At 43.8% G+C, this 71,505-nt stretch overlaps 2 protein-coding genes and 1 pseudogene across 4 annotated transcripts; 2 read left to right on the top strand and 1 right to left on the bottom strand.

Moving 5' to 3' along the window:
- Positions 1 to 18,007: 18,007 nt before the first annotated feature.
- On the top strand, positions 18,008 to 34,153 carry Nudt4 (nudix hydrolase 4). 3 transcript variants are annotated; one of them, XM_038314583.1, is made up of 6 exons: positions 18,008 to 18,072; positions 18,263 to 18,483; positions 28,427 to 28,537; positions 29,540 to 29,584; positions 31,190 to 31,277; positions 31,513 to 34,153. In XM_038314583.1, exons 2-6 carry the CDS (start codon positions 18,388 to 18,390, stop codon positions 31,713 to 31,715), a joined length of 543 nt encoding a protein of 180 aa, XP_038170511.1. In that variant the 5' UTR covers positions 18,008 to 18,072; positions 18,263 to 18,387; the 3' UTR covers positions 31,716 to 34,153. The 3 variants fall into 3 exon arrangements, with proteins under 3 accessions (XP_038170511.1, XP_038170510.1, XP_041910183.1); XM_038314582.1 differs by lacking the exon at positions 18,008 to 18,072 and having other exon boundaries at positions 18,206 to 18,483; positions 31,193 to 31,277; XM_042054249.1 differs by lacking the exon at positions 18,008 to 18,072 and having other exon boundaries at positions 18,207 to 18,483.
- Positions 34,154 to 38,843: 4,690 nt separating this feature from the next.
- On the bottom strand, positions 38,844 to 70,148 carry Ube2n (ubiquitin conjugating enzyme E2 N). The gene is made up of 4 exons (XM_038314678.2): positions 69,965 to 70,148; positions 40,463 to 40,709; positions 40,155 to 40,295; positions 38,844 to 39,580 (listed from the first exon to the last, which is right to left on the bottom strand). The coding sequence occupies exons 1-4, from the start codon at positions 69,992 to 69,994 to the stop codon at positions 39,540 to 39,542; spliced, it is 459 nt and encodes a 152-aa protein (XP_038170606.1). The 5' UTR covers positions 69,995 to 70,148; the 3' UTR covers positions 38,844 to 39,539.
- LOC119803613 lies at positions 44,761 to 46,821 on the top strand (annotated as a pseudogene).
- Positions 70,149 to 71,505: the final 1,357 nt, after the last annotated feature.

Here is a 71,505-nt window from a genome sequence, read left to right as displayed (position 1 = left end):
CCCCTAAGCAGTAGTAGAGTTTTATTTTAACATACAATTTATATACAATTAATATTTGGTTCTAAATGAACAACAACAAAAATAATAATAATAAATGAATCTCTATTTATGTTAACACAAGTCCCGAAAATAATCCAGGACAGGCTTGTCTTTATGTAGAAGCATTATGATATTTTTTCATTACTAGAAATTTCTTGTAGTATTTAGCATTGTACACCTCGTTTCTTCAAAAGTTTTTTTTTTTTTTTCTGAGACAGGGTTTCTCTGTAGCTTTGCAGGAGTCTGTCCTGGAAACTAGCTCTTGTAGACCAGGCTGGCCTCAAACTCACAGAGATCCGCCTGCCTCTGCCTCCCGAGTGCTGGGATTAAAGGCGTGCGCCACCACCGCCCGTCTTCTTCAAAAGTTTGTATGCATCTCTTTGTTTTGGGTTTGACCTAGCCCAAGCTGACTTTGAACTTGCGAAGTGTCTAAGGAGGACCTTGAGCTCCTCCTCTTCCAACCTAAGACCCAGACTTACAGACAGGCCTGGTGCATCCATTTCACATTTTGAAACAGGCTCGTACGTCAATGCATACAGCAGTTCTATGGAGTTTGTCTATTTTGAGAACTCCAGGTGACCTAGCAAATTGCTATCAGTGCAGGAGTGCAAGTCAGAACCGAAAACTGTGGGCATCACTTCTGTGATTGATGCCGAGTGCACAACTGAACTCATAAAAAACAAAACCCCCAAAATAGCCCAAGCAACGAATAGAAGTAATGCCTCTAGGTCTTGAGGCTACAGAGGGGAGAGTATTATCAAGTTACTTCAGGGTCCCCCTCTTGCCCTATTGCTCCTCTCTGCAAACTCGCTTCCTTCCTGTGTATTTATCATGTGTATGTGCGCTTGCGCGCGCGCGTGTGTGTGTGTGTGTGTGTGTGGTGTGTGTGTGTGTTGCTAGAGACGAGACTCAGAGCTGTTTGCACGTGAAGCACACACTCTCTGGCTGAGCTTTCACCCCTGCCCTTTTCCAAAGGCTCTTCGATCTCTGGGCGCAGCGTCTATCCTGAACCTACTGAATCAACTCGTAAGCTATTTGGTTCTCTTTAGTCCGTGGCACTGGGGAAGTCAGTGCACCCAGACCACCTGGATCACCACAGAGTTGACTGTCTTGACCACCCACCGACTTGAGGGAGGCGAGTGCACTTGTGAGGAAGAATGTCTGAAGCTTTGTTTACAATAATAATAATAAGAAGAAGAATAGTAGCCGGGCGGTGGTGGCGCACGCCTTTAATCCCAGCACTCGGAAGGCAGAGGCAGGCGGATCTCTGAGTTCGAGGCCAGCCTGATCTACAAGAGCTAGTTCCAGGACAGGCTCTAGAAACTACAGGGAAACCCTGCCTCGAAAAACCAAAAAAAAAAAAAAAAAAAAGAAAAAGAAAAAAAAGAAGAATAGTACTTCTTTACTATTCTCCCAGGCAGAGCAAGGTTGTATATTTAATTGTATAAACAGTCAATTTCAAGGTTTTAAACATGTATTAGAGTGGGTCGATGAAGGACAGAGTCAATGACTCTGTCCATTGATGCTATACAGTCTCCATTGTGTATCTTGAAAACAACAACAAAAATTCTCCATTGAGTTGGAAAGAAGACTAACAGTGGTAATAGCTATTTGGTCCTAGATATAGCCTGTGTCAGACAACGATTTAAGAGCTTTCTATTTATCTTTTACAGTAGTACCCCGAGAGTTACAATATTATTATCCCCACTTTACAAATTAGGTGAAAAAAAAATCTGAGAGTGACTAGCTGAAGTCACCCAAGTTAGTTCATGGTGAAGCTGGGTTTCAAACTCGACCCTCTAGTATGAGTATTTACTGACTCGGAGGCTCTAAAAGAACATTTTTCAGTAGCTTATTTTCCCCATTCACACTATTATATTAAAATGTTACTAACATTTTGTGTGACAATAATAAATTTTTATTTTATGGGTTTTATGTCTTCAACGAAACTTTGAGGTATTTAATCAAACCCCACAGTCTACTACCAAAGGACATATAATCAAAGTTCAACTAAGTCATAAGTAAAGTTCTGATAGCTTCCCATTGCCTTTGAAAACTAACACATGGGGCTATAGAAACAGCTTAGGCAGGAAAATTCTTGCCACATAAGCAAACGGGCCTGAGTTTCTACCCCCACCATCCATGTAAAAGCCAGGCATGGTGGCAGACGTCTGTAACTCCAGTGTGTTTGTGTTGAGGTGGGGGGTAGGAGTGAGGGACAGGAAGAACAGATGGGATTGTGACGTAGACAGGACAGACACAGGGACGAGAGATAGGTGAATCGAGAGCTCACTGGCCAGCCAGTCTAGCCAATCAGTGAGCTCTAAATTCAGTGAGAGACCATGTGACAGTAAGGTAGAGCGTCCCTAAGGAGGACTCCTAATGTTGGCCTTCACCTCCACACTCATGAGCACATACACACAAATACAATAAAACGCCCGTGGTTCTATTAAAAATGTTAGACAAGAGTGGATGGGGGATGGGAGATGGGTGGAGGATGGGAGGGAGAGGGAATTGGTATTGGTATGTAAAATGAGCAAGACTGGGCCAGGCAGTGGTGGCGCGCGCCTTTAATCCCAGCACTCGGGAGGCAGAGGCATGCGGATCTCTGTGAGTTTAAGGCCAGCCTGAGTTCTAGGACAGGCTCCAAAGCTACAGAGAAACCCTGTCTCAAAAAACCGAGAGAGAGAGGAGAGAGAGAGGAGAGAGAGAGAGAGAGAGATTTAAAAAAATAAAATAAATGTTAAACAAGATAGACATATGTGTGTTGGTGCTAGTTACAATTTGACATTAAAATAACTATGGGCTCAAAAGATGGCACTGCTCTATGCAGGGGTTTGGTAACAAAGTATCAGGGTGCTGCCAAACCTCACTTAATCATTTTGACTCAGGACAAAGCAGAAGACAAGTGGCTGCCCAAGGCACCAGCTATGTGGCTCTCTCCCTGCTGAATTTATTTTCCCCTCAAGCGAGAATCAAAGTCTTTCTATGTGCAAATGAAAATAAAGTGTTGTCTAACGTTATTCAAAAATCAAGATTATAGCCGGGCGGTGGTGGCCGCACGCCTTTATCCCAGCACTCGGGAGGCAGAGGCAGGCGGATCTCTGTGAGTTCGAGACCAGCCTGTCTACAAGAGCTAGTTCCAGGACAGGCTCTAAAGCTGCAGAGAAACCCTGTCTCGAAAAACCAAAAAAAAAAAAAAAAAAAATCAAGATTATAGATAAGGGCCGCTGGCTAAAACGAATGTGGAAAGACAGATCTGCTTGCGTTTCCATACTGTTCTCTTTTTATCCTCCTCTCTTCAGTCAGATTCACCGGTTTTTTTCCATGACCAGCTTATTGATCATTCAGAAAGTTTTTTTTAAAAAAATTATTTCCACTGTAAAGTGACATGGTGAAACTTTTCTCAGAAGAAAATGTTCAAGTCCCTTACTAATAAAAGAAATGTAGATTAAAATCAGCTGCCATCTTTTTTTTTGTTTTTGTTTTTGTTTTTCGAGACAGGGTTTCCCTGTAGTTTCTAGAGCCTGTCCTGGAGCTAGCTCTTGTAGACCAGGCTGGCCTCGAACTCAGAGATCCGCCTGCCTCTGCCTCCTGAGTGCTGGGATTAAAGGCGTGCGCCACCACCGCCCGGCTCAGCTGCCATCTTTATTTTTTTTTTTTTTAATATTTATTTATTTATTATGTATACAATATTCTGTCTGTGCGTGTGTCTGTAGGCCAGAAGAGGGCACCAGACCCCATTACAGATGGTTGTGAGCCACCATGTGGTTGCTGGGAATTGAACTCAGGACCTTTGGGAAGAGCAGGCAGCGCTCTTAAACCGCTGAGCCCATCTCTCCAGCCCCCTCAGCTGCCATCTTTAAAACCTGAAGTAAACCAGCAACGAAGACCCCACCCCCAGCCCGTTCTCAACAACGCAGGGTTTCTCACAGCGTCTCACAAAACAGCTCCTGTGGTGTCTTGAGGCAGTTATAGGCTCAGGCAGGTTTTCTGGGTGTCGTTTAGTAATGTTGCTTGATACGTTCATTTATTGACCGAGCCATTTCAGTTTTCGGAAGGTCACCTGCAGAAACAAGACTTGTGTACAAAGATGTACCCACAAAGAAGTTGGTAACAGAGCCCTGTGTCATCAGAAACAAAGAATAGTAAGAGAAAAAAGGACAAATGAAATCAAATCACAACAAGGGTAAACGTGTGTGTGTGTGTGTGTGTGTGTGTGTGTATAATAGAAACATACACTGAAGCAATAATATTTTTCAATTGAAAGTAGGTGTTGGTGTGGGCAAAACGATATACACATATATATATATGTACACATATATACACATATATACATATACACAGATACACATATACACATATACACATATACACATATACACATATATACATATGAATACACATATATACACACACATATATACACATGTGTATATATATACACATATACACATTATACATATACACATATATACATATATACACATATATACACATATACACACATATATATACACATGTGTAATATAGATACATATATAGACACCATATACACATATACACATAACACATATATATATACACATAGATACACACGATATACACACTATATATACACATGTGTATATATACATATACACATATACACATATATACATATTAATACACACATATATATACACATGTGTATATATATACACACACACATATATATATACACACACCTGTGGTAGCACTTTGGAGGCTGAGATAGGAGAATTGCTCTGAGTTTGAGGCGACCACAGTCTACCTAGAAAGTCCCGGGTCAGTCTAGGCTACAGGGTAGAGCATCTCTCAAAACAAGAAAAAAAGAAAAGAAGGGAAAGACATAAGGAAGAGAGAAGAGTTGTAGATCAACATTGAGGTAGAAATCATTCACATTACTAGGTTTAAAAAGCAAAAAATCAAACCCCTTTTATTCATATGAACAGGCAAAAGCAATCCGTAGTGATAGAAATGAAAACAGTCGCTGTCTGAAAGAAGCAGGCAGAGAGTAGAAAGGAGTAAGGAACCATTCTGGAGTGATATTAACATCCCTCCCATCTTAATGTGTGGCTTTTGAAGGTCGGAGGTATACTTCTCAGGGGTCTTGGTTTGGCTCCGTTTGGGTTGTTTTTAAGGCAGTTTCTGTAGACAGCCTAGCCCGACGTGGAGCTCAGGATCCTCCCGCTTCAGCATCCAAGTGCTGACATGAGATACATACACACACATTAGATACACACACACATTAGATACACACACACATTAGATACACACATTAGATACACTCACACACATTAGATACACACATTAAATACACTCACACACACATTAGATACACACCGCCACAGCCACTTACCAAAACTCGTCAAGGTCTAGATGTGTTCAACGGCAGAGCACTTGCCTACAACACGAAAGGCCATCGTTTGAGAAAGAGAGGGGTGTAGGGAGAGAGAGGATGTTAGTGAGTATTGTCATGGTTAATTGTCAACTTGACAGACTCTAGAGTCATCTGAGAGATGCCCAGGGATTTTCTTGACTGCCTTAAAGTAGAAAGACCTGCCCACTGTGGGTGATGCCATCCCCTGACTGGGCTCCTGGGAGCTGAGCAGCTGTCTGTGTTTCTTGCCCTTTGTTTCTTGACTGTGTGTGCTCTGTGACCAACTATTCTAAAACCCTGTTGCCTTGATTTCCCCACCATGATAGACCACATCTTAAACTGTGAACCAAAATATAAATCCATTTTCCTTAAGTTGCTTTTTGTCAGAATGTCTTACCACAGCTACAAGAGCAAGCAAGAGGGCCAGAGAGTTGGTTCTGTGGTTCAGTGCACTGGCTGCTCTTCCAGGGGACCCAGGTTCAATTCTCAACACCCACACAGCAGCTCATAAGCATCTATAACTCCAGCCTTAGGAGATTAGATACCCTCTTCTGTCTTCTGTAGGCGCCAGGTACACACAGGGTGCACAAAAATTTATGCAGGAAAACACTCGCCACATAAAATGAAAAGATAACTTTAAAGATTAAAAAAAGAAAGAAACTAAGATAATCAACTGCACATCCTCAAGCAAGAAACAAAGTCTCTAGATGTAGGTAACATCAATTTCTTTCTTACTTCTCCCTTCTAAGTTTCTTCAATAAACATGATAGCAGTTCAAGCAAACATAAACATACAAAGACATTCAACCGTGCTTCAAAGAGCCTCGCCTGTCCTTCATCCAGATATCTCCTACCAGCTCAAAGGACAGTGTGCTAACATCCGGGAGCTTCCCCGCAGTGCCACAGCGGGGTACCAATGGAGTCCTACCCGTGAGAAGGTCCCTGAGGTCATTTGTTTTTATATTTTGAGACAGCGCTAGGTGCCAACATTAAACAAAGAATTGGATCATTATGAAGCAAACTGGAAGAAGGTTTTATTTCCACATCCCAAACCCCTCTTGGGTCCATAGGAAACGGCTTCAAACAAGGCAATTTGGATGCCTTTCTGACCAGGAGAGCTATTCTTCGCAGGTGTCCTGAAAAGCTCCTCAGATCACTTTTTTTTTGTTGTTTGTTTGTTTGTTTTAGTTTTTCAAGACAGAGTTTCTCTGTAGCTTTGGAGCCTGTCCTGGAACTAGCTCTTGTAGACCAGGCTGGCCTCGAACTCACAGAGATCTGCCTGCCTCTGCCTCTCGAGTGCTGGGATTAAAGGCATGCGCCACCGCCACCCAGCAAGGAGCTCTTCTTTAGAATGCTTCTTCCTTCCTCTTCTATATCTATCAGTTTCTAGGCCCCATACACTCTAAATATCAATTGGGCATGGTGCCACATGCCTATAATCCCAACACATGGAAAACTGAGGGAGGAACATGAGTTCCAAGCCAGCCTGGCCTACATAATGAGACCCAAGGCCTCATGGCAAGTACGCAGATGCTTGCACTCCCAGCGGGTAAGGGTTCAAAGTCGGGGAGTTTAACACACCCAAGTAGGTGTGTTATATACACAGAAAGCCTGGCTTGACTTAAAGAATACTTCTTGGATTTTGAAAGCAGCTGCACTGGCTGAATCCAACTCAGATACTTCTAGTCGTTTTTTGCTTTTGTGTTTGTTTTGTTGTTGTTTGAAATTATCTTATTCGTGTAGGCCGAGTTTTCCCTTCCCAAGAGCTGCTTCCACATCACCACACAGAGGCTTATATTAATTATAAATGCTTGGCCAATAGTCCAGGCTTGTTACTAACTAACTCTTACATTTTAAGTTAACCCATATTCCTCACTTATGCTCTGCCGTGTGGCAGTTCCTTTATTAGCATGGCATGGTCACCTCCTGCTCCCTCTGCGTCTGACTGGTGACGCCTCTGACTCCCCCCTCCTTCTTCCCAACATTCTGTTTGACTTTCCTGCCTAACTTCCTGTCCAGCTACCAGCCTGTCAGCTTTTTATTAACAAATGAAAGTAATCCATATTCACAGTGGACAGGGTTGTTCCACAGCATATATGTATGAGTGTTTTGCCTGCAAGCGTATTACTTGAATGGCCGTTGTCTGAGGAGACAGGAAGAGGAGCCGCTGGAATTGGAATTACTGACATGAGGGTGCTGGGAATCAAACCTGGGTCCTCTCTGGAAGAGCAACCAGTGCCTTTAACCACTGAGCCACTTCTCCAGTCTCTGGGTCCACATTTTGATACAAGGTCCGACTATCTCCTCTTTCTTCATCTTCCTGTCTGGATATCTGGGCTGGAGCCAAGGCCCGCGCCCCTGACCTCTTGGCTATTAACCACGAGCCGGTTTTCTTTTGCCTGAATCCCCAGCCCCACTTCACATGGGGCTGCCTGCAAACATGACCTTCTCTGCCTGGGTCCCTCTCTCGTCTCCCTGCCTTGTTTGGAAACCCTCATTTCAAGGCTCGTCTGCCAGCCTCTGTGGAGCCCCGGGGAAAGCTGAGTCCTGGACATCTTCTCCTGGGATATTGTTCTCTCCCAGCTCGCAAATATTTATTTTTCTTCCATACAAGTAGTACTTAGGAGGCTTGTCTTATAATTGCACAAATTGTATGTTATGAAATCAACGGCAAAGGCGAATTTTCCTAGAGACAGTTTTCCTGCCCCATGTTTTAAATAAGACCAAGAAATCATTGTTTGTAAGACAGAATATAATTTTTACTTATGAAGAAACGTTAGTGTCTTTGGGGGAGCTAACAGAGAGTCTAAAATGGGCTTCAAACAGGCTGCCCTATGTGCCCAGCTCAGCTTTGCTGCCTAAATGGCTGCTGGGTATTGTGTTGCCAGAAGGGCTACTTAAGGCCTTGATTAATGTCGCAAAATGTTAATGAGGCAATATTAATCACTATGGAAGTTTACTTGTCAAAAGAAAAAGGGCTGGGGGAGACAGACACTGTTACACGCTCCAATGCCTCTTTTTTTCCCTTTCTTCTTCTTTTTAAAAAATCATTCTAAGGACTAAAAGGGAGTTCATCTCCACTCCCACAACTGGGTCACTGGCTCTACCGGCTTCAGTCGGTGAGTCTCAGCTATGTGAAATTGTTCTGCAGCTCAGCACTTGTCCCGGGACTATCTTATCCTACATTTGACCTTCCCCATTCGTTACTTTCCTGTTCATTGATTCCTGGCGTCTCCAAGGTAAAGAAATCAAACAGGAAGCTGGGAAGGGAAGAAGTAGTGAAAGATGAAGCCGAGGGCTTTCAAGTGCTCTGTGCCTGTCTCAGAAGCAGAAAGCCAGGACAAGCTCAGAACTTGCTTGGTGTCCTGCCCGACTGAATGCCAGGCTTAACGTCGAGTGGTTTGGAGTGAACGCAGTCATTACATACCAGTTCCTCCCACAATGTTACATTGTTATCTTTACTGGGATGAGAGTGTTTTTATCCTTATTAATTCGTGTTAACTTAGTGTAGGGGAATCACGCAAACAACAATGTAACTTAATAAAATAAGATGCGCTCATGGTAAAACATTCACCTGTACTTCATCCGAAGGAAAAGGGTTTTTTTTATTATTGTTTTCCCTGGACTCACAGCACTCTTCCTTTCTTGACCTCCCATATGCCAGGATTAAAAGCATGTACCACCATGCCTGGCCATCTAGGCTGCTTTTCTATTATTGTTGTTTGTGTTTTGGTTTTTCTGGTTTTTTTTTTTTTCTTGCAATGCTGGGGATCAAACACATACTTCCACATACGAAGCAAGTGCCTGAGCTACAACCCAAGACCCCTTTGTTGGGTTTTCCTTTTGCATTATGTTTACAATCTGTTTGGTTTTGCTTTACTTTTTTGAGACACGGTCTCCCCGTGTAGAGTCACAATCCTCCTGGCTCGGCCTATGACCGGCTATTTCATGGTCATTTATCCTTCACAGTCTTTGAGACAGGAGGCTAGGGAGATGGAGCAGAGGTTAAGAGCACTTACTGCTCTTCCAGAGGACCTGAGTTTGTTCCGTTCCCAGCATCCATTTCTTGCAGCTCACAACCACCTGTGATTCCAGGTCCCGGCGATCCAATTCCTCTGGCCTCCGTGAACAATGCGCTCATATGCACGCATTCACACAGAACGTCTCAAAAAGGTTTGTAACAAACTTTCGACTTGTCTGTGTTTAGAAACTAGTTAGGCATCCTTTTCTATAGCTACCCAATACTCTTTAAAACAGATATAATTAACATACCAATTTTACTGCTAGTCATTTCATCGCTTTAGCCAACTATTTTTAAAATGATAGCTATTCCCACCTGTTGAGAGCTCTCAGTACCATCCACGAGTAAATAAGAATGTGTGAAAATTATGGGGAGCAGCTAGCTTGCTGCTCTCTCAGGTGTGTGTCAACTCACCCAGCATTAGGCAGACACTTTTACTTAAAACCCAGATAACGGAAACAGTGGCTAACACCCACTGCCCATGCCTTTCCAGCAAGCCCATGTTTATCAATTCCGTCCAGACTTCACCAACAACAGAGTGGAGCAGCTGGGTGACATTCCGGACTCCGCATCGGAACCCAGCAGAGACCCTCTAAAGTCTTCCTAAACCCTGCTTCCCTGGACTTTTGCATCACGCTCTCCAGTTGCTTTCCACTTAACTTTTTTTGTTGTTGTTGTTAGAAATGGATCATCAAGTTTTTAAGCCATTCTACCTGTTTCCCCAGAGAGTTTCCAATTATCATAGTTTGTCTTTATAAACCCAGAGAGAAGAAAACATGAAGACGGTCGATGCCACCAGTTGCTGGGCGTCTTGCTTTTTGGCCCAGTGTGCACGCACTACCTTACTGTTCCCACATGGCTCTAATAGATGGCATCGCTAGAGGGTCCACGGTCACATGGCTGTCGCTTCTGAGATCAAATATCTCAGAGCAACTGTGTTCTTCCATTCCAAACTTGGCATATATACATAGAAGTGTGGGTGCCCACAGAGACTGGTGGAATCTATTCTATCCTGCAGGATCAGAGTTACAAGCAGTTGTGAGCTGTCTGACATGGGTAGTAGGAAATGAACCCCAGTCCTCTGCAGTATAGCAAGTGTTCTTAACCACTGAGCTACCTTTCCAGAACAGGTTAAGTGACCAGTTATATAAAAGCTGAGCCTGAAATAAACACACACACACACACACACACATCCACGCATCTGTAGGGTTGGTGTGCTGGCTATTTTTCTTTTCTTTTCTTTTTTTTTTTTTTTTTTTTTTTTTTTTTTTTTTTTTTTTGGTTTTTCGAGACAGGGTTTCTCTGCAGCTTTAGAGCCTGTCCTGGAGCTAGCTCTTGTAGACCAGGCTGGTCTCGAACTCACAGAGATCCGCCTGCCTCTGCCTCCCGAGTGCTGGGATTAAAGGCATGCGCCACCACCGCCCGGCTGTGCTGGCTATTTTTATGTCCACTTGACGTAAGCGAAAGTTATCTGAAAGAAGGGAGCCTCAATAGAAAAAATGACCCCATGAGATCCAGCTGTAAGGCATTTTATCCATTAGTGATCAATGGGGGAGGACCCAGTCCATGGTGGGTGGTGCCATCCCTTGGCTTGTGATTCTGTGTCCTATAAAAAAGCAGGCTGAGTAAGCCAGGGGAAGCAAGTCAGTAAGCAGCATCCTTCCATGGCCTCTGCATCAGCTCCTGTTTCCAGGTTCCTGCTCTGCCTGAGTTCCTGTCCTGCCTTCCTTCAGTGATGGACTAGGATGTGGAAGCATAAGCCAAATAAACCCTTTCCTCCGTGAGTTGCTTTTGGTCACGGTGTTTTATCACAACAATAGTAACCCTGGGGACAGCTGGAGACAAGGCTCAGTTAGTCCAGCAGTGGCCCAGCATGCACAAGATGCCCAGCACCACAAAATCCCCTCCTGGAGGCACATATTTGTAATCCCAGCACTCAGTGGTAGCAGCAGAAAGATGGAAAGCTCAGTCATCCTCTGACCACACAGCAAGGCCAGGCCAGCCTGGGCCCATGAGACCCTGTCTCAAAAAGAAAAAAAGAAATCGTAAAAATGTGCCTGTGTACTGATGGTTTCCTTTTTAAGTCTCGTGGATGCTTTGGTCCAGGAGAAATACTGAAGACTCTCCACGAACCTATATTTTTGTACACCGTGTGAAGGTGTATTGCTGTGGTTGGCGTAAGGAAAAAACTGAATAGGCAATAGCTGGGGAGGAGGTATAGATGGGGTTTCCAGGGAGAGAAGGAAGAGGGAGAGAAATTTATGAAGGCAGGGCTACCAGACAGAGAAGAAACAGGAGTTGCAAGACTAAAGGGGTAGCGCTGTGTGACAGAACACAGATAATAGAAACGGGTTATTAGTTTAAGTTGTAAGAGCTAGTTGGGAATAAGCCTAAGCTAAAGGCCAAGTTTCATAATTAATAAGAATTCTCTGTGTCGTTATTTGGGAGCTGGCGGCCAAAAGAAAAATCTGCCTACAGTATACTTTATGTATTATTGATTTTTTTGCTAATTTTTTTAAATGTATATTTTAAATTAACTCTTCAAAAGTTTCATGTTTGCATGCACGGCATTTGGTCATCATGCCTAGTCCTCTCCCAAGTCCTCTCAGGTCGCCCACCATCCTCTAGTCTGTGCCCCCCATCCATTTCTTTTTTATTTTTATTTTTTTGATATACTATAATTACATAGTTTCCCTTTCCTTTTTCTCCCTCCAAACCCTGCCATATACCTCTACTTTTTCCCTCCAAATTCATGACCTTCTTTTCATTACTTGTTAATACATGTATGTATGTATGTATGTATAGACATATATATTCCTAAATATAACCTGCTCAGTCTGTATAATGTTTCTCATATGTATATTTTCAAGGCTATTTGGTATTGGGTAACCAACTGACTATTTCTCCCATTCTCAGCATTCCTTAGTTTCCTGTAGTTTGGTTTGGGGGGGGTTGTTTTGTTTTGTTGTTTTGATGTTTGTTAGTTTGTTTTTGAGACAAGGTTTCTCTGTAGCCTTTGGAGCCTGTCCTGGAACTATTTCTAGTAGACAAGGCTGGCCTTGAACTCACAGAGACCCGCCTGCCTCGGCCTCCCTAGTGCTGGGATTAAAGGCGTGAGCTGCCACACCCGGCAAGGATTCCCCCCCCTTTTTTTTTTTTTTTTGGTTTTTCGAGACAGGGTTTCTCTGCAGCTTTTTTAGAGCCTGTCCTGGAACTAGCTCTTGTAGACCAGGCTGGCCTCGAACTCACAGAGATCCGTCTGCCTAGGATTCCCCTTTTTAAACATCAACACCAACATAGCAGTTGCTTAATATGAAATATTCAGTCTGTGACTCCAGGTATCCAGAACCAAATGAGGCTGCTACAAACAGCTTTCTACAACAGCTTCAGTTTATTAGAAAGTGGGTTAAAACAAATTCCACGTATTTGACTAATTAGCATGTCTCTTTCTTGTTGTTGTTTTCGTTTTGAAAAGTGAAGAATTGGTTATATAGCAAGAAAACAAGCATCTGAGGGTGAAGCCGGAGCCAGCAGGAGCAGCTGCCCTGAAGTCTCTGAGATCAGCAAGTCAAGTCTTTGCAAGGAGATAACTCCTAGGCTAGTGCCTTTCCCTGACTGATAAGGACCGGAGAATTGCACTTCCCAGTAAACTTTTTCACCAGCTAGAGGACAGCTTAGAAACACCCAGCTTTCTAAACAAAGGCCTGATGGGGGAACAGGAACGGAGGGAATAGGAATTCAACTGCAGATGCGAAAGTCCGGGATTATTCACCTAAGTGAGGAGTTTACAAACAGGAAGCTAAGAAAAAGAAAGCTAAGAAAAACAGTCTGCATTCAAAGTTTTAATAACATTTGGATCTATATGTAGGCATTTTCAACACTTTTATCTTAATTTTAAGTCTTTCTCACGTGTGTCTTTGTTATATTTTATGGTTTGCAGTGCTAAGGGCTGAATCTGAGGCTTTAAATATAAACTAAAACCATGCTCTACCACGGAAGTCTATGTCCGGACCCTCTTCTTTCTTTTCTTTTGGGGGACAAGGTCTTCCTACGTTGCTTAGGTTGGCCTTGAACTTGCTGTGCTTCCAGGGGTCTTAAATTTTTGCTCCTCATGCCTAGTCCTCCAGAGTAGATGGGGTTAAAACAGTGGTTCTTAAACTTTCTAATGCTGCGCCCCAACCCTAGAATTGTTCTCATTGCTATATCATGACTGTATTCTTGTTACCGTTATGAATAGTTAATGTGATATTGTGACCCCCGTGAAAGGAGTGTTCGACCTCCTCCCTAAGGGGTCTCAACCCACAAGCTGAGAGCTGCTGGTTTACAGGCGAATGAGTGCTTTTGTGGCCTTTTCTCATCAGTACCTCTGTAAAAGAAACCACACCATGTCAGAGCAAACAAAACTGTAATCTAGATTTCCACTTCCATTTCCCACCGGGCGTCCCCCGCTTCTGATCTCCACTGAGTTCCTTTCTCATTTTAAAAAGAAAAGAAACTCCGCGTCAGAATGAAACGCGCATGAACTAATAGTTACGGTGTCATAGACACAGAAACCAGGCAGGCATGGCAGAGACCTGCCCAGGGTTCCACACTCTGTAAAACAGGGAATAAATAATAAACCTGCTGGAGGTGGCAGAACAGGCCTACAGTCCCAGAACCCTGAGCCTGAGACGGGGGACCGGGACTGTGATCCAGGTCAGCTGAGATACAGAATGAGCTGGAGGCTGACCTAGGTTTATAGACCGAAACCCTGACTGAGAGAACAAAAGCAAAACAAAAATAACAAAGCCCCAACAGCTGTCCGGTAGGGCTGGCTGCAGCTGGGATGACCGATGAGCTCCTGCCATGCACCAGCAAACACGAGGAAGAAGTGTTTTCATCTGCAGTAGAAAGACATCGTAGAGAACTGTTTCATGATCACAGTTTCACCAAGAGAAAGAATTCGGTTTAAAGCAATGCTGGGATCCAGGACAAGGCAGAACCCTTCTTCCCCCAGGGGATCCTGTTCCAAGAAGGGTCTGCTACCTTCGTCAACAATCCATGAGAAAAGACACTCAACAGCCAAGGTTAAGCCATTTCCCTCTCTGGAGGTTCAGAAAAATTGGAAATAAGGTATGAAATGGCACCGAGGGTGCTAAATTCCAGGTAACACAATACCGCGGTCAACGAACTAAACAGACATTAATCTGAAACCGGACTCGAGTCCCCTGAACTGACCGGTATTGCTCAGTCCTCACTGGTTCTGCAGAAGCCAAACAGCCTGTCTATCTCGACTGTGATCCAAGCGGATAGGATCTAAACCTCAAACGGTGCCTAAGCTCATTTCATATGCGTAAGGCTGGTTAAATGATCCTGATCTTAAACTGGGAGCTTTGCGCTGGGCGCCCTGACCCACGAGAGCCGACCAGGGCAGATGCAGCCCTGGCATTGAAGCTGATCTTTTCCTATTCCCATTTCAGTCAGACCAGCCTCCTTTTCTGATGGAAAAGGTTGTTCTTGCAAACGCTATTCTCTCAGATAATTGCAAGTCAATTAGTAAGAATGCATAAGAACTAAAGGAATGTTCAGTTTAAATAAAATTTATAGCAGTATTTAAGACCCCTTCCATCCAAGGTTAAACTCTAAGCTTTCTCCAAACACTTCAATACTCTTCTAGCTTTTGGATAGGGGAAGAAGGGACTTGGGAGAGCTCTCCAATAAAAATCCCCCTGCAGGAAAACATCTCAGGCCTGGCCTGTCTGTCAAAGGAGACTGGTGCTAGCGGATTCAAGAGTTCAAGGTCAGCAGGCAGCATAGTGTAAGCCTTTGATCCCATAACTAGGGAGGCAGAGGCGGATGGATCTCTGTGAGTTCAAGGCCAGCCTGGTCTACAAGAGCTAGTTCCAGGACAGGCTCCAAAGCTACAGAGAAACCCTGTCTCGAAAAACCAAAGAGTCATCTTGAGCTGAACAGTAAGGCTCCTTCTCAAAGTAACAATTAAAATGCCTCGTTGATAACATGTGTTTCTTCAAATTCTCTGCAACTTCAAAGCACTTCCAGAAGCACAACCTTGTGCAGAACGCAACAAATCATACTCTTCCCATTCGAAAGATGAGAACAGCTGAGGTTCAAAGACACAAAGACACCCCCTCCCCCACAACGTGTAGTCATTGGGACTTGTAAATTTGGAAGGCAAAATTTTCTTTTTAACCAAGTCTAGTGCCTGGAAGCTAAAACAAGGCGCCCCCCCCCCCCCCCCCCCCCCGCTCATACTCATTCGTTACCTGTTGAACTTTTTCCCTTCAGCCATTTGGTTCCACACATCTTTCCCGGTTCTCTTAACTCTAGCCCACACTTCATCTCCCCTAACTAATGAATGAGAAAGGAGGCTGAAGAGATGGCTCAGTGGCTAAGAGCACACCCAGTTTCAGATATCAGCTGTCACCAGGTGACTCACAACCACCCTTAACTCCAGTTTCAGGGATCTGATGTCCTCTTCTATCCTCTAAGGGCACCAGACACACAGATGGTGCAGGTATGTAAATGCAAACCCTGTAGGCAACACATCCATACACATAAAATAAACCTAAAAAAAATGAGACAAGTAAATCTGTATTTAGTTCTGGCATCCGATTTATTGAGCACCAACTAAAAGTCAGATCTCTGAAGGATTTGAGCAGAGGGAAACGGAATCTTCAACCATTTGAAAAAGCATCACATCGAAGCCAGGCATGTGGGAACATGTCTCTGATCCAGCACGTGAGAGGTGGGGGCGTCAGAATCAGGAATGTGAGGCCAGCCTGGGCTACACGGGACCCTATTTCAAAACAATACAAAACTAAAAAGACCGCTTTATCAAGAAGAATCAGTTATCTAAATACGGGCACTCACAATGCCAGTTCCTACTGAAATTTCTAGGTAAATGCGCATGTAAATACTGGAACTAGTTAAACTTCAAGCGACTTCAGAAAGAACAGCTCGGAAAATGCCTCTGTACAGACTTGATTTCTAATTGTGGTGAAGCTTCATTTCTTAAACCACTTATTCAACATTAACTCATTCTCCAAATTTGCATCTGCTAGGCTCTGAGAGTAAGGCAGGCACAGCAGTCTCCAATCAGAGTGCCCTAGTTCGCCGAGACAGTCCTGCACTCAGCCTGTCTCGTAGCCTGGGGCGCGAGCTTCCGGTCTCCTCCACAGCCACACTGGCCTTCTTTCATTTCTTAGAGCTCTGCTCCCTTCCTCCCTCCCTCCCTGACCTTTGCATAAACCCCAATTCTCTTCTTCAGAGTTCGGCTCTTTGTTCTTAGCGTCTCCACCTCCCCTTGCGGCCTCAGCTCTTGTCCTGCAGCTTGCTTCTTTCCCCTCGGGTAATAGATCTTTGAAGCCCACTCCTCCTTCGACCGCTTCACCTCGGCTCTTTTGTACGTCCTTCTGTGATTGGTCACTATTTCTCTGTTTTTAGGTTCTTATTCTCCTGGAGGGGCAGGGTCTGACCGGTTTTGTTAGATGCCACAGCCTGGCACACCGGAGGCCTTCCAGGAATGAAAAACAAACGGATGTGGCTGTCTAAACAGTTCTGTGGGAAGCTGAGCGCTAGTGGGTTCGGGGGAGTTGGGTTTTGACCAGTCTTGCCTTCAGATCCAAAAGTATGGAGGGGGGGGGAACCTTGAATTCCTAATTCTGTTTTGGCCTCCCAAATACTGGGATTACATACTTGGGATTCCACACCTGATTTGGATTAGGGGTTTTCTTGAATTCCAGTGATATCAGGCCTCCTACCTTCTATCTCGATGACACTGAAATATGGGGAGTTGTTCCATGTGCTTAAGATTGTAAGCTTCCAAACAACAAAAATTCCACTGATCTCCTTAGAATGAGATACACACAGAAAAGTAACAGCCGTAGCTAGTATTCACGAAAGCGATCTGGAGGGTGAGCCGAAGTTTGGAGGGGGATGCTACGGCAGGGACAACTGTAGTACAGATCATTTCAAAGCCTCTGATGACGACTCAAGAGGATATAATGTATCCTCATTGAGAAAAAGGAAAGGGAGGGGGAGGGGGAAGGAGAGAGAGACAGAACTCAATGAACTTAACCTTTCGAGCCTGCCCTGGCCACGCTAACCGCGAAGCTTCCGCAGTCCCTGCAAAGGCTCCGGGCACCTCGGGAGCCCCTCTCCGGGACACAGTTCTGGGGTCCGTCCCTACGGGGAACCCCACCGGATGATTGACACGGAGAGCAAGCAGGTCTCGGCTCGCTTCCCTTCCCTGGCCAGACACAAAGCGTGTCCCCCCTCCGCGCCCGCTCCAGCACCCGCCCGCACGCCCGGCAACGCTGGTAGAGCTCTAGACGGAGGCCGCGTGCCCCGCCCCGGGCGGGCAGAAGCCATCACCCGCCCCCACCCCTTCACTCCCTCTCTCCCTCCATTCCCCGCCCCCGTCCCCCCTCCCAGCAACGGTCCTGGCGCGCAGGCGCGATGGCGCGCGCGCGCAGGGAAGCAAGCGCGCGCGCGCGGGCCCCCGCTTAAATGCAGGCGAAGGGGGCGGCGCGCATCCTCGGCGTCGCTACCCGCTCGGCATCGCCGCCTCCAACTGTCTCCGCGTGGCACGAGCCTGGAGCCGCGCTCTTTCCCCGGCGGCTGCGGCGGCGCAGGCGGCGACGGCGGCAGGCAGGGAGTGGCTGCGAGCGGCGGCGGCGGGCTCCATGGAGAGCGGCGGGCGCCGGAGCAGAGGCGGCGCTTCCAACGCTGCGCCCCGGCTGCAGTGACCCGCGTCCCATCCCGCGTCGCGCCGGCCGCCCGGCCTCGCCGTCCGTGTCTGCGCCGCCGCCCGTCCCGCCGGCGTTCGAGCGCCGCGACTCTCCGCGTCCCGACTCCCCGGCGGGGTGGCGGCGGCCGGGTCCCCACGGTGGCGGCCGGAGCAGCGGCAGCAGGAGCCCGGCTCTAGGATGAAGTTCAAGCCCAACCAGACGCGGACGTACGACCGCGAGGGCTTTAAGAAGCGGGCGGCCTGCCTGTGCTTCCGCAGCGAGCAGGAGGATGAGGTGAGTGTGGGGACAAAGGCTGGCGGCGGGGCTCGGTCCCGCACCCCCTGCAACTCCCGGCTTGCGGGTCTCGGGCAGCCCCCTCGCCCGGAGCTGCAGACCCTCCGCCGGCCTCGCCAGCTTGCCTTTTAAGCGGTCCATTAGCTCGCAAGCAGTTGGTTTCGTTACAAACATATACCTCCTTTTACCAAACGGCCTCCGTTTTTAAAGTTTTTCTGACGATCGAAAGAAAGATGGCCAGCGAGAGGGGTGGAAAGACGCCAAGAGGGACAAGATAGGCCAGAGACCGGGCAAAGTTGCCCTTTTCGGCACGGTGATCTCTTGCTCTTCTGGTTTCTCAAGGCTGCTCTGCGGTGTGGCTTGACGTCTGGGAAGGAGCGGTGTGTAATTTTACCCCTCCGCATTGGATTGATACGGGCTTTGGAGTGTTCGCTGAAAGGGCGATTTTTTTTTTTAATTTCAGTTATATTTGTTCGATTTTGAAAACGACTCTGTTTTCAACTTGATCTGAGCGGTTAAGCCACTTGGTAGCTGGGGGAAATCTTGTAGCATTGCCACGCCTAAAATGAACTGATAGAGAAAAAGTTAAACCGTTCCAGTTCTGCTTCCATAACCGTGTCCTGTAAAAGACCAGGCGTAAAGTGGGGATGGGAATTTAATGGCTTCCTCGTTGCTAGCCCCTAAAGTTGTGGTATGACATAGCATATACTCAGTGGCTTAGTTGTTATATTAACAAAAGCCGCGTGCTTGAGAAAAATTGTGATCTTTAAACCGCCCCTCCCTTTTTTATTTTTGAAGAAACAAACACTTCAGGTTGATTTGAAACCTTTTAGTGTTAAACCCGAGTCCCGAAGGAACTTCCAGAGAAAGGTCTTTGATGTGGTTCTACTTAGGAGAGAAAGAAATACAAGGGCGTTTTTGAAAGTGCACAAAGAAAGACGTCAACAAGCGTTAAAAGCAGTTTACCAAAGGGGTGAGGGGGGGCGGGGGGTGCCTTTGAAGGAAGGGCCGTGTTAGGGCAAGGCAAACTAAATATAAACGCATAGAATAACGAGTAGACCCAGGGTCCCGTCTGACTTGTTCGCAGCTCTGCTACCATGTTTTTAGTTTGAGCGTTTACAGTGTGTTAGGTACAGCCAGGGGAATGATGGTCACATTTGATCCTTTTAGCACTGGAGGTAGCACTGGTCAGCCCTGTTTTATAGCTGAGAAGAAGGCTTTGAGAAGTACCTTGCCCAAATGACAGAACTAGGAGGCGGTAGAGTCGGAATCAGGATCCAGTTCTTATTCCAAAAAGCCGGTGTCTTGGTTAAGGGCGTCTGCTCAGCGACCAGATGCTCCATATCATGAGGCTAACTTCAGAGCCTCTAAGTTACCTTTGAAATGGTGCCGTGAAAAGCTGTTGAAAATTCAGGCCCAGTTTTTCATGTGGTGTGTGTCTGTCAGTCTGTGTGTCTCCCTTAGGGGAAGTTTTGGAGATGGGAGAAATCAAAATGATATAAATTTTGGGTCTGGCAGAGCATTCTTGACGAGTGCTTCATAAGTGACCTTCAACAAGTCCATGGGTTGGTTCATGTGCTGCTTGGAAATTGCTTCTGCGGGATGCAAGGGACCTGGGCTAAAAGAATACAGCTCCAGGTGGAGAGCTTGCCCGGTAGGTGGAAAGAAGCCCTGGGTTCAATCCTGAGCATCTCCCTCTGTCTCTGAAGTTGCTGTAAAGTAGCTCCTACGGCCTCTTTTCAAAACGAGCCCAGACAAGCGAGAGGAGCAAGACTTGGAGTAAGTTAGAATCCAGTTTCTAAAACTCTGGCTTTAGAACCTGTAGGCTCGGAAACCTAGTGAATCAGCTTGTTAGGGGATCTGCTCTGAGGGAAGACTCTGGAATTCTCCAGCACACACAGCCAACTTTGGACATCTGGTTTAGCTCTTCGGACTCTGTTGCTGTGGTTGTGTATGGTAGAGGTTCTTTCTATTATCTGATAATTACAGAATGAACTCTTAGCAGAACAGCAAGATGTCTAGGAGAGATTGGGCTTTCCCTACTGGAATGATATTATTAGCCTTCCAAAGCTGCTTGAACCCACCTCTCTAGCTGATGGGTAAGAAATGCTTCTCTACTGGGTTAGGAACTCGTAAGTCCTGGTTAGGACATTTAAATGTATGTTTTAAAGATGAGAGTAACTTCAGATTTTAAAAAAAAGAGTAATTACTGTTTGACCCTAAAAGGCTACAGAGAGCTCCCGTTGGCTTCCTTGAGTGCTGGGATTACAGGTATGAACCTTGATGCCCAGCTAGAACAGGTTCTTCTAATAGAGTCGTTTGCTTTTGGGGGTGGGGTAGTTTTAAGTGCCCCCCTTTTTTCTTCATCCTGTTTGGTTTTCTTTTTCTTTTCTTTTTTTTTTTTTTAATTCTTATTTTTTGGTTTTTCGAGACAGGGTTTCTCTGCAGCTTTAGAGCCTGTCCTGGAGCTAGCTCTTGTAGACCAGGCTGGTCTTGAACTCACAGAGATCCGCCTGCCTCTGCCTCCCAAGTACTGGGATTAAAGGCGTGCACCACCACTGCCCGCTTGGTTTTCTTTTTCTGCCTTAAGAGGTAACATAGCACAGGAAGTTAGAAGCCAGCGACCTTGGCATGGTGCTGGGATGTGCCAGGAATCCCAGCGTTTAGGAGACTAGCCTGGGTTAAATAGTAACACCCTGGGAGCGGGGAGTAGAATCAGGCATAGTGGTGCACACCTTAAACACCAGCACACAGCAGAGGGGATCTCTGTAAGCTTAAAGGCCAGCCTGGTCTACATAGTGAGACCCTGTCTCAGAAAGAACAAGCACCAAATTTAGGTTGTCCAAGCGACTTGTCCCAAGGTCACAGAATTCAGGTCTGCTGTTTCATATCTAGCTAGTTCTCTGGAGAAGCATCATCTTCCGTGTGACTTCCAGACAGACCCCTTAAATCCAGAGTGGCTGGCGTACTGCTTGTGTAGACAGAGATTACAGTAGCATTATGAGTAGGTAACCATAAATAAATTCCGTTGAACATATTTGCATATATATTTGAACAGTGGTGTAAAAGTGAAGTTTTAGCTGGTAAGGAACATATTCTGTAGTGGAAGATTAGGTGAAATACCCAATGTGTTTTGATGTGCTTTGGGTTTGGAACCCACTGTGTGTCATTTGGAATTGGATTTCAGTAAATGAGAAAGGAGAGACTAAGCATCCCAAATAGAGGATGACTTGGGGCTGCCTTCTGCAAGGGCGGTTTGTCACACAAAGGGATAAAAACAAACAAAAAACAAAAACAACTTAAGAGCCTTGGTAGAGGGTTTAACTCAGTGGTGGAATGCTTGCCTAAGGGGGGGGTGGCACTTGCCTTTGATCCCAGTACTCAGGAGGCCGGGGCAGGCGGATCTCTTGTGAGTTCGGGACCAGCCTGGTCTACAGAGCAAGTTCTGGGACAGGCTCCAACACTACTTAGAGAAACTCTATCTGGGGGTGGGGGTGAGTGAGTAGGATCATTGTCATTTACCCCTGGCAGTCATCTTTATAGGTATTGGCATACTTGACCAGCGCGCACAGCACCCCCCACTCAAGGTACCTTTTAAACAGAGTGAGATAAGCTCATCAGTGCCTATGACGCCCCAGACCTAAAACAGGACCTTGTAGGCCACTAAACCAGCCATTTCTTCAAAGGGAGCATGTCTAATATTTGCATCTGTTTTGCCTTAGGGTGATTTCAGGCGCGTTCTGTAGCCTGGTGGGTTAATCTTTTCTTCGGTATCAGGGTTTATGGGGATGATTGAATGCCTATTTGCCTTCTGTTGGCTGTGCCTACCATCTTTTTATCAATTAGCACGTTCACTGTGTTCTACAGCTAGTCGATGTCTATTAGTTGTGGTAGGTCTCTCTGCAGAGAGCCTTCAGTGGTGAAGCGAGCTTGGGGTCAGTCGGCAGTCTCTGAAGGCTGTGTAATCCTAAGAAAGTGTTTGCGGTTGTGACTAGGTAAATGGCTTCACCGCGTGCGCGCGCACACACACACACACAATTGTGCTAACGATTTTAGATTCTGCGTGTGCAGAGGATGTTTATCAATCTCCACTTGAAAAATGGTTTGTTTGCGTGTGTGTATGGGTGGGAGAGGATGCGTGGAGATCAGGGTAACTCTGCGGGTTTCCTTCTTTCCTTTCTGATACTATGTGGGTCCTGGGGATTGAACTCGGGTCCTCGGATTTGTCAGCAAATTACTTTACCATTTCACTAACCCAATCTGGGATTTTTTTCTTGTTTATTATTTGTTGACAGTATCTCCCTCTGTAGTCCAGACTGGCCTTGAATTTTATACAGTCATCCTGCCTCAGTTTCTAAGACTCTAGGCTTGAGCCCCTGTATCTGGCTTCAATCTCTGTTTGTTTTAAAGATGGGGGTTATATAGCTCCGTGGTAAATACTTACCTAGCATGTAAGAAAGACCCAGCACTGAAAAGGAGATTGATTTGTTTGTAATGAAAAAATGATGAGAGGTGGGTTGCTTCTAAAGAGTTCATAAAAAGAGTATACTTAATTTTATCAAGTCTTTCCAGGATAGTTTTTATTGTTGAACATGAGTATACATACATGCTTTTCATCTCTGCACTGGCCAGCTTGGTCTACGTTGGGCTCCAAGCTACATTTCACCTTATCTCAAAAGAATACCAGAGCCAGGTAGGGGTGGTGCACTCCTTTAATCCCAGCACTTGGGAGGTAGAGGCAAGTGAGTTCAAGGCCAGTCTGGTCTACCAGAGCTGCTGAGTTCAGGACAAGTAGGACTGTTGTGCAGATAAACCCTGTCTAGGAAAAGAGAAAAGAAAAGAACAACAAAATGAATACCAGGGCTGCAGATTTGGCTCTGGTAGAGCACTGGCTTCTCGTGAGTGAGGCTGGGGGTTGATCTCTACTGCTGTTCTCCCGCCAAGCGCGGCACTGGGGTTTCTCCTCTCTCTCTCTCTCTCTCTCTCTCTCTCTCTCTCTCTCTCTCTCTCTCTCTCTCTCTCTCTCTCTCTCTCCTCCCCCCCTCTCCCCTCTCTAGACCAGGCTGACCTTGAAGTCACAGAGATCCTCCTGCCTCAGCCTCCCCAGTGCTGAGATTAAAGGTGTGTGCCACCACCGCCTAGTCAGACCTCAAATTCTTGATCTAGTCGCTGCCCCCTAAATGCTGGTGTCGTGAGTCTGTCACCTTTTTCCTTCTACTCCTGAGTGTGGCTGTGCCCTCATTTCCACTTCATGGAATATTCAAGATGAGTAGGCGAGTACTTAGAACGTACTGGTTTTCAGGTCTCTGCTGTATTTATATCACATCTCTTAACCTAGTTAAGCTGGTAGTTGGATGTGATATTTCTGTATTGCTTGTTTAAATTGATCCAGTTTTGGGGACATACATTTGATAATGGTTTGATCAAAGTTAACATCTTTTAGAATATCAATAGATTCCTGGTAAACTATTGGGTTAGGCTAAATCACTTGTCTAAAATTTATGTAGGCCTGTTATGGCTTGCTTTATTTATTTATTTATTTATTTATTTATTTATTTATTTATTTATTTATCGAGACAGGGTTTCTCTGTAGCTTTGGAGCCTGTCCTGCTAGCTCTGTGGACTGGCTGGCCTGAACTCACAGAGACCTGCCTGCCTCTGCCTCCTGAATGCTGGAATTAAGGTGTGAGCCACCACCGCCCAGCTGTTAGAGTTTTCTGCTAGTTTCAGCCACAAAAAACGAGCCCACTGCGAGGCTTCTTTTCCCACCTCCAAGAATGTGAATGCTTCGAGGAAAAGTCCTTCATTGGTCCATCCAGTGTGTTGAGCCATGCCTTGCTCCCTGGTGCAACCCCTTAAACTAGAGGGCTGTGCTGATTTTTATTACTGTGCACAGAGGTCCTAGTAACCTCTACCCGCCTGAAGATGAAGGATGACAAAGCAGGACTGAACGGTGATCTTCTGTGCAGTTATCTATTACACCTTTCTCCTAGTCTGAAGAGGGTGCCCCTGAAGTGATACGGATCTTTGTGATCTAGGATGTGGCACTTGGAATGGAGGGTTGAGGTACTGGATTTTTTCATTTTGTTCGATAGTGATGCACTGCATGTGGCCCCTGCTACCCACACAGCTTCAGGTCTCCATAAAGCGTGAAAGGTTGAAAGTCTCTGGGTTTGAGGCAGTGTAATTGGCAGATCCAGGGCTTATAGGTGCAGATGAGATGCTTTTAATGAAATGTACTAGATTGCAAATCTGCTGTCACCAAACATGGACATTAACAAATCTCTTTTCAAGAGTGAAGCAGAAGCAGGAGGATCTGAAGTTCAAGGTCACCCATGGCTACCAGCTGATCTACACGAGCCCATTTCAACTGAAAGGTGGTGGAGGGAAGAAAAGGAGGCAGAAAGAATGGATATTGGGAATGCGGTACCCATTGACCTAGACGCCTAACTGGCTTTCATTTTTTAGGGCTCTGACAATCTGAATACCAATGGTTTTGAAATTCCTTTACTAAGTAATGGCTTCCTTGGAGCGGCTTGCCAGCTGCACGCACTGTTCCGACCCATTGTAAAAGATCAAGGAAGTCACTTAGCACAGAGTTGTGGGGCGCACCTCTTACCCAGCCAGCAGTACCAGAGCATCTCTCACTCTGACTGACATAAGAGGCTTGTGACTGGGGGTCAGAACCAGGGGTCGTTGCTTACATTACAGGTCCTATGGGGTGCACTTTAAAGCCTAATTCGTTTGCCAGCCTGGGTACAAAGGGCCAACACCCGTGACTATTTTAATAGCCTCACTGAGCCTCTTTTAGGTAACAGTGTTATTGAAGTGGGATTTGCAGCCTCGTTCTCCTCAATAGAGTTTGAACATAAAGACTTCTTCCCCTGTAGGCTATAAGTCTTTACTGCCATCCTGTCTCCATTCTCAGAATTATAAAGCTAGCTGTCCTCTGTGAAGAAGCAGTTGTTGGTGAGCTGGTTGAGCTCTGCAGGCAGGAGAGCATGGAGCTGCCTAGGCCAGAGTCTCGATGTTTAGTCCTGCAAGACAAGTGTTTTCCATGTAAACAAGATCATTAACAGGTGCCTGTTCTCCAATCAATGTGTGTGTTAGGTTCAGACCCATGTATTCTAATACTGCAAGATTTGTTTAACTCTGGCTCCTTGGTGTCTAACTGAACTTATACCCCATTTGCAAATATTAAATTTAAAACTTACTTGGACATGTTGCCACCACCCTCAAAGCAGCCGTAAGTGCTTTTTCTAAGGCTTTGCCAGCTGTTCTGTTGGTGCAGTGTTTCCATGGATTGGCCACTCTTTGTCGGTGACCGCTTAGGAGTGGTGTGGGCAGCTCAGCAGTGTTCTCCTAGATCCAGTATGGCAGAACAAGGCTTTAGAGGAGCTGAATTATTATGGGCAGCTGAAGCTCTCTAGCCGGGGCAGGTTGAGTCTCTAGCACCCATATGGGAAGCTAGGCATGGTGACATACAGCTCTTGTGGGGTGTGGCAGTGGTGAAGAACAGGCAGGGCAGATCCCAGGAGTTGGCTGACCTGTCTAGCCAAAGCGGTGGACACCAGACTTAGTGAGAGATCTGTCTCTAAAGAAGGTGGAGCAGGGTGGTAGTGCACACCTTTAATCATAGCACTTGGGAGGCAGACGCAGGGAAATCTCTTGCCTTTGAGGACAGCCAGGCCATGGCTACACAAACCCTGTCTCGGAAAAAGAAAAAAGACACAAGCCCTCTACCTCTGTCCTGCACACTCATGTATGTAGACACACGATCGTTTCTCACATAGTGAGCACCATGTCTCTGAGAGCTAGAGAGCCAGCAGCCTCTCCAGCAGATGGGAGAAAACAGAATTGCTAGTGTCTCTGTAAAAAAGCCAATATCCACATTGGGAATTAATTTCGGGGTTGGGCATTACAGAGAGAACTTCCTTGGTGTGCTGGTTAGTTTATTGTCACCCCGACAGGACTAAGAGGGAAAGGGGACCTCTGTAGTTGCAGTGCAGATTGGCCTGAGGCCACGTCTGTAGGAGATTATCTCGGAGATTATCTCAACTGAGGTTAGGGCAGACCCAGCTACTGTGGGTGGCACCATCCCTAGGCAGGTGGGTCCTGGTTGTATAAACTAGGTGAACACAAGCCAGCATTGTTCCTCGGTTTCTTCCTCTGTTTCTGCCCGGACTTCTCTCCATAATCGATTATGACCTGATTATGGCCAGATTAACCCTTTGCTCCCCCAAGTTGTTTTATGGCAGCAGCCGAAAGCCCACTAGGACATCTAGCGTGTTTGCTCAGGCACCCCCAAACAAGCTCTCAGTGTGCTGTTCGTAACCCACAGACCAGTTTAGACACGCTTCGGCATACTGCAGTAATTTTGCGGCATTTTGTTGAAGACGGTTAAGACATCTGTTACCTTCACAAACATTTGGTGGTTACCGCCTTAGGAAAACTTGAATGGGTCTCAGTTTTCCATTTGTATGACAGGTGTGTAATACTCCTTCAGTGTTAGTAAACTTACAACTAGGTCCTTAAACTCACTTTGTACACGAGGCTGGCCTTGAACTCACAGAGATCCATCCACCTGCTGCTGCCACCCAAGTAATAGGATTAAAGGTGTACCACCAAAACCCAACTAGAGTGGGGTTTTTTTTTTTTTTTTTTTTTTTTTTTTTGAGATAGACTTTGGGTTTAATGCTGGTTCTTGGTCAGAAGTCTGTTTCCTGTAAAAGACCAGCTAACTATTTTAGGCTCGCAGCCCACGTGGTCTGTTTTCAATAACTCTGCTGTGACAGCGACGTAAGAAGCCAGCAACAGTGAGGGATTCTAATAATCTGAATAGTACATACTCCCAGCTAGCAGGTACTGCAGAACCCTAAGCATTGAAAGCCAGAGGAGTCTCAAGGGTAGCTTGTATGACATACCAAGTTCCTGTACAGCAAGATCCTATTCAGAGAGAGAGAGAGAGAGAGAGAGAGAGAGAGAGACCCCCTTTTTTTCTTTGCTTGAACTGTTCAAAACAGGGAGGGGGGCTGTCGTTGCAACCTTGTTCAAGACCATAAGATCACAATGTTTATCTGACTTGCTTAATCAAATGGCTTTGGGATTTTCAGGCGCCTCTTTCTGCCTAAGCCTGAGCATCAAATGACATTGCCCAGCCAGTGGCTGATCGTGCGTTTCCCTGGTCCTGTCTCACAGCACTGTCTTCAAGAACAGGGTGGCCAGCCTGTAGCTGTGTGGCTCAAGGGTAACTGACGTGGGGCTGTGGCAGTGGCTCAGTGGGCAAGGCTGGGTTTGGATGCCAGCATCCATGTGAAAGGGTGTATGGGGCCACACGCCTTTGACTCCAGCCTTGGGAGTAGGGGAAATAGAGAGATGGGCAGGTCCCAGGGACATGTTGGCCATCCTATGTAGCCAAAAGGTGAGCTCCAGGTTCAGTGAGAGACCCTGTCTTTAAAAGTGTAGGGAGTGATGAGAACACTACTCAATGTCCAGCCTCTGCTTAATCGTGCATGGGAATACATGCCACATGCATCTGCACCCTTCCCCCCCCCCCCCCCCCCCCCCCCCCCCGCCAAATAACTGATGTGCTGACCACAGAACAGATTCTGCGCTTCTTAAATCTGGTGTGTTAAATGATCCCATGGGGCCAGGTGTGTACATCTGGGTTCCAGGCTAGCAAAAGCTGCACAGTGAAACCCTGTCTCAGTGACCCACCCCCAAAATAAATGAGTGCATAGGTGCAGGATGGTTTAATGATGTGACTGTCAGTGCTACCCCCCATAGGCTGTCAGTTGGTGTGTATTATAATGTGTGCCCTTAATAAATCCAGTGAAATTTAAAAGTAGATTGGTCTAGAATCCAGTTGCAGCCTTGAAAGTGTTTGGAATGTTGTATCTTAGCTTCTCAGGGCTTCATTATGTGGTTATCCTGGGTCTTGCAGGTGCTGTTGGTGAGTAGCAGTCGGTACCCGGACCAGTGGATTGTCCCAGGAGGAGGGATGGAGCCAGAGGAGGAGCCCGGCGGTGCTGCTGTGAGGGAAGTATATGAAGAGGTGAGAGGGGTATTCTATGTTTTACACACTGTTGAGGGGTTTTACATGAGGGGCTTCTGGCTTCTTGCCGGTAGTAGAAGCGTTGTTATCTGGTACAGTGTTTATAAGTCTATTGCTATAGTTAACATTTTGCTTAAGGGGTTTCTGTTTGGTTTTTACATGGTAAGCATCTAAAATCAATGTGAACCTTCTATAATTATGTTAACATGCAGCTGTTGATTAGACTTGCTGTTTGATTAGTGATCAATGCATGGCAGAATGGCCTTGCCTGAGAGCTAGATCAGTATTGTATTGAGTAGAGACAACTGTGTACCATAATTTTTAAACTAATAAGAAACTAATTGCCAAGCGGTGATGGCACACACTTTTAATCCCAGCACTTGGGAGGCAGAGGCAGGAAGATCTCTGAGTTCATTATGTCTTAAAATTTTGTAAAATGTGTCCCATCCTCGTGCACAAAATCCCAGGTGGTCTGCTTGTCCCTTGCCTTGAGGATGGAACTTGCTTTACTTGTGGGCAAGACCATACAAGGTGTAAGCATGCCTGTGCTCTTGGACTCTGGGGGTACATAGGAAAGGTTTCAGAGTCTTGACAGATGGGAAGTCTCCCTGAGGGAAGTGCTTCCCAGCTTCACACACAGGAAGCAGCGAGGTTGCTGTGGAAACGGGGTGAGGAGTTAGGACCCTTCAGCTAGTGGCAGCTAGAGAATCACAGCTCCTGAGCGCTGGCAAAGGGGAAAGAAGGGGTGAGTCTGTTAGTTCTTACAGAAAAGTCTAATTTTTATCACCCTTGTCTTTGGGGGAGGAGGGGATAAATGGAAATCAGCCAACAGGCAATCAGGATTTGTGTAGCAAACCATAGGTAGTGGGCCTTAGTACAGCCAAGAAATTTCATGATTAGGCAATAACTTGCTAGGGAACTCCTGAGCTGTTTCATAATAATCAATGTAATTATTATGAAAGATAAGCTTTTTACTTACCAACTTTTTTTTTTTTTAAATAGGCTGGAGTCAAAGGAAAACTAGGCAGACTCCTGGGAATATTTGAGGTGAGTTACAAAATAGCCCCCACTTTTCCAGTTCCTAATTCTTTCCTCACAGCAGCCTGGATCGGTTTCCTCAAACTATCAGTAGGCCAGTCGGTGAGGGCGTGGGGGGGTCCCCCTAAGTTTGCACACACTGGCGTTGCCATGGTTACCTGTATCTGACCATACAGTGAAGCTGACACATAAAGACCACCCTCTGATTCAGTGTGCACCAAGGAATAGACAGCATGGTCAGCAGTCCCAGTCCCTGTCTTTGGTGTGACACCGCACGGCAGAGAATGACTCCAGTATAGGGAGCAGATGCTGATGGCAGAATGGAATTTTTTCAGTGAGGGGATTTGAAAGTGATCGGTACTCAGAACGATGGGGAAAAGAGGCCGGGTTCTGAAGTCTGTTCATCTACTATTCTCAGACGTAGATATGCGGTATGCCAGGAACAGGGGGACTTTCCCTTAGTTAGCTCAGTCTTTCTGATGGACCCATATACATTTTTTTAAGTCTTTAGAAATTAAAATGTGTTACTTGGAATTAATGACTCAGCAGAACACAGTAATTAATAATACAATATACAAATGGCCTTTGGTCCCAGCACTCAGGAGGCAGAGACAGGAAAATCTGAGTTGCAATGACAGGCAGAGCTAGCTACACAGAGAAACCCTGTCTGGGGATGGGGGGGTGGCTGGAGGCTCAGTGGTTTAGAGGACCTGGGTTCAATGCCCAGGAACCTCACTGAAGCTTATAACTAACTAATAACAAAAGTACCACTGCACATAATAAACATTTTAAGAACGGCTCTTAAGATAGTACGCTTGGTCTCTGTACATTGGCTTTATAGTTACATAGTGCCATCTCCTGGCTAAACTGAGAAACACAATTTTTTCTGTGTGTGGACACACCTAACATCTTTAGAGCCAGTTTTTGAGGAAAAGTCATAATAGTTAAAGAGACAGTACACTGTTTAACAGAGCCCATCAGTCAGCATGTCCTGCCCATCAGGAAGTATCACGGCGTGTGCTTCCCACCACAGCAGTGACCTTAGTGACTTGTGCAAAGCAGTAGGAAATGCAGACTTCACGGGCATAAAAATAGGAAGAGGGATTTCGTTTTTAGATTCCATTCAAATCTCAAGGTTTTCTTTATCAAAATAGTTGAGTATATCTAAGTGAAAATGTCAGTTTCCCATTTTAGCGATTTTCCCGTTGACAGTGCTGAAACTCCAGTTTCTGATGCTGAGATGGCCTCTAGTGCAGGCCGCGGCTGGTGTGCGCCACCACCCCAGGCAGTTTGTCTCTTCCCTCAGCTGGCTGCTGCCTCAGCCCTCCAAGTACTGATTTTAGAGCCATGACCTACCGTGTCTGTTTTTCTAATTAAACAAAAGTTGTTCGTATATACACACACGTGATTATACATGTATCCATGTAGAGGTTAGAGGAGAGCTTCTGAAAACAGGTTTTCCCTAAACATCTTGAATGCCAATTTCTAAATGTTCCTGTTACATGTACTCACTTCTGCCTAGCTTACTATACTGTGCACTTATACAGGTTTCCCACTGAAAATTCATCCGTGGTCAGCTCCTGTGTATTAAAATGCTTTGTTTTTCTATTCAAGCAGAACCAAGACCGGAAGCACAGAACATACGTTTATGTTCTGACAGTCACTGAAATATTGGAAGACTGGGAAGACTCTGTAAATATAGGTGAGCCCCTGTTCATTTGCTTAGTCACTGCTGACAGCCTTCCAATTCACCTTAACTGATTTCTGGTTACTCTTCTGAGAGGTCAGGTGAATCTGAATTACCGCACTCTGCCATGTGATGTCATTTAAGAAGTCGAAGGTCACTGTTTGGGGGGGAGGTGAGGGAATACTGTGTACTAATAGGGCATGCTTTTTAAGACTGACCTTGCAGTAACTACTGTTTTACTGTTCTCCAGGAAGGAAGAGAGAGTGGTTCAAAGTAGAAGATGCAATCAAAGTTCTTCAGTGTCATAAGCCTGTCCACGCAGAGTATCTGGAGAAACTAAAGCTGGGGTGTTCTCCAACCAACGGAAATTCCACGGTCCCTGCACTCCCAGACAGCAGTGCCTTGTTTGTGAGCGCTGCACAGCCCTCTGGGGTGCCGTCCAGTATAAGATAGAGAGCTGGGCCTTCCCCATAGTGTCATGTCACAGACTCTAACACATCTGGCTGCTGCTGGCACTCTGAATTGGCCATGCAGCGATTCGAATAGTTTGCATGTGTTTCAGATGCTTTCAAGTCTTTTAAAATAAACAACAAAATAGCATAAAAATAATTTAAGACGCCAAAGCCATGTGGGATTTCTTCTAGAGCCTTAATTGTAACTTTGGTTTTCACTTTTTAATGGCCCTTCCCCCTCCCACTTCTGTCCACTTGACATCATTCTGCGGTTTGTTTCGCCAGGTCAGATAAGTTGTTGGGTGTATGTTTTCACACATCCCCCATTTTTTTTTTCTTATAGTATCACGTAGTCACCAGATCTTTGTGTTGGGAACTGAGAAAGATTCTCAGTATTTTAAGAAATATATCCACCTCAAAACATTTTTAAGAAGACCATAATTTCCATTTGTAAACTGCAGATTTGGGCTGTTTTGGCTTTTTTTGGTATGGTCCTATAACCTTTGACAAAGTACTTCAGATCAGTATTTCTAAGAAATTGAATGTTCATAAACAGTATTATCACTGTCAACCTACCATGAATATTTCCCCTCTAACACAGTAGTGATTCAATATAAAATATAGAAAGCTCATCGTTTTAGGGAAATACTGTCAGCAACTTGCATGTGGTTGAGTGCCTCTCATCCTGAAAATGTATTTATAGAAATTTATTTAGCATGCTCAGTTGCCAGTTCCCTTTCTAATCCTTTTAAACATAGAATATATGTATATATTACAGCCACATTTCCCTCAATGGAGACTGCTCTTAAAGTGCGTTTTTCAGATTTAGTGACATCTCCAGTTAAATTGTCAATGTGCCGCAGGATTATAATGTCGCCTTCAGTCCCAGTCAGTGATGTCTGCTAATCAAATGGCCATTCCTGTTCAGCCATTCCAGGCCTAAGACAGAGAGCATATTTGAAAGCATATTTCAAATTTGTTGTATGACTGTCGGTGAGTGGTCTGTCACATCAGTTACCTGGGGGGAACTAGAACATAGGAGCCAAGACACCTTGTCTTTGCTCAATCCTGTGAAAAAGAGTACCTGGTCTAAAACTCATGTACATCCTCTGAGGTCAGAGGGAAAGGGAAGCCTTCGACAGATGTGTGATGGGGAAGAGGAAAAGATCATTCTTTATGTAGCCATTGTTAACCTTCTGTAAATATTCTAACTGGCAAGTATAAAACAGGGAAGGACATTAAGACATTGTTCTGTAACTTTTAAACCTTTAAAATGTAGTCGCTGCTGAAAAATGGTCCTTCCACTTAAGGAAAACTGGTTTTGAAGATGAGCTTGTGCCACAAATGCAGCGGAACTAAATAAAAACGTTAGTTTATAAATTAATGCTGCCAAAAAAAGAGTAAAGCAGAAAAACTCAGCCAGTAGCATTCACTCTGAATTATGTAGTGTGGTCACACATGATCGTTCAGACCTTTTATATTTTTCTCTGTACAGGTCGTGTATTCTGGTCTTTTGTTTTTTATAAAGGAAACATTTTAAAACCCACAGATTGACATTTTCTATCAGTTGCCAACCCCCCCCCCAATCTCTGCAATTTCTCTATTTACTAAACACAACAGAGAAACTGGACTGCTTTGTATAGAATACTGCTTCCAGCTAACAAACTATCACCAGTGCTTGGGGGTTTATATGTACATGATATTCTCAGAGGTAACTGTGCATGAACTTATTTTATAAACTCTTGGACTGTGTATTGCCATGTAAAATATGTACAGTATTAATGTCAGCCATCTCTTTAAAAGTTAGCCTATAAATATTGTTGTATAATTCCTTCGGTCAGAAACATTTGGACTAAGCCATGTCACCTGGGTCAGGATTTTCTTCAGTGCCGTTTAGCAAACCAACTATCTTTAGTCTATGCAAGTAGCAGAGAGTTTTCAGAATGCAGCTTCACTCGGTGTCGCCAAGGGCTCCGTGATGCTCTTCTGGAACCCAGACCAGCAAGACTAGAGGAAAAGAGCTGAGGCGACCCAGTCCTCTGAAGAGTTAGCTGGGTCTCCTAAAGGTGGTATCTCAGCCCTCTGAAACTGCTGTTTGTGCTTATTCGGGAAGTAGCTGAATGAAATTGGGCAGCTAAATAAATTCTTCAGTTCCATGTGCCTCCTAAGTAAAACACACACACAACAAACAAAAACCAGAAAATAAGTTGTTATTGATTGACTTGCAGAAAAGTAGAAACTGCCCTGTGTGGGGCTTTTGTAAAGAAATGGCATTTTCCCACCAAGCACGTGCCATTCAGTTCTTTGTCAATCACATTGTAGGAAGCAGAAAAGGAAGAAATGCTTTGCATGGTCTTGTTAGAGGTGGTCTCATTCTAACTGGTGTAAGAATCTTGACTTTTTTACATTTGGAAACATCAAATAAAAATGGAAATACAATCTGTGTGGATTTCCTTTTTTTTTTTTTAGCATAAGCAGTGTTTTCAGAGTTAATCAGCTTTCTGAAAATGTGTCAGCTGTGTGCTTTGCCCAGGAGACTAGAGATGACTTGGGTTACAGTGCTAGCTGCTCTTCCAAAGGAACAGACCTGTGTAAGAGAGGCCCATAACCTGTAACTCCAGCTCCAGGGTCTTCCGGCCTCCACAGATAACCGCGCACAGCCATACTCTAATAAGTGAGTAATATTGATCTATTCAACCATCCCTCTGAGAACCTGCCTGTCCATCCATTGAACCTCACATACCAAACACTTGTGTGCTTATGACTGAGAGCAGGGAGTTCAAAGGGGCTATCATGAAAGTGTTGCCAGTCTAACAAACTATCTGACCAAAGATTAAAAAGTTTTTGGGGGCCCAGGTGGCGGCGGCACACACCTTTAATCCCAGTACTCACAAGGCGGAGGCAGGCAGGCCTCTTGAGTTTGAGGCCAACCTTTGGCCTACAGAACAATTCTAGGACAGCTAATTAAGACTGTTGAAAAAACAAAAAGTTTGGGCTGGGTATGGCGGGTCATGCACTCCCTTAATTCCAGCAAAGGGACAGTCTGAACTAGCACTCCAGGAGTCAGGGCAAACCCAGCTCCAGGGGGAGCTGACTAATGTGGCCTCTAATCAGGCACCTACACATAATTAAACTTTTCAGGGATAGCCCAGTCAGTAATGAGTGTGCTTGCTAAGCAAGCATGGGACCCACATTCTGTCTCCAGGAGCCACGTGAAAAGCCAGGTTGTGACGGTAATCCAGCATGGGAATGGCAGGAACAAAGCCAACCTAGCCTAAGATAATGGCAGCCTGTCTCAAAAAGCAAAAACCAGTAGAAAACAACTGAGTAGGAACAAAACCAATATTGTTCTGCAGGCTCAAAGTCCTCTGAGCTGGATCCTGAAGAATTTCCGTGCTAGAACCAGGCACAATGGCACATACCTTTAATTCTAGCAGAGGCAAGTGAAGTGGACCTTGCCTTGAGTCAGGCCAGTCTTGTCTATATACTGAGTTCCAGAACGATCCTGAGCCAGGCATGGTAGCGCATATCTATCTTGATGGCCAGGACTACACAAACCACCTCAAAAGAACAGAATTTTTGCGGTCATTGGGGTGGTATTCCCAATTGCTTCAATAAAGCATCTGCTAGCGCACAGTGGTTTCCTTGACAAGGATCCTTCATGACAAGTGGATCTTAGGAATTTAGCAGCCAAAAAGTACATCCCTAAAATTCAAGTTTTATGGCATTTTTTTTGTCCTAGTTACTTGCACAGATGTCATCTCAAATAAAAATTAAAACCATGGCCTACTGAGTATTCAGCAAAATGGATGGGCCTGCACATCAAAATCAAGCTACAGGTAGCCTGAGGCTGGAGATGGCCGGAAGGCACAGCCACTAAACCTGGCTCTCCTCCCATTTTTAGTACCTTCCAGGCCAATGCCATTGGCTAAATTCCAGCAATAAGATGGCAGGTTCCCTAAGGCCTATGTTAAACTTGTAAAGTTACAGATCTTTTCTTGTCTTTTAAAAGATTTTGTCCTATAAACAAATAGAACAAAGACCCATCACAGTACTTGCCTAAGTATGCAGGGAAGGTCCTGGGTTCAAGCCTCAGTACCACCACAGAAATGTGTAGCAGGAAAGGACCACTCTTAGAACAGACACAATGAAGAGGAGGGTGCAGGGTGAAGGAAATAGACAAATTATCACATCCAATGGGTATAGATTTTTATTATTTATACTTCTTTGAAATTATTACATTCAACATGTTTTCCTTTTGTGTTACTTAAAATATAAACCCTGATAGAGTTCTTTAGGATAGGCTGCATGCTTTGTAGCTAAACAAAACGATGTTCCCAACACCAGAAATACATTCCAATAAAATAGAACATTTCTTATGGAATACTGAGTTAGGTACCCAATTTCTCATCTCATTTTGTAATTTGTATGTGAACAGCTTTCCTATACTGTGTTCTAAAACTCTGCTGCTGCAGTAATACAAGCTGATGTAGTTAGTCGCCAAAACTCTCAGAATGTCATACGGCACCACTTAGGTCTGCCTGGCTGACTGGACACAAGCTATCTTGCAGGACACCCGACGTTCTTCACCGCCCTCGAGAAATGCTAACCACAGCTTCTGTGTGGTTTTAATATGCCAATTTGCACTGAGACTTATCTTACAAGTACATTCCTGGTCTAGTGTAAGGTTTTCAGTATTATATACAGAAGACTTAAGATCTGAGGGAACCAAGAGTGTCTAGTCTCACAGTGAGCGGAAAACAGATGACAAGGCAGAACAACATTCAAACCACAAAGCTCAAACTGACACCTCAGGGCAGTGGTTCTCAACCTCTGAGTCGCAAGCCCTTTCTTGGGAGTCACCTAAAATATTGGAAAACACAAATATTTACATTACATCAACAGTAGCACAATTGCAGTTATTAAGTAGCAAAGACAATTTTCTGGCTGGGGGTCACAACATGAAGAACTATACTAAAAGGTCGCATCATCAGGAAGGATGAGAACCACTGGCCAGGGTTTCAAAACTGATTTCAAGATCCCAGTTGGGGAAGAGCTCTCTATGCAGTCTGGAGGTGTCTGTCTGGCCTGAGTCCAGCGCTGCCTTTCCCCAGGACAAGAGCTGCCACTATTGTGCTGTGCCCAAGCCTATTGTTCCTATTGTCCCTTCAAGAAAATGTCCAAGCTATCCATTCACATCCGCGTGCCCAACCAGTGAACTTGTCAAGTGAATTTCTTCCTTCAGCTAGGGCTAAAAAAGGTTCATAAAAAACAGGACCACACATGGGAACAGGTAGGCTGGGAGTGACTTCAACCAACTCTAACAGAAACAGTGATACAGCATGTCATCCTTGTGGGTTTCTGCTACTCGGTTCCTGCCAGGAGGTTCCCGAGCTACGGTGGCTCAATCTACTACTGCCACATCTTCAGAGCATTCAAATGTTGCAAACTACTTCTGTGTGAATATCCTGAGTTTCTGAAATACTGTCATGTAACTCAAACCACTTTTAACCGACCATTCAGTGTTGGCTAAGAAACCATGGGCCAGATGTAGTGGCTAGAATTCTACCTTGACATGTTGCCTATTATTAGTCTTTTAGGAAAAGTCCAGGCATATATGATGGTTCTTTCTTAAAACAAGTTGAGTACAAGTCTCACTAAAACAACAGGGATTACAAAAAAAAAAAAAAAAAAAAAAAAATGTTCTGCATGAAATCAGGAAATCCTGATATAAAAATGGGAAAGCTAAACCTCAGTGCATACTAGAACCCTGTGTGTGGTTAACGTTTAAGTCACTGTGTGACACCAGCTATGACCAGGGGCAGTTCTGGCTCTCAGTAATGCTGCCCGATGGCTAATTACTTCAAGTCCTGTTCAGGTGGTTTGGTTTTTTTTTTTTTTCCTTCTTTGTTTGTTCTGTTTTGTTTTTGAAAGAAAGCTTTCTTAGTTGTGATCAAAAATGCCCTCTACCCAAGAATTATATATAACAGCTGCGTATAGAGTTTTAACATTTACAGTATCAGATAGGGCCATTAGCAATTTTATTCTAAACTCAATATTTGTTAACAAAATGCATTTATGTGGATTCAGTTACCAGTCATCAAAAGCTCTTCTATGTTGAAAATGTAATTTTAATAGATAATTCTTTATCGTACATAGAACACAATAGAACATACTACATTCTGAAGAAACTCCAGAACTTATGAAGTGGGAAAAATGCAGATGGGCAACAATACCCTCTGCAGGAGACAAAGATTCCTGGTTGTAAGGTTAGCATTTGAATGGATATGACTTAAAATAACAAGAATCAGAAAGTCAATGTGGAAAAAGGTGGAAAAGGATGATTTCACATGGGAAGAAAATAATTACTAATACCTAATTAAAAGATAAAAAGAAATAGCTGGGCATGGTGGCCTTTATAATCCTAGCAGAGGCTAGCCTGGTCTATATGGTGAGTTCCGGGACAGTAAAGGTTACACAGAAAAAAACAGGCCCTCAAAAACAAAAAAAGGAAGGAAGGAAAAAAGGAAGGGGGGGGGGGAGAAAATTCTCAAAGCAACGCACAGGAACTGAGGAGCTAACAACCCTCCTGTAAGCCGGTTGATTGGGATTCATTCATTAGATCTGCAAGAAGACTCAAAACTGCCTCCACAAAGCTCAACTGGCTTCCTAGTAGCACAAACAATACACACAGGTTTCCAGACAAGAACCAAGAGAAAAGTCATAACCTCCATCTGAGGCTCAAACGTGGACACGTGAGTCTTCTATGACATCCACTTGTCATTTTTATTGTGACTGTTGGGCACGCCCAACTTTCAAGCATGGCAAGACACCAATGATCACCTAATTAAATCAGGAAACATTTATTTAAAACTTCTAGAGGTTTAAAAAAAAAGGACAGATATTGATGCTTCATGCATGGTCAGAGCCAGTTTATAAATACTCATTCAGTAAAATCCTATCACAAATCTGCATCAATGAAACAAACTGGTAGAATTCTCCATTTGCCAATCAATTTGTCAAATGGAGAAGACCAAAACAGAATGTTCCATCTGCTTAAATTTTAAATACGATTGTCACATCGGGAAAGCGAAATAAACACAGTAAAATAAACTGTACAAAGGCAAAGTAGAATAACAAAAAATATTTTACTAAAACATAAGATTTACAGAAGTTTCCAGACAAGCCATACAAAATGGTCACAAGCTTTTCTTCTTCTTCTTCTTTTTGGGGGGATGGGGCAGAGAATCTACACTTGACAGCAAAGTCACAATGTTATTAGTGAGGGCTGTGATGTTTATTTAATGTTCCCATTTTGGTTCAGACAATCAAGCTTGTCCATCTACAGCGTCTAAAGTTAGACTTGGCTAGAGAGCATATTCTAAAAAACTGGTTAGCTGCATTTAACCATGGCAATTAGATCCCATAAGAGGGGGAGGGAGAAAGGAAACCATAAAATTAAAATAAAACTTTCCCCCTAAAAAATAAAATAAAAACACCCACACCCTGGCAGCTAACCCTGACGACTACCTTCACTCACAGTGCTTTGTACTTAAACCATGATGGGGAAACACATCCAAGCAGAGTCACTGCTTTCCAACACTTCACAACAACCCGGATGACACTCCTAGCCTCTGCTCATGCTTTACAACAGTGAATCAGGACAAGACATAGATTTGCTAATGTGCATGTAATCACCAAAGATGAAAATGCCTGGGCTTTTATTCTGTAATGTTTCTAAGACTGTGTCCATTAAATGCAAACAAAAAAAGGAAGAGTCTTGGCAGAACAGGAGAAGTGATGTACACTCGATGATCTGATCGACTTAAATATTATTCATGGCATATAGCCTAGTCCATGCTCTCGCTGTAGATTAAAACAAATAAGCAACTGTTAGTTTACTTAGTTATTAGATTTCTTCCCAAACACCATAAACAGCAAACAAGCACAATTTGTAGAAATGCTATACTATAAATACCCTCCTAAATTCATAGCATCTCCTATAAACGGGATCAGAATCAATTTCCTGAATGTATTATCACCAAAGCAGTGCGATTGTTTTCTAAGGTTCTCACTATTTAGACCAGACTAGCTCTGAACCTTTCATAAAATTCAACACATGAACTGCACTGCTGTAGCTTCCCCTTCTGAACAGCTGATGATGCTCCTCACTGGCTTTGTTGTAGCTGCAGCAGGAAGAAGTCTGTTGATTCCATACTCTACAAACTGCTATGTACTCTAAGTGGACCATTAAACAGTACAGAACAGCTGCAAGTTCTCTAGTCTCTTCGCACACTGTGAGATCCATGTGGTTAAACCCACAGTGCAAAATCACCTATTCTAGATTATTTCTGACTGAGCTCATTAAAAAAAAAAAAAATCAAATGGCAACAGACTTGTTTTGAAAAGCAGAAGCAGATAAAGAGCAAATATGAAGTACCTGTTTCTATGGCTTGGGCTTCATTGGTCTTCCACTGCTCGGCTACATCATTTGCTAACGGATCATCTGGATTAGGAGCACTTAACAAAGCCTGGATTGATAGCAGAACTGTGCGAATCTGCAGTGCTGGGGACCATTTATCTATGAAGGTAACAGGCCCAGTATAATATAATAAAGCATGAAAAACTTCCCTCCCACACATTGGTGTTAGCATAAAAAATGAGATTACAATGTTTAGATTCTAAATATGGAATGCTTAAGACAGAAAAGACACAGTAATATAGCATAGGGTGACAAACAATACTTACCTTTCAAAATATCTAAACATATTCTTCCCAACTTGTCTACATTAGGATGATAAATTTTGGTCATGAAACGTACTTTAGGTGCTGCCATTGGGTATTCTTCTGGAAGGAATAGTTCAAGTTTAAAAGTCCCTCCCTCAAAGGGGGAATCTTGGGGGCCAGCAATGACCACATGAAAATAACGGGCGTTGCTCTCATCTGGTTCTGCTTTAATGCCAGGAACTGGTTCTGCCAGCAAACGCTGGGTTTCCTACAACAAAAAAAAAAACACTTGTGAAACAAATGTCATTTCACTAGATACCAAAATTAAAAGTTCATCCTTTTTAATTAGACAATCTCCCAGTGAAACATTATTTAGCTAATCAAACAAATTTCAAAGAAAAGATTGTTTATTTGACCCCCAAACCATGCCAAAATACTATGTCATGCACAGGCACACACAATCCCCTCCCCAAATAATAAATGCTAAAAAGGCTGTTTAAACTAGGCATGGTGGTGCATGCCTTTAATTCCAGTACTTGGGAGGCAGGTGCAAATGGATCTCTAAGTTTGAGGCCAGCCTGGTCTTCACAGTGAATTCCAGGATAGCCAGAAAATTGATGTAAAAAGAAGAAAAATGACACAGGATTGTTACAATGAGTAAGGCCATTTGTTTTAAACTTTACTAAAAACCAAACCACTGAACTCTTCCTTTCTAAATAAATTGATCATTCTTTGTATTTAAAAGCCAACTAGAATACTTAAGGATATCAAAATCTCTGGATTCTCAAATCTCTTACATAAAATAGTTCGGTATTTAAAGTACAGAAATCTTGTATATTCAAACCATCTCTTAATGATTTGCAGTGCCCAATACAATGTGAATGTTATGACTAAGCAACAATGACAAAATTTCTTTTATGTTCAATAAAGACACACTTTCCTCCCATAGGATTTTTCCATCTGCATCTGGTGGAACCTATATACACAAACAGCTAACTATAATCAAGTACTGGAGATGAGAACAAGTCTAGGAAACAGGGTGTGGTGGCAACAGCATACCCTTGGATCCCAGTACTTAGACAGAGGCGGGCAGAACTCCTGAGTTAAACGTCAACCAGACCTAGAGAGTACAATCCCTAGTGAGGGAGAGACAAGAAGCAAGCGGGGTGGTGGTGGCACATGCTTTTAATCCCAGTACTCAGGAGACATAAGCAGGTGGATCTCTGAGATCAAAACCAGCCTGGTCTACAGAGAGAGTTCTAGGACAGGCTCCAAAGCTACAAACTGTCTCAAAAAGCCAAAATAAAATAAGTGAATGAATAAATAAATAAAACAAAATAAAAATTAAAAATGTCTAGGGCACCTAAAAGGGAAGAGAGGTAAGGGATGGAGGATACAAGGCAGAGTGCACTGATCTACACTGATAAGCCTAAAACTGACACTCCGTGAAAGAGCCTTTAATGCTCCCCAATAATCATACCACATTATTTCCCATGGTTATTAAACCTCAAAATACCCATCCTCACCCCTGCTTCAGACTGATGCTCTGCTTCCCACTTCATGAGAAGGCAAACATCTTTTAAGTTTCCACGATGCCATCTGCACGCGTCCCCACATGCTGCTGGGCTTCTCACCTTTCCCACCAGAGCCCTTTACCAAGGCCACCCTCTCCACTCACGCACAGCTCCCCTCACCTCCACACAAATGTGGTGCCAACATCTCTCTCGAGTCAGTTTTCCTTTTTTGACCTTTGCTCAAACTATTCAAACTTCATGATATTTTTCCTAGCAGGAGGAGGTAAAGAAGCTGGCTCTCCTCACAGCAGACTGTTATAAAGTGAAGCCACAAGCTCGGCATCTTCTGCACATGACCATTTCTCTTCCAGCTTGTCTGCCATGTCGTGATACAGTGAGAAAGGTCCTCATGAAAGTAAAACGCTGTCTGACCTTGCACTTTCAAGCCTCTAAATGTGAGCTAAAATTCCTTTTTTTCTAAGTACCCACTTTAGTACAATGAAAGAAAATGGAGTAGCACAGCAACCCAAACTCAACTTTCTAATCTTTCCCAATTTTTTCCTATGTCAGTTAACCCATCACTGACCCATCTTCTCCTGTAGGCTAAATACCTAATCTGATTTAAACTTCCAAGTCTCACTGAGGTGATGCTCAAGAGCAAGAAAGAGCATGTGTACAGCCCTGGGTTAGGGTCCAGCAAAGACAGAGGCGATTCCAGAAGTCTACCCATGACTATGCTGCTTCTCACCATCCTTCACCTCTGCTCAAGCCTCCACCATCTCTCAATCACAGACTAACACAATCTATCATACACCTCGACCTTGCTTTCTTTTACTTCCTCCTGGGTCTACCTTTCACACATATTTAAAAGTCAAAGCCTTGCAATGGACTTCTGCATTCTATCTTTCCAATTCCCCTTCAGCTATCCTTCACCCCAACCTCTTTCTTCAATCCTATTTAACTTCCTTACAATTCCTCAACCTACTAGGCATACTTCCACTTCAGAAACCACACCATTCCTTTCCCCAGGAAGCACAAGAGCTTGACCTTTCCTTTAAGAGGGGGGAAAAAGAAATAGTAAAGATCAGTGTAGGAGCAAAGAAACGAAAAAGAACTAGATGGTAACATTTATTTTGGCCCTACCTCAACCTTGTTTTATCCCAGGTTTCCATGAAAAGAGAAGCCGGAAAAAGGGGACAGGGTTCAAAAATCTAAGGCACCACTCCCTGATTATACATAGTAGCAGCTATTTAAAGCTCTAACAAGTGACTAAGGGTACCTCCAAGACCAGATCCTAAAATAGCTCCCAAATCACTCTTCATCTTTGTCAGATGCCACATACACACATATGCCATCGTATGTTTACCTACCCTAAGTCAGGCACTCTTCCCAAAGAATGCATTAGTGGGGTGTGCGGTGTATGCCTGCAGACTTCGCACTCTCCAGGGTTAAGAGCACTTGCTGATCTTGTACAACACCAGAGTTTGATTCCCAGCACTCAACCATCTGTCACTATTTCCAAGGGCTCCAACTCCCTCTTTTGGACTTTGTGGGCACCCAGAGGCATGCACACAGATGTACATATATAATGACAAAAATAAACTCTTTTTGGTTTTTGTTGTTTCAAGACAGGGTTTCTGTGTGAGGCCCTGGATGCTCTGAGACTTACTCTGTAGACCAGGCTGACCTTGAACTCACAGAAATTTGCCTGCCTCTGACTCCCAAGCACAGAAAATTCATGTAAGCAATTTTCATACCTTAAAAAATTACTGAAATCACAAACTTTCACTGTCAATGTTTTTTCTCCCCCACTCCTATACCCGTGTGATTTGGGGCCAGGTCTCATGTAGCCAAGGATAAGATAACCTTGAACTTGAGATTTTCTTGCCTCTACTTCCAAGTTCTGGGGTTACAGGCCTGTGCTTCCATGCCCAGCTAATATGCTCGGGAACAAAGGTTTTGTGCAAGTTGGGAGAGCACTGTCAACTCCACTCTAACAAAGCTTTTACCTTTTCATTAAGGAATTAAGGGAAACATCTTTTTTATTTCTCTCTCAAAGATTTTTTTCCAGTGTTCTAGTGGCACACATCTTTAATCTGTGCACTTGGGAGTCAGAAGCAGGCACATGCCTTTAATCCCAACATTGAAGAGAGAGGGAGGCAGACATATCTTTGTGAGCTCTAGGTCAGCCAAAGCTATGTAGTGAGACTGTTTTATAAAACAACAAAAACCTTTATCTATAGGTAAAATTGCGAAAGAAAAATAAATGTGCCAATTTTCCTGTCATACTTCAAATCATAAGTGGAAAAGTTGCGAAGTTTAAGATGCCCATATGAAATGAAATTTACATTTGTATAATACTGAGACACACGGACAACCCCTTCCCAACACACACAAAGTTTTTAAAATATTTTTGTTTCATTTTGAGACAGGGTCTTATGTAGGACCAAGCTGGTCTCTAATTCGGAGATCAACCTACTTTAGCCTCCCAAGTGCTGGAATTAAAACTAGCGCACAATTTTAATTTTAATCTGACTGGCAAAAAATTTCAAAGTTTGTTTACTTTGAAAGTCAGAGGGACAACATGTGGAAGTTGATTCTTTCCTTCCACCGTGTGGGTTCCAAGGACAGAACTCAGGTCACCAGGCAAGTGCCTCCTACCAGCTACAAGGCACACAAACTCAATGTTCTTAGAAAAGTAATTTATGTGAAAAATAAACTTCTAATAATATCTTTACCCAATTATTAACCCATTATATTCAAAATCCTATCTGAACATGCTATCAATATAAATATTATCTCAACATGCATCAGTATAAAGTAACTAACAGAACGGCTTAGATCTTTTTCCATACTGAGCCTTCACAAATTCGGGTTGTACTTTCAAGCACAAATATCAATTCTCACCTGTTCCTTAGCTACAAAATGCTATCACCTACACAGTAAAAATCAAGATAATCTTATTACTGACAGGCTATTAAGAATAAATTAACTGAATATGAGTAGGTAAATTTTGTAGAGCAACTTTAAATTATCACTGTTTTCCTTTCAAAAAGACTCGGAAAGTACTACATAAGATTTGGAGTCACTAACAAGTAGTGAGAATTGCTGCTTTCTGCAGTCAAAACACTGTGTATGAAAATAACTCACATAAAAAGGCAACCACAAAAAACATCGGTTAATTACCAAGAAACAATCTTAATTCTTCAAGTGAACACCACCCTCTAGTGGACAAAGAACATCAACAGACGAAACAAAAACACAAACTACCCCCTTTTAAAGTTCATTACTTCACCCCAGTAGCTTGTCTTCTTGTTTCTCCCCTCTTCAAACTGTAGCATACGCTCACTTCCCTGTGCTAAGGGAAGAATAGCTCTAATTTAAGTATGTCCTTAAAAGGGACCAATTCTGATCTGGATTTCAAATGCACTTAAGAAAGCTAATGCTGGGTGGGTGGGTGGGGAGCGCAGGCGGAGGGGGGGGGAGCGCTGAAGGAAAAAGCTTGCTACCTCCACCAGTCCCTTCTCAAGCTCCAAGGGACAACTGTGGACTTGGAGACCAGTGAGCACCCCCGGGGCACTAGAGGAGCCCCTGCTGCCTGCTCTGTTTCACACATGCCAAGCGGCCTGTGGCTGTATCAAGTGGAGGAAGAGAAGGCGGAGGAGGGTGGCACCATGGGCCCAGGCTGTGCCCTCCATGCCCAGGGGAGGAAGACATCGCAGGTGTGGACAGTCCATGGCAGCTGCAGGCTCCGAATCAGGCTCTCTCCCCTCAGTTGCCAGGGTCTGTGTCAGAGCATAGCCGAGCCAGGATGGAGATGGAGAGTTAACTGCCCTGCCCTCTGCTTCCCTTCTACTACCGTCCAGGATCATCTGGTAAGGCCTCGGCTGGCAATGGGACCCCCCAGAACCACAGCCACTGCCAGTCCCCCTTCGGGAGGGCTTTGGTGGGCAGGATGGTGGTGAGCTGTGGCCACTGCAGAGTGAAGACGCTGCTGCGCTGGTCACCAAGGAGTGCCAGCAACTGGTGGCCCAGGGTGCCAGGCCTGAGGCCCCCAAACCGAAGTGGGCCAACAATGGTGGGGATGCCGCTTTACCCAGCAAACAACCATGGGCCAGGCAAGAGAACCAGGAAGCCAAGGGGGAAAGTGGTGTGGCTGTGACAGAGGTGGCAACAACACTACCAGTAGAAAGTGCTAGGCTGAGAGAGGAAGTGCAACCCTCTGCACCGAGCGCCTGGCCCTGGACTATAATTGTATCTGCATCAAGGACAACTTCTTGGGGGCAACACTGGGTGGCCTTGTGCTGGCTGAGGTGGAAGCCCTGAAGTCTGCGAGACGGACAATTAGTGAGCCAGAGGGTGATCCCACCCTGCAGCATTCATGGGAACCAGGTTGCCTAGGTAGAAGGCCACAAGCCAGGCTGCAGGAGCATGGTGCCCTCATGGCTCATGTGGACACAGTAATCCGCCACTGTGCAGGGCAGCTGAGCAACTAAGTCCTCAATGGGCGCACAAAGGCCACGGTAGCGTGTTACTCAGGCATTAGGTCCAGGACGTGTGGCATGCTGACAGCCCCCACCACGACAGGCACTGCATCATCTGTATCTACTACCTGGATCAGAACGGGATATTAAGATCTTCCCTGAGGGTCAGCAGTGGTAGCCAACATCTAGCCACTCTTTGACAGGTTGCTCATTTTCTGGTCTGACCAACGGAACCCACGTGAGGTGAAACCAGCCTATGTCATCGGGTACGCCATCACTATCTGATGCCAAGGAGCGGGCAGCAGCCAGAGACAAGTATCTGCTAGCATCGGGACAGAAAGGTGTCCGAGTTCCTGTATCACAGTCAACTACACCCACCTAATGGCCAACCCAGAGCTGCACGCATCAGCAGCTCCCTGCTTCAGGGGAGCCCCAGGCCCAGCTGCAGCTCACTAGCCTCTGTGCCCGCTCCCCACCTGCCACTGCTGCTGCTTCTGGCTTGCCTCCGTGCTGTGTGGTGTGGAGGGCATAAGGGTCACTGAGGACCAATAAGGAGAGACCTCTGCTGCCCCATGTTTGGGGCCAGGTTGTGACCTAAGCAGTGGCTGGTGTGTCTGGTGGCCTATGGCCCTGCCATGTCTGGTCCATTGTGTGTTGAGCTGAGAGGAGGCAGAATTTAGTTAGGGTTGAGGTGAGTCATGTGGCTTCTTGCTAGCAAAGGTCTGTTGGGGGGGGGGGCAATACTCATACCCTCTCCCCACTCCTCCAGCCTGGAATGTGAAGTGACTTCCCAACCCTTTGGCTGTGGCACTTTATGGACTGGGCTGCCATGGCTTGGGCAGACTAAGGTGCCATGAGGAGCATGGGTATAGAGGTCCTACCAGCCAAGAAATAAGTTTACCTCAGAGATGTGGAAACAAACAAACAAAAAGCCGCCAGCAATCGCAATCTCAAAAACTAAGCTAACCCTCAATTCCCTATGTGCTTGCCTTCTGTGCCCAGAAAAGCTAATGGCCCCAAAGGGATCCTGAATATGCTTATCCTAAAGTCAGAAGAAGAGAATGATTCTCTCAACACACGCCCCCTTCTCTTCTACCCCCTGGATGTTTTTAGGTGGCAAAAGAGACACACTCTTTCCAAGAGTTGGTACCAGGGATTAAATCTGAGAAAAATTTTAATCTAGTGTAAAGCTTTTCTCAAAAAGTTTTATTTGGAGGCTGAAGATATGGCTCAGCTGGCATAGTGCTTGCATTCAGGAAGCCCTGACGTTCAATCCCTAGTTTCACACACAGCAGAGGGAAGAGGCTAGAGTAACAGGAATCCAGTCAGCCTGCGATACAGACCTTGTCTCCAAGCAAAATTCCCCAGAAATACAAATGACCTAGAACAACAACAAAAGGCCCTGGGCTCACTGTACCAATAAGTAGCAGGTAAAAAGTATTCTACTCCACTTAAGAGTACTAAGCAATAGGTAGGACCAGATGCTATTTATGGGTCAGAAACCTACACCCTAATTTTACCCTCCCCAGTAAACTAACTCAATACTTCTGTGAGGTTCAAGGAAAAAGAAATGGACAGTGGGGGAGCGAAAGTTAAGAATGTATAATCAGGTTGTTTCTTGTGTCTAAAACAGTCTCCACTTTCCTGTTCTCCACATCACTCAAACTGGCACAGTGGTTTTTGGCTCACTCGCCAAACTTTTAAACTATAAGATAACAAGAACCCCAGGTAGAATGACAATTGGTAAAGGCAGATGTGACTTATGCCTGCAACCCCAGCACTTGGGAAAGCTCAGCCATGAGGACTACTACAAAAGGGGCCAGAGTGGGTGAGGAGAGGAGAAAGGGAAGCAGAGTAAGCAGCATTTATGATTTACCCAATCGTTGACCAAAAAAAAAAAGCCTAACAAAATGTCCTTGTAAATTATACTTAATTTCCTTGACTACCATCCCCAATTCTTTTGCCAACCAAGCATACCTAAACACATCAACTGCTATAGTTTACACACACCTTATACTCCATAAGGACAGGGATAATGCACTACTTCCAGATAAGAATGGATACAATGATCCATGCCAAATGTTGATGTAAATGTTCTACATAAATTAATTCACTCAATCCTCATACTCAGTTAATAAATGAAGAACAGAGTAAAACCAGGAAACAGCAGAACCAAGGCTTAATCCAGGCTTTGGGCTCTACTCCACCTGCCTTCTTAATCTCACAGGTAATCATGGGTACAGACTAACTGGCCTGCTGGGGCAGTAAAGCGCACAGGAGTTAAGAAGGGACTGTTTTCTGACCTTTATAATCACTAGTTCACAAAAGTATATACTAAAGTTCTATGACTTTATAAATTTACTAGTGCTTGTTGCTTGTTTTGTATGTAATGCTGAAGCATCAACTTTTTTTTTCGAGGCAGGGTCTCACTCTATAACTCTGGAAGGCTTATTATGTAAACATGTAAACCAGGCTAGTCTGAAATTCGGAGATTTACCTCAGTCAATGCTTCCTTGAGTGCCCAGATAGTTTTAAGACAAAACAAAACAGGCTGTCTCACTTTCTGCTGAACTCAACATTGTACCACACTGATCTTAGATTCACAACACCCTTCTACCTTTCAGTATTGAGATTACAGATGTGAACTATCACACCCAGGTTTCAAACTGTGGGAAGCAAAACACATTTCTCACCCCATCTTCCCTTCCTCCCTTCTCTGAGGAGGAAGGTAAAATGATTTCTGCTCAGTCTGGAGGCTGAGGGTGAAGTGCTCGCCGTACAAGTGTGATGACCTAAAATTGTCTCCTCTGCACCCATACCAAAAAAGCTGGCTATGGAAACAGACTGTAACCTTAGTGCTAGACGGAGCTCAGAGGTATTTTGGGGGTGTCAGGCACTGCTGGACAGCTAGTTAGCCTAGCTGGAACATCAAGCTCCAGGTTCTATATGAAACATCCTGTCTCAGAATATGGAGGTGGGGGAAATAACTGAGGGTTCCATTCCTCCGACCTCACAAGTGCACTTAAGGGCAACTAACACACCCACACACACCCAATATACAGCATGCAATAAATAAAAGAATAAACCTCAGTTTTATATGAGGAAAAATGAACAGGTCTCTTTAGAGAATGGGGAGGCCCTGGCCTGTCACTGTCCAGAGGCCTCTTCTAATGGCCTGTCACTGTCCAGAGGCCTCTTCTAACAGTCCTCTCCCTTCTCGGGGACAATGCTGCTGCTGTTTTAAGTGGGAGAGAAGCGTGTTGAAGAACGAGACTCACCCTCCTGAGTTCAGAAGGAACAAAAATCTCATCTATTTTCCATTTCTGTACTTTAGAAGTATTCCCAACCTTTTTAATGCTGTTGCTTTTCAACTGTAGGTGAACTTAACAAGATTCTAATGCATATATCTCAATAGGCCCCCCATACCAGCTCTCCAGAATTTGGGGGAGGGGCATTAAATACTGTCCCGATGATTCAAATATGCAGTCACATCAGTGAAAAACAGTGGCCTGTTGGTTGAGCAAATGGGTGGGTTGATAATGTTTGTTTGGGGGAGCTGGCTTTTTTGCTCATTTTGTTTTGTTGAGACAAGGTTTATGTAGCCCAGACAAGCCTATAACTTCCCATAACTGAGGATTGTTGGGGGAATATTTGTTTGCAATGACACTCCCACTCTGAAACTGTTTACTCTGAATCAGAGGACAGAGTTGGCAGAGTCAGCAACTAGCTGACCAGAATTAGCCATAAAGATTTTGGATGACCCAGGATACATACAAAGAACATAGGAAATAGTAGGGTCAGGCATAGAAAAATTCAAGGATCTTTTGGATCAGGAGAGAGAGGAGGTAGCTTACCACTTCTCTGCCACTTCTCTGATCAATCAGGGTTTTACCCCATGTCTAACTCAGGATTTATTTAATAATGGAACAATATAAGTAAATGTTTTAGAGGATGATGGTAAACTCCTGAATCTCCTGCCTTCATCTCCTAAGTTCTGCTTTTGTTTTTTCAAGACAGGGTTTCTCTGTAGCTTTGGAGCCTGTCCTGGAACTGGCTCTGTAGACCAGGTTGGTCTCAAACTCACGAAGATCCGCCTGCCTCTGCCTCCTGAGTGCTGGGATTAAAGGTGTGTGCCACCACTGGCTGGTGCTAAATTCTGAAATTCTAAGAATATGTCACTACTCCCAGAGTTAGATTTTTTTTTTTTAGTATATGTAACAAATGCCAGTCTTTGAAAAATTCATTTTAGAATTTGAGCATTACAGTCTTAACAGTTGTAACAAGCATGACCAGATTAGGGCTATTCTTGCTGATTTTCTAAAGATATTTTTAAGCTTTATGGCAAATAAAATACTTTAAAACTTACATCTTTTTATGTTTCCTGAAAGACTTCCAAACATTAGAACCAGTTAAAGATACATCCCTACTAGTTCATGAAACACTCGAAAAACTCTTCATAGTAAATTTGTCCTTTGAATTTCTAGCCCCAGATTAGATTCAAGACATTCAAACGATTCCATTTTCTCTAGTCCCTAGTTTAGTGAATGAAGTTAACACTTCATCAAAGTAACAAAAACACTTTATTACTTTTTTTTTTAGACAAGGTCTCCCAATGTAACCTGAATGTACTAGAATTCACTATGTAAAGACCAGGCCAGCCTCAAACTCAGATATCCACCCGCCTCCAACTCCTCAGTGCTGGGATTAAGGTGTGCACTATCACACCCAATAGCCCAGCTATTCCCACCAAACCTAAAACTTTAGAAAGTTAACAGCCAAGCTTGCCTATCCTGCAGACACGGCAAGGTCACTCACTCACCTGCAGTATTTTTAAATCAATGGGATGTAAAGACATGAAGCTTAACCTATGCAGGTGTCTTTGTTGAGAAAGTGACAGCAGATGATGTTTAAGACTATAACTCTTGGGCCTGGAGAGATGGCTCATTAGCTAATAGCACTGCATGCTCTTCCAGAGGACCCAAGTTCAATTCCCAACCTCCCACTTGGCAGCTAACAACCATCTGTAACTGTGGTGCACAAACAAAACACTCATAAAATAAAAATAAACATAGCTTTACAAAAACAACAAAAGACTAACCCTCCACTACTCAGCCAATGAAGAAAAGAGAGACTTAGGTTCAGATACCAATCTGTTGGGGAAGGCTGCTTGTTCGTTCCCAGCAGCTCAGAATCAAAATAATTACACAGAAATTGTATTAATTAAATCACTGCTTGGCCAACAGCTTAAGCGTATTTCTGGCTAACTCTTATATCCTAAACTAACCCCTTTTTATTAATCTTTGTACTGCCGCGTGGCTGTAGCTTTCTGGCAAGATTCTGGTGAATCTGTCTCCTGTGGGAGGCTGCATGTCTTCTCATTGACTCCACCTACTTTCTCCCAGCATTCAGTTTAGTTTTCCTGCCTAGCTCTATTCTGCCCCATCACAGTCCAAAACAGTTTCTTCATTGATTAACCAATAAAACACATATACAAAAGGCCTTCTCACATCACTGCATGGCAACAGTAATCAAAATGAGGCTTGTAGATATCCATAGTTCCTTTGATCACTTCATAAATAAACATTCTTATTTGGCAATCAGCACACACCCATAGACTCATAAACACACCCACCTACACACTTTAAAGGATTCCACTGCCCCCTTAATAGAAGTTAAGAATAGTATTAATTCCTCACTTTTGGACACGATGGCACTCTCCTGTCAGAATACTTTGAGTCTGAAGCAAAAGGATCAAGAGTTTAAAGTTATCCTCAGTTACACAGTGAATTTAAGGCAACCTGGGCCATAAGATCCTGTCTTAAAAACAAACAAAACCAAAAATCATCAAAAACCTCTGTGTGCCAGAAGTTAAGAATTCAAAAGAATCCATTGTAGAAAGAATGGTAGTTACCACCAAGGCAACAAAGAGTGGAAGAGTTCTAGTAGGAGCATCCAGTACTGGATACCAGCAATCTAATGCACACACTGCATACATCAACTCAATGAAATCACTGCTGTCCAATTCTAAATCCTGTTACTAGCTCTTTGACTCCTGCAAATTGAGATGCCTAATGCAATAGATGCTGCTCCTGCATAAACTACCTAAATAAAGCTGCCTTGGTTGCTTGGTAACGATACAGTCTAAACTTAGAAAAGTGAAAAGGGACACGCTGGCTAGGGGTTTTGTCAAGTTGACACAAACAAGTTATCTGAGAAGAGGAACCTAAATTGAGAAAATGCCTCCCTCAGACTTCCTGAGGGCAGGTCTGTAGGGACACTTTCTGGAATAAGGATTGCTGTTGGAAGGCCTAGCGCACCTGGGGGGAGGGGCTTAAGTACCATCCCAAGTGTATGGTCCTTGGTTGTATGAGAAAGCAAGTTGAGCAAGCCATGGGAAGCCACCCAGTAAGCAGTGTTCCTCCACCATCCCTGCTTCAGTTCCTGCCTTGGCACCCTGATTTCCTCAAGTTGCTTTTGGCCATGGTGTTCATCACAGCAACAGAAACCAGAGTAGGACAGGAGGATAACAGACTGGGAATAAGGAGAAAAGAAGCACTCTTGTGGAACCGAACAGGGAAGAACAGATTATGTCAGCTACAGTCTCTTGTCAAGACCTTCTACATAGTTTAAAACCCTTTTAAGATAGTACTAATTTCATAGTACAAAGCTGAAATCATCTAGGTAATCTGAAGTATTAAAGGGAGGGTGTCATAGCCAAAACACCTTACTTTAATTCTAATTTTAGTTGGACATGTTTGCTACAAAACCTTATACACTAGCCAATCACCTTCTAAAATTGAGGCCTACCCTGAACAAAGACTCCCCGGCATTAAACTTACTAAGCATTCTATTAATAGAATGAATTAAATCTTACTGTTACTGGACACTCCCCTTTTGTAGTATCTCTTAAACTAAGTACTGTTCAGTAGTCTTTCTGCCAAGAGAAAGAATATCATATATAGATTGTTCCCCCACTACATATATATAAATGCTTAATATCTAAACAAGTAAATAATTTATTGTCAATAAAAATTGTTTTGGTGTTTGTAGTTGCTGGTCTCTAAATCCTGACCCTGCTTCAGTTAAGTGAAGTACTAGATTACAGGCACATGTCACCACATCCAACTTCCAAGTTTTTTTTATTAACTTGTTCATAGAATACAAAATTAATTTAAATAAAATCAGTCATATTCCTAGCACCAAACTCAAGAGTGTTGTTATTCTTTTTTTTTTTTTTTTTTTTTTTTGGTTTTTCAAGACAGGGTTTCCCTGTAGTTTCTAGAGAGTGTTGTTATTCTTATACAGACAAAATCCCCAAAACTGTTTAAGGTGTGCACTTGCTGGCGACTGTGACACTGCCAGCTTCATTCCTCAAGGCTGGCTGCATACTGATAAACTGACATTTTTTTTGCAAATTGTATCACAAACAAATTTTCCTGGCTTAAAAGCTAGTGATCACACTTTCACAGGTAGAGCAGGGACGATGCGAGGCTAAGCCTATCTATACTGTTAGAGTTTCAGTCTATGTGCTACCAAAACCAGCATAATGTAAATTCTTCTCTCAGCTCAATTTGGATCAAATGCAGGAACCACAGCACAATGTTGTGTCTACAGATGTCCCTAACAGATGCGACCTATGCTTCTAGTAACAAACAGAACAAAAGAAGTAGGGCAGCTCAATTTTTTGGTGAAGCATGAAAAGACACAATGGTCTAGATCTGTACTCAATCCATAATGTAGTTTCAGAAAAGAATTGAGAGCCCATGGGCTAATGAGATGGCTTAAAGGTAAATTCATTTATCATCAAGCCTGATAATCTGCTCAAATCTGACTTCCAGGACTTATAAAAGGAAAAAACTAACTCCTATAAATTTTCCTGATATCCACCCACCCCCAAAAATAAATGTAATAAAACCCAAAGCAAAGACTTTGTCACACTAAAGATGAAGTAATATGGCTGAGTGTGGCGGCGCACAACTTACAGTCAAGGCTACAGAGAAGGCCTGTCTCAAATAAAATAAAATAAAATAAAAAATAAAAGAGATAATGTAGGAAGCCCTAAGATTTTAAGGTGATGTCTCTCTCTAGACAAGCCCCCTTGGCAGGGCTGTACAACCTCAGGACAGTGCCAATGTAGTCTGCATGAATGGCAGCCTCTAATGGGTACCATTTTGCTGGTTCCAAAGTTAACTTTTTTATAGTTTAACAAATGAAAATGGATTTTACATGCTGATTTTTACACAAAGTATCTCATTTTCCTAACCACTATTGGTAAACAGGTATCACTGACTTTCAAAATGGTTGGTTCATTTCAGAATTAAAGTTAAGGTTATGTATTCTGTGTTCAAAATTTTCACTCAATAGGATACAGTGTATGCCCAGAGTGCAGCAGAATCTTTGGAAAAAAATCAGTTAATAGTAAGAACCAATACCACATAACACTCAGAACTGTGTTAGGCTTTGTTTTTGCACTCTAACCACCCTAAAGCTAACAACGAGAGAGAAGGGGGAGAGGGGAGAGGAGAGGAGAGAAGAGACAGACAGACAGACAGACACTGAGACTCAGTCAGTCAATCCATCCCAGAAAGGTCAAATAAAGTTATTCAAGCACTACTTGGCAGAGGCAAAAGTCAAGCCAAAATAATCTGGCCCTGGGTTTTGTGCTTCTACTATACATAACTACAACCACACATCATATTCCCTACAATCAGCATTTTGCTCTGGGGTACTAGGAGGATAAGGCTGAGCCATGAGCTGTATTTTAGCTCCACAAATGCCAACACTTCTACTGTCTGGAAAATCTAATGACAGTTAAAATTAACTTGAAGTGCTGTTGAATGCTACTGAGTGCACCTTCTATAGACTACCCCTTATACAATTAGCTGCTGTATGCTATCTCCACCAACCAGCATGGGCCCAATCCCAAGTATCCACATATGTGTCTCAACCCTATACCAGTGGAAGAGATGAGTATCTCCATAAGGAAAAGAAAATGACCAACTAGGTGATGTTCAAGAATTTATATGTAAGTGTAAGAATTTGGGAAGCCAGACAGTGGCTGTAAATGGTAGAAAAAGTGGTGGTGGGGGTGGCAGGAACAATGGGGACACTGTTCCAACTTCCACAAATTTACACTTCTGCTCAACAGCTTTTTATACTTACAAGGACCAAATCCAAGGGCCAACAAAACCAGGCTCAATTTGTTTTTTGCTCTTCCAGCAGCTGTAGTAATCCATCTGCTGTGGGAGCTCCTTCCGCTCCTTCAGTCAGTAGCCTTTAAGATACCAGCCCACTTGGGCATGGTCTCTTATACTAGAAATGCAACTGTAAAGCCTGCCCTGGCTCTCTTGCTTCAGACTCTCTCTTCTGGCTGTGGACTGAGCTTTCCTCTTCCCCTAATTCTCACTGCCAAGCCTCTACCGCCTCTACTTCCAGCCTGGTTGCCATCATCCAAGCCTATACTTCCTGCCTGGCTACTGGCCAAGAAGCATTTTATTAAAAATAATGCAAGTGGCAGGATAAAAGACCATTGTCCCACAGCGTCCGTCCACTTTCCTTCTCTCCTTCTATCCCTCTCCCCTCCTTAGTTTAAAAAAAACTATCTCACTATGTAGCCCTAGTTGACCTCAAACTTAGGTTGGTCCCTCTCCTGTATCTCCTAAGTTCAGGAGTCTCCTCAATTGTAATAACAAACATAGCCTCAATATTGACTATTTTATTAAAGATCTTAGGAATGGGGAGACAGCTTTGATCCCCTGCACTAGACTAAAGCCAAGTCAGTTCTGGGGTTCTCTTAACCAGCCTAGCCTAACAGCAAGGCTTGTCTCAAAATACAAAGAGGGACAGTTCCTGAGGAATGATCCTTAGGATAAATCCCCCTTGTTTCCACACAGATCACCGTTAATGTGTGTACTCTCTACCTCAAAGTTTTTGTTTGGGCTTTTTGTTTTGTTTTGATTTTTTTTAAGAATATGAAGGACTGGAGATCAAAGCATCTGTAACTCCAGTTCCAGGGGATCTGATGTTCTTTTCTAGCCCCACAGGCAATCCTGCATTCACATGGTGCACATACATTCATGCATGCACAACTCATGCATGTAAAATAAAAATAAACCTTAACTAAAAGAATTGAAATGAAACAGCATGAGAAAATTTAGAGCACTGTGCTATCTGCTCTATCCCAACTTCGGCAAGGGGCAGTGAATAAGGCCAGCCTAAGCAACTATCCTCATTCAAAGTTAAAGGAGACAAGGGTGGGGCCAGTGAAGCGGTTCAGCTCTTAAAGGCAAAGGCACAAGCCACCAAACCTGACAACTTGAGTTACACCCCCAAAATTGACAAGGTTGAGAGAAATGACTCCCACAAGTTGCCTTCTGAGTTCCACATGTACACAAGGCACACACGGGGCACATACACACGTACAATAAAATGTAAAAGAAAAGCATTTAAAGTATCAGGTTAAATTCAATCATGCCGTGTGGAGAGCCTAAAAATAACGTAACAAAAAACAACTGTGAAATAATTCAACAGTACATTTAAAAAAGACGAATGAATGTGGGGGCCAATGAGATGGTTCAGCAGGCAAAAGCACTTGCTGGTAGGCTTGGTAACCTGAGCTGGATCCTCAAAACCTAGAGGAAGGAAAGCACCAACTCCCAAAGGCTGTCTTCTGACCTCCACAAACATGCCATCGCACCCACACACATAGTAATAGTTTTTTTTAAAAAAAATGGACCAGTAGGATTGCTCAATGGATAAAAGGTGCTTGCCACTAAACTTGAAGACCTAACTACAATTCCCTGAGCCCACAGGGTGGAAAGGAAGAACTTTCCAAAGTTCTTTTTTGCTCTCCGCATGCACACTATAGAATGTGTACATGCAAAGACACATACACAAGTCAACAAAATGCACAAAATTAAAAATATAAATGTAGAACTCATTTCATACTGCTAGTTTTACAAAGTCATAAAAAAAAATCGCCCTTAGAATAACTGATTTAAGCCGGGCGATGACAGCGCACACCTTTAATCCCAGCACAGAAGCAGAGGCTGGTGGATCCGAGTTTGAGGTCAGCCTAGTCTACATAGCAATTTCCTGGACAACCAGGGCTACATAGAGAACCCTGTCTCAAAAAAACAGTAACAAAAATAAGTAGCTGTGGCTGCTCTTCCAGAGGACCCAGATTCAATTCCCAACAACTATATGGCAGCTCACAAATGTCTGTAACTCCAGTTCCAGAGGATCAAAACATCCTCACACAGAGATGTATGCAGGCAAAATATTAATACACATGAAATAAAAATAAAAAATTTTTTTTTAATGTAGCAGGAGTCCTGTAGAGCTTTGCAGCTGGTTTGACTCTGGAGTGTTAGTTGACCTGGCTTTGATCTATCTTCTGTGACTGCTAACTTTTTTGTGTGTCCCCTCACCACCTTCTGTTTGAAGTATGTAATCTTACCAGAGTGGTTCCTAAAAGGTTCAAAGCCTATGCAAAACTTGGTTGTGGGAGGACTCAGAAAACTGAGATTTTTTTTTCCTACTGTGACTGGGAATTGCTTTAGCATTTGTCTCTTTGAGGAGCTTCTGATAAGAGGTTATGGTGCCCGGAAAGTGACTTGCCAAGGTGTAAATTGCATAACAATAAAAAAAGCCTTTTTTAAAAAAATTGAAATAATATAAATAAAAACAATACAAAAAAGCTAGCTAGATTTAGCCAGAATACTTAAAGAGACTCATTAGAACCATCTCTGAAAACATTTTACAAAAATGTACACAAACATCTACAATGGTGGAATATGGATTGCATTAAGAGTCTTTAATATGTAATGATTACTTAAAGCTAGAAAAGCATAAACTGGGCAGTGGTGGATCTCTTTGAGTTCAAGGTCAACCTGTTCTATAAGAGCTAGTTCCAGGACAGCTCCAAAGCTAGAGAAACCCTGTCTTGAAAAACAAAAACAAAAAAGAAAAGAAAGAAAGTATAGCAGCCTTCCCCTAAGCTTAACCAACATCCTACAGATCTCTACAGGACTGAAGCCAAGCCAAGTACTGTAACATCACAAGAGCATCTTATTCCTCCTACCTATAAGCAGCGCCATGTCAAGCACTTTTCTGCCTTTACAAAAGGTCTACACTGGAAAATCGGTGTTAGCTATGATGTCAACACCTCTCACTTATCTTCCTATGACTGCAGAAAACTTGTTCCTCAAGGATTCTTTTCCTATTGAGTATCACCTGACATTCATCCAATTTGAAATTTATCCAATATTGAAAGAACCAAGTAAAGCATCATTTCTCATTAGCTAGGGATGATTTAACTTAAGAGCAGGCAAATTCATCACTGTGATCAATAAATATAGAAATATCTTAGGGAAGGAAGCACAGAAAGGACCTATCAATGAAATAAGATGACAGGGAAGATTGTGAGGTTTTACATCTCACTTACTTTTTGTGTGTGCATGCCTGCGTATTGCACATGAGTGTGGATGTCAGAAGACAACTTGCACAAGTCTGTTCTCATTCTTCACAAGGTTGGTACCCAGGAAGTGAACTCAGGTTATCAGGCTTAGCAGCAAACACCTTTGCCCACTGAGCCATCTAGCTCACCAGCCCAACTGTGAGGTTTTACATGGCAGATGGAGTTGGAACCCAAGCCTATCAACAATGGAGACCCCTGAAGATTACATTTTCAGGTATCTCACTGTGAAAGTGTTTGTGAATGAAGAAAAGGTGATGGGGGAAAATCCATAAGAGGTCAAAAGCCCACATAAAAAAATCTGGAAGAGCAATGGATCTCAGACAACTAAAACTAAGGTGGCCCTGGTGAGGCTGGCAAAGGAAAGAAACACTAGCAGTACTGATACACATATCAGAAGTCCAGAAGATATAAATTTTTCTCTGTAAAACGAAGTTGGATGAAATATACAAGACTTCTACGTGAAGATAAAAATCAGGAAATGAGATAAATCTAAAACCCAGTTTGTTCTATGTTTGTTCAGTCACCCATAACCAAGGTCTGGAACTCACTATACAGCCAAAGATTACCTTGAACTTCTCTCTGGTCCTATGACTAATTCCTCAGTGCTGAGACCACATGCATGCACCACAACACCCAGTATATATATGAGCACCTGTTGGATTCATGGCCTTGTTGTGCAAGCTAGGCAGGCATTTTTCCAACTGAGCTACATACATATCCAGTCCTAGTAGAGATTTCTTTTGCAGGTTATGGAAATATTTCTTTTGGAATTAGTGGTACTGTTCACATGGCTCTGAATATATTTTTAAAAAAACCACCAAATTTCAAAACTTCAAAGTACTGAATTTTACATTATATAAATTATACCTTAAAACAAATGAGGTAGGCAGTGGTGGCACATGCCTTTAATCCCAGCACTCAGAGGCAGAATGATCTCTTCAATATCCAGTGAGAATACTGAATAAAAATACGAATTTTCCCTATTACTATTTTTAGTATAGAACATTTGGTACAATAACTGGATTTTTAATAATGTATTGACAACCTTCTAAAATGAAAGAACTTTGTAAATTAAAATCTGAATGTAGCGGCAGTGTATTCCTATAATGCCAACGTACATAACTAGAGGCAGGAGGATCAGAAATTTAAGGTCATTCTATACAGCAAATTCTAGGCCACTCAAAGATATGAGATTGAGGTTTGGGTTTTTTTTTTTTTTTTTTTTTTTGAGACACGGTTTCCGTGTAGCCTTGAACTCTGAGATCCACTGGCTGAGTGCTGAGACTGAATAGGTGTGCCACCACCTCCTCACTAAGACCCAGTCCTAAAAACCCAGCTGTGTAGAACATTCCTTTACATTGTGTGAATACATGTCACTATGACTGACTGGTTTAATAAAGAAGCTGACTGGCCAATAGCTAAACAGGTAGGGGTAGGTGGGGCTGCCAGACAAAGAGATGGAGAAGAGGTGTCTAGGGAGTTGTGAAGAGATGTAGAGGAAGCAGATGGGAAATGAACTTGCGATACTGAGAAAAGGTACCGAGACATGTGGCAGGGCGTAGCTAAGAAACATGGATTAGTTAAAATGTAAGAGCTAGTAACAAGCCTGAGCTACTGGCTGAGCATTTATAATTAATAAGAAGTCTCCATATAGTTATTTGGGAGCAACAATAGAATACTTAAATTCATGGGGTCCTAGCTTCAACTCTAGCACAATAAAAAGCAACAACAAAAACACAGATAGACATGGGGGGGGGGGGGGGCTTAATGAGACTAGCTCTTCTACAGCCAAGGGTAAGAAATGTCAAGGTTTTTTGTATTGTTTTGTTTCTTCAAGACAAGGTTTCTCTATAGCGTTGGAGCCTGTCCTGGAACTAGCTGTTGTAGACCAGGCTGGCCTCAAACTCACAGAAATTCACCTGCCTCTGTCGAGTGCTGGGATTAAAGGCATGCACCACCACTGCCTGACAAGAAAAGCCAAGTTTTATAATTGTGAATCACTGTTTCCAACTGTGGAAAAAAAGATCTCTAGGCTAATACCAAGAATTAGCTGCAGGCAGGAGAAAACTATAAGGAACGCAGTTTTTCTTATTCTCTCCTAATGGAAGTCAGATACAAATAAATACCTTCTCTGGAGTTAACAAAATGGAAAACAAAAAAGAATCTGAATCCACTTTTAGACTTATTTAGTAGACCACAAAGGCTTTTTTTGTTGTTATTGTTTGTTTTCAGGAGGATGGGAGGGTGGTTCGAGACAGGGTTTCAACAGTTCTGGCTGGCCTTGAACTCAAGAGGGATCAGAGTGCTCTGCTTCCCGAGTAATGGGATTAAACACCCAGCCAAAGACAGTTTTGTTTAAAGTTAATATTCAAATGGTTTCATAGCGATATGACACTTGAATGTCTTCCTATTAAAAACAAAGTCAAATCTGGTAAACAAGTCAAATCTGGTACAACAGGGCTGTAATGAATCCTAGCATTTGGGAGTGCTGAGAGGCAAGAAGACTCCTTGTTTGAGGACTGGCCACACAGCAAGACCTCTTCTCATGGGGAAGGGAGGGATTCAAAGAGAAGACAGGAAATAGCGAGTGACCTGGTGACAGCTGTTTTCTAGCCCAGTCTCAAAGAACCACAAACTGAATTCAGGGAACTTGAGCAAACCTACAACAAACTTCAATACTATATTAGGTAAAAGCCTGTGATTAAACAGTAAAGAATTTGATGGGGGGGGGGGCAAAAAGACAGAGCCTGGAGAGATGGCTCAGCGGATGAGCACTTGCTATTCTTACAGAGGAGCCAGATTTGGTACCTAGTACCTGCAGAGCAATTTACAACTGTCCTTAACTCTAGTTCCAGGGGATCTAGCACCCTTTTCTGGCCTTCATAGACACCACATGAGGTGCACCTACTACAACATGTAGAAAAAAATACTCACACACACACAACTAAGTTTTTTGCTTTAAAGCAAAAAAACTTAGTTCCTAGATCCTTCACTTGAATATGCTTCCATTTCACTAGTCCACATATAAAAATACATGTGTAGGACTTAGCCCAGGGAACTAAACCACTTAAGTTTAAATTAATACTCCATAAATCCCTGAACCCCCTGTGCAGGACACTTATCTATAAAAAGGGATAACACAGTCACAGAATTATTGCTGGAATTAAAGTAATGTACGTACTGTGTGCTTAGAACAATGACTAGTTCATTACCAGTAAGATACCACTATTATATAGAATAAAAAACTGTATGGTCAACCTCATTTCAAGAATAGTTGCCACTGAGCTGGAGAGATGTCTCAGAGGTTAAGAGCACTGGATGCTTTTCCCAGAAGTCCGGAGTTCAATTCCCAGCAACCACATGGTGGCTCACAACCATCTATAATGAGATCTGATATCCCTTTCTGAAGTATACATATCTGCAGAACATTGTATGCATAATAAATAAATCTTTTAAAAAAATAGTTGCCCCAATTTTGGGTATGGTGTCTCATGCCTATAATTCCATTATTTGAGAGGTTGACACTGGAAGGCTGCAGAGTTTAAGGACAGCTACATAGTAAATTCTGGGACAGCATGATTTATGACAAATAAAAATTATCACTACAACAGTATCTGGTATCACCTAGAAGACAAACCTCTAGGCTATACCTACAAGAGATTATTTGGATTAAGTTAGAACATGGGCATTCCCATGAAGTATTACCTTAATTTGTTTAATTTGGTTGAGAAGACCCACCCTAAAGAAAGGGCTTGCTTGCTTTCTGGGCTGTGTAAGGACTGGATATTAATGGAACATGAACATTCATTGCTCTTGGCTTCCTGTGCATATACAACTTGGCCAGGGGCCTCAAACTTCTGCCTTTAGCTTCCCTACCAGGATGAAATGTACTCTTGAACTGTGAGGGGAAATAAACCTTTTCTTGGGCTGGAGAAATGTCTCAGTGGTTAAGAGCACTGGCTGCTCTTCCAGAGACCTGGGTTCAATTCCCAGCACCCACGTGGCAGCTCAAAACCATGCTTAAGCTCTTCTCTCTTTTCCCCCTCTTCCTTCTGCCCCTTCACCCCACTGTCCTACACTCCCCACCCCTAATAAACAGCCTTTCCACAAAAAAAAAAAAAAAAAAAAGAAAGAAAGAAAGAAAAACCATGCTTAACTCCAGTTTCAGAGGATCTGACGCCCCCTTCCAGCTTCCACGGACACCAAACAGACATACAGACAAAACACATGGTGTGCAGACATACACATAGGCAAACACCTGTACAAATAAAATAATAATAAAAAAACACCTTTCTCTTTCCTTAAGTTTTATGGGGGTTTTTGATCTGGTTTTTTTGAGACAGGATTTTTCTGTGTAGCCTTAACTGTCCTCAAACTCAGAGATCTGCCTGCCTCTGCTTCCCAAGTGCTGAGATTAAAGGCGTGAGCCACCACCGTCCAGAATTTTTGTGAAATTTTTAATCATGGCAACAGGAAAAGAAACCAATACCCCTGGGCTAGAGTATAAGACCATATCTAAAGAAGTCAATACCCTGGGCTATAGTATAAGACCATACCTAAAAGAAAAAGTCACTATATACTAACTACAACTCTCTACTGAACATTATCCACAGACTAAATCTGAATTTAACAATCTAAAAACTGACAAAGGTTTGCCTGCTGAAGAGTGTTTTGTAGTACTAAACAGAAATCAAATACAGGGCCTCACACATTAAACAAATACCGTAACCACTGAATCACCTTCCCATACACCCCTTATATAGCCAAGGTAGTACTCAAACTCACTATCTTCCTGCCTCAGCCTCCTGGGAGGCAACAGCAGTGACATACCACTATTTCTGGCTGCTCAACAGTGATTAATGTTCACTCTGAACACAGTGACTAAACAGTAATAATTTTCAACAAATCCTAACCCCAAAGCTTTTAAGATGTTATACAATCATGCATACTGGACCACTGCTTTCTCTCTACTTTATTCCATACAACTTTCCAGGTGAGGACAGAAAGACAGACAAATCAGTTATAAGAGAATGAAATGTGCCCAGGGAGTCTTACTAGCTTATGGAGTAAAGTTTTCTTAGCTACAATAGCTGTAATCCCTAAATCTGTAAAGACTGAAAATACAAATTGATTTGTCTAAAATTAACCAAACTGACAGAGACAAATGAGAGCACTGAAAATTAAAGAAGAGCTTGCAAAGCTGAACAGCCAATTTTCTTTTTTAAACCAAGATGTATCAGTAATTAGATGCTGAAGTCAACGTTTCAAAGTACTTTAGGGACTGGCTATGGATCAGCAGTAGGAGCTCAAGTTTAAAATGTGCAAAGTGAGGCTAAACTACATAGTGAGCTGCAGGACTAAAAAAAATAAAAACCAAGAATGTATCTGGGCAGAACATACCTCCATAATCTCAACACTTAGGAGGCTGAAACAGGAGGATCACAAGGAAGAAACCATCCTGGGATATACTGCAAGGCCCTGACTCAAGAAGAAATAAAAGACAGTAAGAAGGAAAGGAAGAGAAGAGAAGCAGAACACTCACCAAGCAGGAAAGCAGAACTGGGAAAAAGAATGGCTAATCTCAAGAAACTGGCTTGCTAAGCCTGTAGGTTGGCTGTTTGACAGGTTGGTTTTGAGATAGCCTTATGTATTCCAAGCTGGATGAAATGCAATGGAAGAGGATAACCTTGAAGTTCAGGATCTTCTGGCATCTACATCCTGAGTACTCAAACTACACCCAATAGGCCACCAAACCCAGGGCGTTTACATGTTAGGCAAGCAACCACATCACCAGCTTACTAGATTTTAATCAAGTAAGTCAACTCCTTAAATCGGCTACCACTTTATCACAGTATTTTCTGGTCCATGACTAATTTTTAAAAGACAAAAGAATGTCATTCTGAATGTTTCAGCATACTCATGATCCCAACACTCTGGAAGCTGATGCAAGACATCAAATTCAAGACCAACCTAGTCTCAAAAACAAGGGATCAGGGCTGGAGAGATAGCTCGGTGGTTAAGAGCACTGGCTGCTCTTCCAGAGGCCCTGAGTTCAATTCCCAGCAACCACATGATGGCTCACAACCATCTGTAATGAGATCTGGCGCCCTCCTCTGACGTGCGGGCATACATGGAGGCAGAATGTTGTATACATAATAAATAAATCTTTAAAAAACAAAAACAAAAAACAAGGGATCAGAGACGGCTCAGTGAGTAAAAGCATAAACCTGCCAGAGTTCTATCCCAAGACAGAACTCATGGTAGGAGAACCAACTCCCATAAATAGTCCTTTGAGCTTCTAAATGTGCCACGGTCCATGTGAACACAAGCAAACACACACACACACATACACACAAAAACACACTTACTTGAAAAAATGGGGGGTTTCAAGACAGGGGTTCTCTGTGTAGCACTGGCTGTCCTGGAATTTGCTCTATAAATCAGACTGGCCTAAAACTCAGAGATCCATAAGTCTCTACCCTCCCGAGTGCTGAGATCAAAGGCATGCACCACCACCACACCCTGCTAAAAATTAAGATTTTTAAGATCAGAGTATCCTATCAGTGTAACATAAAGCTGAAATAGATTTATCTGTTCCCAATATAGCCAGTTTTTCTTTATGATAAAAAGGGTGAGAGAAATCTCTCCCTTTGGGAATACTTTTAAGTGGCCTTTGTTAGTTTTAAATTGAGAAAAATTCTAATGCCAAATGATGTGGTGGTCTAGATCCTATAATCCCAGCATTCTGGAGGCTGAAGCAAGATCTCAAGTTTGAGTACAGTTCAGGAGAGTTAGGCAAGACCTTGTCAGAGAGCCGCAAGGGGATGGGAGTAGGGATTAATAGCTAAAAAAAAAAAAAAAAACTACCAATACCCAGTATCACCCACAAAAAATGCCATAAAAATAAAACTATTAATATTGGAGAGCACAGTTTAAAAAGCTATCAACAAGCACGTAGTTAAAATCCTACAAGGCAGCTCTATAAAGAGTGAATCACCTTGAAGCTAAATTGTTGACCAGGTGGGTGGAGAGGATATCAAGCATTTGCATGAGTAGAGGAAGAAGCAGAACACACATGAACTGAACTACTGTGCTCTTTCTGACAGGACACAAGTGTCTGCAGTGAAGAACTGAAATCCTGAAAGGTAGATGGGTGAATTTTAACCGTCTCTCTGCATACTTTAGAGCTTTTCACCTGTTTGGTCTTAGTCTTGTTTTTTGATGAACTGGGTGTGGAACACAAAAGACAGGTCAATTGGTAGAGGGCTTGTCTAGCATGAAAGCACCACAGAAAACTGGGTGCAGTGGTACACGTGGAGGCAGGAAGATCAGGAGTTCAAGGACATCCTCAGCTAAAAAAAAAAAAAAAGGAAGTCTAAGGCCAGCCTGGTTTAATATGAAATCTTGGGCACAAAGAAAAAAAGTATATATGAATATATATGGGTATACATACATATGTGTGTATGTGTATATGTGCACATATGTATCTTTTCAGACACTGTGGGTTCAAATGAACACTACTAAACAGCAACAACATCAAAGTATACAATCATAGCTCCTCTAAAACATTTTCCAAATAAATCTCATTCATTATATCAATTAATATTGCAATGTCTTATCATATATTTGCCAAAGATTCTCTTGACATTAAGCAGCAATGCTAAAATCACCCCAAGCCATAATACAACTTTAAGTGCTAAGTGCCATACAGCAGAAGAGAGGGGACTATGTGGACACAGAAACAAGACAATTAAGGTAGACCTCTCTTAGGACAGGATTTATGAGAAAAGAGCACAATACATTACCAAAGTGAGCAAGGCACTTTGAGACCAACAAAGGCTACACAGTGAGACCCTGTCTAAAGCAAAGGAGAGATTATCTTGCACTTTATTGCCATCAAGGTATCTGTACCTTCTTTGTCATTTCCAAAAAAGAGACAAAGAGGTCACACTTCCAATTTTAAGACCATAGGAAAGTCATTTTAATGACTAGGCTGTGAAACATGTTATCTAGTTCACAAAATGTCATCAAGGATCAGCGGCTTTAGAAACACACAAATATAGATTAATAACTGCCCAAAGCAAAGTGTCTAAATCAAACTACTTAGTATTTGTTTTTTTGTTTTTTTTTTTTTTTTTTTTTTGGTTTTTCGAGACAGGGTTTCTCTGCAGCTTTTTTAGAGCCTGTCCTGGAACTAGCTCTTGTAGACCAGGCTGGCCTCGAACTCACAGAGATCCGCCTGCCTCTGCCTCCCGAGTGCTGGGATTAAAGGCGTGCGCCACCACCGCCTGGCTACTACTTAGTATTTGTGAGATAAGAATAATAATACTGCCAGGTATAGTTTAATTATACTTTTAATTCCACAACAAGAAGGCAGATGCAGGGAGATCTCTGAGTCTGAGACCAAGAGGAGTTACACGAAGAAGTACTGTCTTTAAAAAAAAAAGACTATTAGCATTAATAAACCTTATCCTTTGAAAGCCAAAGGCTACCAAGAAATACAATAACCCAATAGAAGAAAGTATGGCCTAAAGCCTCAGCTACCCTTACCCACTGTTCTAGTCATATAAACCCCTGTACAGAGGTAACCTGTTTGAAACAAGGTCTCATATCCTGGGCTGACCTTAACCCCTTAAGCAGCCAAACCCTCCTGCCTCTATCACACTGGATCTTAAGTATTAAACACCTCGACCGACAGGTGTGGTGACACACACCTTTAAAGTCACAGACAAATCAGTTTGAGTTCCAGGCCAGACAGGGCTATTGAGGAACCACTGCATCAAAAAAACAAAAACAAACAAAGAAATACCATGACTGGTTTATGTGCAGCGTTGAGGATGGAACACAATAGGCTTGTAAGCACTCTACCTGAGCTACTTCCAGTCCAAAAGTTACTTTTCTAAATAAACTTTAATGTATGCTTGGTGGTAAGGAATTTGCAGAGTATGTACAAAGCCCTGACTAGTTTCAATCCAATTAGAAAATATTTTTTCTTTATTGTAGAACCTACATAACACAAAAATGGATACTAAAAAATTCTAATCCCTTAATCTGCCCCAGTGATTGAAAAAAAAATTCTTTACAGCTAAAAGTACTGAAGTCAATTAATATTAAATAAGTTAAAGGTGCCTGCAATGAAATACTGTTAAGATTATATTACAGCACGAGCTTACCACTACCTTGTTTTAAAATAGCAGAACATCAACACTGAATATGTGCATAAGCATTGTGTACCAAATGAACTGAACTATGGGCATTTTAACTTTCTTACTTTAAGACATTTCTGTAAATTTATAACCAATATTCCACAGAATTCATTTTCTCATCCAAGACTTTCATATTACTGAAGAATATTAACCTTCAGAATCAAGCAAAAGTGAAAAATAACATCAACTATTAGGTTTACTGTGCATTTTCGAGGATTATATTCATTATCAATCTGCTATGTTTAGTCCATATTTAATGGTCTGGTGGAAAGCAGTCGTTTCTCTTTTCTTTTTTGGTTTTTCAAGACAGGGTTTCTCTGTAGCTTTGGAGCATGTGCTGAACTAGCGCTGTAGACCAGGCTGGTCTCGAACTCACAGAGATCCGCCTGCCTCTGCACGGACCACCGCCACCCGACTCAGCAATCATTTTTCAAACGGAATCCTGATTAACACGCTCACTAGTAGCCATGTGTCTGTATCAGAATTTAACGACAGTCAGGATCTCCCAGTGCACGAACTAACAATTACAATTTACTCGGAAAAACCCTGAGATTCATAATATAGAGGTAAAAGTCTATGTTAACACTCCAGCGCTCACATCTTATTCTTTCTTCCTAAGGACTTTTGTCTTACAAATGGTCTTGTTTTCCTAATTCAAGCACCTTCTGTCAGACTCACACACAGTTGTGACTGCCGGATAGCCTACACAGTGCATCACATCCTCCAAAGAGGCCGTCGATTCAAGTAGTACAAATCTCGCCTTAAACTTTCAAGAGTGAACGCTGCTATAAATACATGCTCACTAGATTACAACAAGCAAAATGAAGCTTCAATTCGGGCAACTCACTGGCACACTGAGCGGTGCAGATTTTTAATATCCTTTGTTAAAAAAAAGTCCCTCAAAAATTTAAGATTTAGTCTTCTTGGATTGCAATACCTATCGCGTCTGAAGACTCAACGGTATGATGTAAAGACTTCAGAAAAATCAAGATACGACTCTCTTCACGGTTCCAGACGTACTTATCAAAACACAGTATTCCTCAAGAGCCACGGAACCGCCTAATATTTAAGGCGCAGGAACACGGCGAAGGCCAACTATGTCGCTCATCATCATCCCCGTAACCGAGGCCCTCCAGAAGCCGTGGGTGAAACTAGCGCCTCGGAATAGAAAACACTCGGCACAAAAAAAAAAAAAGAGTTTGCCAACCGGAGTGAAATTACTTCGCGGTGATCACCAGCAAAAAGACAAGAGAAGCGAACGCGGAAGCTGGGGCAACCGGGCGCCAAGCCCCCAGCGGCGCTGAGTGCGGGCAGCCGGGGCGAACATGTGCGGTCGGCGGCAGGGCGCGCGGCCCTTATCCCGGAGCCGCCTCTCGCCAGCGGCCCCGCCCGGCTCCCGGGGCCGGTTCATTCATTCTGCACCCAGGACCGCCGCCGACGAGAACCGGGGCTCCGCGGCGGAGCGAACGGCCCGGGCCACAACCCGCGCTCCGGAGCCCAGGCCACGCCGCGATTCCCGCCCGCGGATGAAGAAAGCCTGCCGAGGCCCTCGGCCGGTCCCGCGCCAGCCCCGCCCTCCCCCCGGCACCGGGCCGGGCTTCCCCCTCCCCGGCCGCGGCCCCACGGCCCCGGAGCCCCCGGTGTCCGGCGTTCAGCGGCGGCCGGAAGTCTCCCCGGCGCCCCCTCCTCAGCGCCCGACTTCCTCGCCGCCGAGGCCAGACCCTTCTCCGCGATGCCTCGGGCCTCTCGGCGGGCTGCCTCGGCAAGCAGATGGCCGCGCGGCCCGGCGCGCTAGCGGAGGGGAGCCGAGCGAGAGGCCCGAAGCCCGCTTGGGCGGTTACCTTGATGATCCTGCGGGGCAGCCCGGCCATCTTGTCAGAACCCGAGTTCGGCCTCTGCTCTTGTCTCCGGCTCCGCTCGCCTCACGCACGAGTGGAAGTCCCGGGCTCCACTTCCGGGGGACGTCGCCGCGCCCGCCGCCGCTGCTGCTGCCTCCGCCGAGGCCCCTCGGGAAATGTAGTCCCTGCTTGGGCGCGGGCTTCGGGCGGCCTTCCCTCCGACCTGCTGGCCCCCTCCCCCGCACTCCCCGCCCCAACCCCAGCCGGGGGTGGCGGAAGTGACGCTCCGCGGCGGGGCAGGGACTTGGGGGAGGCGGCGCCGAGCAGCTTCTTCGCCCGCGGCGGAATCTACGCGAGTCTGCGCGTCCGGCGTCCACGAGCGGCTACGTGCGGCCGACCACGCCTGCGCCGGTGGGCGACGTCACAAAGACCCGGCCCCCGACGCAGCCCATTCATTCAGTCGTTCCGTTTGTTCATTCAATGTCGCCGCAGCGCGTAACCGCGGTTCGGGTCATCGCGCGCTCGTTCCAGTCGTGGAGCAGACCGGAACTCGATGGCAAAGTTTCTAACTGGGAAATTCGCTAATTATCGAGGCCCTGACAAGTAATTCTAAACGTTTAAATTTCACATTTAAAAGAGGGGTGGTCTCTCTGACTCCCCTACCCTCAAGAGGAAGAGGCAAAAGGAATGTCTCTAAACGCTTGGGCCTAGCAGGATTTTTATCCTTTGGGTTTATTGACTTTTCGGCGAATGTCTCTACTATATTCCTTCAGCTGCCTTCGAACCCGTGATTCTTCTGCCTCTGCCCGCTGCGTGCTGGGATTGTAGGTCTGTAGCACCACTTAGGGCTGAGCCTAGCACCTGAGACTTATTTCCTAACCAGAATGATCGACCTAGAGGATCGGAGCATTCAGTAATCCCTAAAGGAGTTGTACTATCTATAGAGTGAAGGCCCTAAAAGTAGAGGTGTCCCAAGAGAGATTGCTGGGTGTTTTCATTTCCTTTTGCTATGACAAAATACCCCACGAGGGCAACGTAAAGGAAAAAGGGTTCGTTTCAGCTCAAAATTACAGGCTACAGCCCGTTATAAGGGGATAGTCGCAGCAGCAGGAACTTAAAGATAGCTGGCCACATGGAATTCACAATCAGGAATTTTACTTGCTAGTGCTCACCTTTCTGTTTGGACAGCCCAGGTCACATCCGCAATTAAGATGGCTGTCCATAAATCAGTTAAATCAAGGCAATCCTCCCCCCCCCCCCCACACACACACACACACATTGCATGCCCAGAGGCCTTTGTCCTGCTGCTTTCTAGATTCTATCAAGTTGACAACACTAACCAACACTGTCTGGTGCCTTCAGGGGCCGGATCCAAGGATGTAAACCACCATGCCAGAGAGACAAATGGAGCCATTTCTCCAACCCTGTTCATGACACTCAAGATGTTGCGGCTTCCATTTTAACATGCGGTGTTGACGGGGGTTTTTTTCCTAAGATTCTAGCAAAACAGCGCAGATGCTTTCCTGAGCAGGTCTGCCCAAACA

This window comes from Arvicola amphibius, chromosome 17, assembly GCF_903992535.2.
Source record: "Arvicola amphibius chromosome 17, mArvAmp1.2, whole genome shotgun sequence".
NCBI classification, from domain to species: Eukaryota; Metazoa; Chordata; class Mammalia; order Rodentia; family Cricetidae; genus Arvicola; species Arvicola amphibius.
Note: the sequence above shows the minus strand (reverse complement) of the source record. Positions and strands in the feature narration are given on the sequence as shown.

Coding starts and splice junctions, on each gene's coding strand:
- Ube2n (XM_038314678.2), bottom strand. CDS start 69,994: ATGGCCGGGCTGCCCCGCAGGATCATCAAG. Junction 40,296..40,462: donor ATGTTTAGATATTTTGAAAG/GTAAGTATTGTT, acceptor TTACCTTCATAG/ATAAATGGTCCCCAGCACTG. Junction 39,581..40,154: donor AGCCCAAGCCATAGAAACAG/GTACTTCATATT, acceptor TTTAATCTACAG/CGAGAGCATGGACTAGGCTA.
- Nudt4 (XM_038314583.1), top strand. CDS start 18,388: ATGAAGTTCAAGCCCAACCAGACGCGGACGTACGACCGCGAGGGCTTT. Junction 28,538..29,539: donor TGAGGGAAGTATATGAAGAG/GTGAGAGGGGTA, acceptor TTTTTTAAATAG/GCTGGAGTCAAAGGAAAACT. Junction 31,278..31,512: donor GGAAGACTCTGTAAATATAG/GTGAGCCCCTGT, acceptor ACTGTTCTCCAG/GAAGGAAGAGAGAGTGGTTC.